Raw genomic sequence first — 72,089 nt, forward strand, 5'->3', positions numbered from 1 at the left:
CAATAGCTCTGTATGATGATTTTGGACTTAGGATTGCGTCCGGATAATTATTTGGAAGTTCGCAGTTAAATTAGGCTTGCAGTGGCGAAAATAGGAAATTAAAAGTTTGGAAGTTTGACTGGAGGTTGACTTTTTGATATCGGGGTCGAAATCTGATTATGGAAATTGAAATATGTCTGTTATGTCATTTATGACCCGTGTACAAAATTTGAGGTCAATCGGACTTAATTTAATAGGTTTCGACATCGAATGTAAAAGATGAAATTTCTTAGTTTCATTAAGCTTAAATTGGGGTATGATTCGTGGTTTTAGCGTTGTTTGATGTGATTTGAGGCTTCGACTAAGTTCGTATGATATTTTAGGACTTGTTGGTATACTTGGTTGAGGTCCCAGGGGCCTCGGGTGAGTTTCGAATGGTTAACGGATCAAAATTTGGACTTAGAAGAAATCTGAAAACTTTGCCTCCTGGTGCAATTGCACCTGCAGATATTTTCTCGCAGAAGCGAGCTTGGCATCGTAGATGCATTCAGGCGTGGAGAGGGGCAATGTGCGCAGGTGCAGAGCTTTTACCGCAGAAGCGGCCTGTTGATCGCAGAAGCGTGAGGTTCGTAGAAGCGAGTCCGCAAAAGCGACACCAAGGTCGCAGAAGCGTAGGATGGGGAAGCTAGGCAAAACCGCAGAAGCGAACATCCTCTTCGAAAAAGCGAGTCCGCAGAAGCTGAAAAATGACCGGAAAAGCGGTTGCGCAGAAGCGATTAAAAATTTTGTAGGTGTTGAACCTCTGGACAGTATACAAAAATAGAGGGTTCCGAGCTTTTGCCATTTTTGATCATTTCCAACACGGGTTGAGGTGATTTTCAGAGAGAATTCATGGAAAAACTTGAGATAAGTTATTGGTGATCATTGTTAGTCAATAATATTGAATTGTTATTGATTATTCTGACTAGATTACGTGTTTTTGAGGTGCAATTCAAGAAATTGCTCCTAGGGGTTTGAAAATAAGATTTGAGATTTGGAGGTCGAGTTGATGTCGGATTGGTATGGTTGGTCTTGTGATTGAATGGGCGTTCATATTTTGTAACTTTGTCGGGTTCCGATATGTGATCCCCACTAACGATTTTTGAGTTGAATTTTGAATTTTGTTCGAAAATTAGTATTTTCATATGGAATTAATTCCTATAATTTGTGTTGACTGTATCAAATTAATTGTGACTAGATTTGAGGCGTTTGAAGGACGATTCGCGAGGTAAAGGCGTATTGGAATAAAGAATTTCACGGCTTTAGGTATGTAACTCTTCTAAACTAGTTTCTGAGGATATGAATCCCTGAATTACGTGTTATATGAATTGTTTGGAAGTGACGCACATGCTAGGTGATAGGCGTGTGGGCGTGCACCATAGAAATTGTTACTTAAATAATTTCCGTAGAGTTGCATAATCAAAGAATCATGTCATAATTCACATGTTCCCCACGTGTTAGAGAAATTGAGCTGAGGCTCGTATTAAAGACCATGTTTAGGCTACGTGCCGATATTTTGGGACCAACGGAGTCATGTTGTTGTGGAATTAATTATTTTAAAATATAAATTTCATACTAAGTCATGTTCATCCATTTGTGAGGATATTTATGGGATCGAGCTGCACGTCGTAGCAGGCCATATTGGCATTATATTTATTATTATATGGATTGGGGTTGCGCGCCGCAACATGCCTTATAAGCTTTATTATTATGGGATCGGATTGCACGCCGTAGTAGGTCATATTGGCTTTATATAGCGCTTGGGCTGAAAGAGTCCCTCCGGAGTCTGCACCCTCCACAGTGAGCGCAATTGATTTTATATTGAGGGATGGATCTTTCCTAGACATGGATCTTGTCCGAATCATTTATATTTGGGGATGATCTTCCCCTGGGCTGGATTGGCCTTATACAGTATTGAGTGACTGACTGTCAGTTGATGTGTATATATATGGGATGGATCCTCCCTAGACTAGATGAGCCATATACAATACTGAGTGATTGAGCATTTTGAGATTGTGAGTACACGAGGTTTCCACTGAGGTGCATCACATACAGCATGTACATTGGCATATAGATATACATATGTCATATTCCTCAAATCATTCATAATTGATCTATTTTACTTGTGTTGAGTTTAACTGTTGAACTTGAAAGCATGCCTACATTTCTGTACTGTTATTTCTATCCTGGATTGTACCTATTGAGCTCGTCAATACTCTCATCCCAAAGGTTAGTCTTGTTACGTATTGAGTGCATGAGGTCGGTTGTACTCATACTACACTCTACGCTTTGTGTGTAGATCCAGGTACTTTCGGATACAGCAGTTGCTAGATTTCGGAGTTCATCTGTTGGAGACTATTGAGGTAGCTGCTTGGCGTTCGCAGACCTTGACTCTCTTTCCTTTCAGTTATTTGTATTGTTCTATATTTTCAGACAGTGTTTGTATCAGTCAGACTATGCTATCATTTAGATGCTCATGTACTCAGTGACACCGGATTTTGAGAGTGTATTGTATAAAATAATATTTTGTATCAAAAGTTTGTGGGATTTTACTCTAAAATTTATTTATTATGTTTTCAAAGTTAAAAGATAATTATGGTTATTGTGGCTGTCGACTTGCCTAGTATTGAGATAGGCACCATCACGACATGTGAATTTTGGGTCGTGACACATTAAATAAACCTTTTTTATATTTAAAAAATGACTTAATCGATCAGTTCATGTATAATTTTGAAATAAATTTTATTGAATGAACCGACTAGATGAGTCAATTTCTGCAGAAATTTGAGAATTTTGTTTTTGATGAATTGACCTCTTCGATTGATATTTATAAATTTTTGGGAATTCTTTTTGAAAAACTGACTGACTTGGTCGGTAGTCAATTAGCAGGCAATGCCCGTTTTAATGCTACACCACCTGCCAAACAAAAGAGCGTATACAAAAAGCTAGAATCCAACACTACTATTTTGCTGACAAACAACCAAAATCAATATATAAGAACCTAATTTACCCACTCTTAGCCTTTAAAAACATAATTATATCTTCATTCTTTTCTTTCCATAAGTCAAAAAGTGTACTATCCAATAAGATTAGTCTTAATTTCAATTTAAATCTTTGATGCGCCGCTAACTTAAATTAAGGCGAGGTAGCATATATATATATATATATTCTGACTAGAGGAGACAACTTTATGCTACCTAGCATTTCATTCTAATTTCTTAGTTTTTCTTGTTTTTCAGTTTGATCTCATAGTGCTCTCAATATAGGTACATGACCTGTCAAGCAAACAATCGCTACAAATATACAGCACACAATTAGCTGTAGGGTTAGAGTCTTAGAGATAAACATGGGGAAAAATAATTATCTCCAAATACTAGAGAATAAAGTAAGTATGAGGAAACATATAATGCTTCCCTTAAAATAATCTCTAATTACAACTCTACTTCCTTTTTAAGTTAGAAATAAAAATTTGTCAAGATAATTTAATATTTAGGCGGTTACACGACATAAATAAATATCTTGCGTGAAAGTGAATCATACTCTCGCTAGGATTAAGCGCTAGACACTAGCAGGACCAGGGTCTTCAACTTGCAATAACCACATAAATAAATATCTTGCATGAAAGTGAAAACTCAATTTTTAATAAATTCTCTTTTTGATGATAACAAACAAATATACACAAAACCCTATACAATCCCAGCATGATCAACACATTGACAAGGCCATAACACTTAAAGAACAAGATTATAAGAAAAATAGCTTTAAAAATTATCACTCCCCTGTTTTAATTTAAATAACACACTTTTCTTATTAGTCCGTCCAAAAAAGAATGACACATTTCTATAATTGAAAATAATTCAACTTTAAACTCTTCATTTTGCCTATTTTATCCTTAACGAGAAGCTTTTATAACCACACAAGTGTTATAGTACCACAGCTTTTACCCCTTAGGACATCTGACTATCACAGCAAACTCCACTGATTAACTTTAGCTCGAAACTCTGTCTCTGGTGCAGGAAATTCCTTCCTCTGCCTTCTTAGTCCACTCCTAAATGAGGCAATCACGAGTCAAGCTCAACACACTTGACAACATTCGAAAGATAAACAACTTCTAAATGAATTTGGTTCGAGATGCTTATTCTGAGGATGTGTTTGGTGATAAACATGTCATTTTCTGGTTTTGGTTGTCAGAAAATATTATCCAGAGAACACTTTCACCAAAATGGGTAAAATTGAGTAAATTTCATGGGTTGTCATTCATCTTTGTGTTCATTACCCAAAAGTCATTTTTTTTCTGTTATTACACAAAAATAATTTTACTATGCTCTAACTATCACAATAGTCACTTTGACCAAATTTTATAAAGCTTTCACCTGAAAAGTCTATTATGACCTTGACATTATAAATCCTCACATTTATGTAATACGTTCTATATTATATACTTTTACCAAGGTTTTTTTTACTTATAATTAAAATAATTTAATATTATTATTTTTATAATATGTCTGTACATTCAATTTTCCCTTAACATTAATTTTCAAGATATATATATAGGTAGCATTATTAAATTTGTCAGTAACATTACTGTGAACAAATCTCAAGTCAACGTTCTTAATCATGCCAAATGAAATATTTTTAATGATAATTATAAAATCAAAGTTCACGGATTTATCAGCTAAGCCATATTCGTTGATCCAGTAAACAAAATACCCACATTTAGCACATTGACACATCAGATTAACACTTTCAAATAAATAATATTATCAGATAAAGCTTCGAAAAGCTTAATAATGTTTTTTGGTCAACAAGATATTATATTAAAACCCAGTTAAGGTTGGTTACAGTAAACTGCGGGGTGACGATGTCATCACCCAACAATGAGTAATCTATTAGTACTACATTAGTACTATTGCATTCCCTTGTTTAAAAAACTTAATATTAAACACAAATATCTTTGAATTTTTGTTTTAAAAGTTTTACTAACTATAAAATATTATCATTTGTTAAACAAAACTATTTTTATTATTTGAAATAAATATTAAAAAATAAATATTTTGTCGTTTGTATATTTTAAAATATGTTCATGTTTGAATATGATTAAGCAAATTGAGTGCCGTGGAAAAATTGAATGTCTGAATATATTATAAAAATAATATAAAGTTATTTTATTTATAAGTAAAATACCTAGGTAAAAATATATTATATAGTATATGACATAGAAGGTATTATATAAATAAGAGAATTTATAATGTCAAGGTCATAATAGACTTTTTAAGTAAAAGTATTGTAAAATCTGGTCAAAATGACTTTTGCGATAACTAGAGCAAAGCAAAATGATTTTTGTGTAACAAAAGAAAGAAAATTGACTTTTGAGTAATTAACACAAAGTTGAATAATTTTTACGTAACAAAAAAAAAAATGACTTTTGGGTAATGAACACAAAGTTGAATGACCACCCATAAAATTTTCTTGGTAAAATGGCTTCCCTCACCTTTGGGTGGAAGTAATTTTTTTCATTTCATCAAAACAGTGTGTCTGATTTGCTAGTATCCTTATCAATTTTAAATAATAAAAATTTTCAAAAAAATATTTTCCACTCTCTAACCAAACAACATAAAACATTACCAAGATTGTTTTTTTTTTCAAAAAATTAGTCATTTTTCAAAAGTTATTGGCGCATCACCTGAAATGCAGTGGAAGTATAGATATACATATGTCATATTCCTCAAATCATTCAGAATTGATCTATTTTACTTGTGTTGAGTTTAACTGTTGAACTTGAAAGCATGCCTACATTTCTGTACTGTTATTTCTATCCTGGATTGTACCCATTGAGCTCGTCAATACTCTCATCCCAAAGGTTAGTCTTGTTACGTATTGAGTACATGGGGTCGGTTGTACTCATACTACACTCTGCGCTTCGTATGCAGATCCAGGTACTTTTGGATACGGCGGTTGCTAGATTTCGGAGTTCATCTGTTGGAGACTATCGAGGTAGCGGCTTGGCGTTCGCAGACCTTGACTCTCTTTCCTTTCAGTTATTTGTATTGTTCTATATTTCCAGACAGTGTTTATATCCGTCAGACTATGCTATCATTTAGATACTCATGTACTCAGTGACACCGGATTTTGAGAGTGTATTGTATAAAATAGTATTTTGTATCAAAAGTTTGTGGAATTTTACTCTTAAATTTATTTATTATGTTTTCAAAGTTAAAAGATAATTGTGATTATTGAAATTATTGGCTTGCCTAGTATTGAAATAGGCGTCATCACGACATGTGAATTTTGGGTCGTGACACATATTAAATAAACCTTTTTTATATTTAAAAAATGGCTGAAGCGATCAGTTCATGTATAATTTTGAAATAAATTTTATTGAATGAACCGACTAGATGAGTCAGTTTCTGCAGAAATTTGAGAATTTTGTTTTTAAAGTTGACCTCTTCGATTGATATTTATAAATTTTTGGGAATTCTTTTTGAAAAACTGACTGACTTGGTCGGTAGTCAGTTAAAATTTTAGGTTAAAGAGTGGCAGGCAATGCTCGTTTTAATGCTGCACCACCTGCCAAACAAAAAAGTATATACAAACAGCTAGAATCCAACACTACTATTTTGCTGACAAACAACCAAAATCAATATACAAGAACCTAATTTACCCATTCTTAGCCTTTAAAAACGTAATTATATCTTCATTCTTTTCTTTCCATGAGTCAAAAAGTGTACTATCCAATAAGATTAGTCTTAATTTCAATTTAAATCTTTGATTCACCGCTAACTTAAATTAAGGCGAGGTAGCATATATATATATATATATATATATATATTCTGACTAGAGGAGACAACTTTATGCTACCTAGCATTTCATTCTAATTTCTTAGTTTTTCTTGTTTTTCAATTTGATCTCTCAGTGCTCTCAATATAGGTGCATGACCTGCAAGCAAACAATCGCTACAAATATACAGCACACAATTAGCTGTAGGGTTAGAGTTTTAGAGATAAACGTGGGGAAAAATAATTATCTCCAAATACTAGAGAATAAAGTAAGTATGAGGAAACATATAATGCTTCCCTTAAAATAATCTCTAATTACAACTCTACTTCCTTTTTAAGATAGCAATAAAGATTTGTCAAGATAATTTAATATTTAGACGGTTACACGACATAAATAAATATCTTGCGTGAAAGTGAATCATACTCTCACTAGGAATAAGCGCTAGACAATAGCAGCACCAGGGTCTTCAACTTGCAATAACCACATAAATAAATATATTGTATGAAAGTGAAAACTCATTTTTTAATAAATTCTCTTTTTGACGATAACAAACAAATATACACAAACCCCTATACAATCCCAGCATGAACAAGGCCATAACACTCAAGAACAAGATTATAAGAAAAATAGCTTTAAAAATTATCACTCCCCTATTTCAATTTAAGTAACACACTTTTCTTATTAGTCCGTTCAAAAAAGAATGACACATTTCTATAATTGAAAATAATTCAACTTTAAACTCTTCATTTTGCCTATTTTATCCTTAACGAGAAGCTTTTATAACCACACAAGTGTCATGGTACCATAGCTTTTACCCCTTAGAACATCTGACTATCACAGCAAACTCCACTTATTAACTTTAGCTCGAAACTCTGTCTCTGGTGCAGGAAATTCCTTCCTCTGCCTTCTTAGTCCACTCCTAAATGAGGCAATCACGAGTCAAGCTCAACACACTCGACAACATTCCAAAGATAAACAACTTCTGAATGAATTTGGTTCGAGATGCTTATTCTGAGGATGTGTTTGGTGATAAACATGTCATTTTCTGGTTTTGGTTGTCAGAAAATATTATCCAGAGAACACTTTCACCAAAATGGGTAAAATGGAGTAAATTTCATGGGTTGTCATTCAGCTTTGTGTTCATTATCCAAAAGTTACTTTTTTTTTTGTTACGTAAAAGTCATTCAACTTTGTGTTCATTACCCAAAAGTCATGTTTTTTTCTGTTATTACACAAAAATCATTTTACTATGCTCTAACTATCACAATAGTCACTTTGACCAAATTTTATAAAGCTTTCACCTGAAAAGTCTATTATGACCTTGACATTATAAATCCTCACATTTATGTAATACGTTCTATATTATATACTTTTACCAAGGTTTTTTTTACTTATAATTAAAATAATTTAATATTATTATTTTTATAATATGTCTGTACATTCAATTTTCCCTTAACATTAATTTTCAAGATATATATAGGTAGCATTATTAAATTTGTCAGTAACATTACTGTGAACAAATCTCAACTCAACGTTCTTAATCATGCCAAATGAAATATTTTTAATGATAATTATAAAATCAAAGTTCAGAGATTTATAAGCTAAGCCATATTCGTTGATCCAATAAACAAAATACCCACATTTACCACATTGACACATCAGATTAACACTTTCAAATAAATAATATTAACAGATAAAGCTTTGAAAAACTTAATAATGTTTTTTGGTCAACAAGATATTATATTAAAACCCAGTTAAGGTTGGTTACTTACTGCGGTGTGACGATGTCATCACCCAAAAATGAGTAATCTATTAGTACTACATTAGTACTATTGCATTCCCTTGTTTAAAAAACTTAATATTAAACACAAATATCTTTGAATTTTTGTTTTAAAAGTTTTACTAACTATAAAATATTATCATTTGTTAAACAAAACTATTTTTATTATTTGAAATAAATATTAAAAAATAAATATTTTTTGTCGTTTGTATATTTTAAAATATGTTCATGTTTGAATATGATTAAGCAAATTGAGTGCCGTGGAAAAATTGAATGTCTGAATATATTATAAAAATAATATAAAGTTATTTTAATTATAAGTAAAATACCTAGGTAAAAATATATTATATAGTATATGACATAGAAGGTATTATATAAATTAGAGAATTTATAATATCAAGGTCATAATAGACTTTTTAAGTAAAAGTACTGTAAAAACTGGTCAAGACGACTTTTGCGATAACTAGAGCTAAGCAAAATGATTTTTGTGTAACAAAAGAAAGAAAATTGACTTTTGAGTAATGAACACAAAGTTGAATAATTTTTACGTAACAAAAAAAAAAAGAAAAATGACTTTTGGGTAATGAACACAAAGTTGAATGACCACCCATAAAATTTACTTGGTAAAATGGCTTCCCTCACCTTTGGGTGGAAGTAATTTTTTTCATTTCAAGATTTTTTTTTTTTCAAAAACATTAGTCATTTTTCAAAAGTTATTGGCGCATCACCTGAAATGCAGTGGAAGTAACCTCAACTTTGATCCTTCTGTCAGTATTAAAGTGGTAGGAAGCAATGCTCTAACTTTGACTTGGAGCTATCGTCATCCCACTCCAATTGGCTCCACCAATCCGACGCTCCTCTTATTACTTTGATGTTCTTGGAAGTTTGAATAGAGAGAGGCAACTTCCTTATTTGGTTGCAATTTGTCAAGCTAAGTTCCTCCAGGTGTTCCCACGTATTCTCTGGCTCGCCCAGTGTTCCTAAGCTTGGACAGTTTTCCAACAGTAACTCCCGAACTCTTGGAACTTCTGAGTTGACAAGTGTCATCCGACAATTGGAAATTCCAATATCTTCCAGGTGCTTCGGTACAGAAAAAGCTCCACCAACGTTAAAAAGACATGTTAAGCTTTGACAAACGGCCATCTCTAGTTGGCGTAATTTAGAAAATCTTGTACCCAGAAAATGACCAAACTCAGAAACACTCTTTAAATTAAATAAGGAGCCGAGGCGGAGATATTCCAGATTCGGCAGAGGGTCAAAATGTTCATTTCCTTCTTTCAGATTGGGCAGAGGGTCAAAATGTTCATTCCCTTCTTCCACTGGTTTAAAATCACATGAACAGTTCACAATGTGTAGTGATTTTAGTCCATCAAAACTGTTGTATGCAATCAACTTCCTGAGACCCATGCATTTTATCAAGTATAAATCTGAAGCAAACTGCAACATGCCTGAGAGCTCTCCCTTACTGAAAATTTGACACTGCGACACGCCAATCATCCTTGTTGACTTGTTGAATTTTGCTTCCATTGGACCTACCCCAACTTCTATGCGAAATCTTTCCAATCTAGACATCCAGGTGTGGTCTCTATTCAAAATTGATGAGCTATCCAATTTAACAAAAAGAGAAGTCAGATTGGGTAGATATGATAGCTCATCAAAAGTAGATGATCCAAGAAGAGTGTCCCCCTCCTTTCTTACATTGCTCAAAGTGCCCGGATAAGGATGTGGGGTTAGGTACCATCTAGGCGGCTGAAAGTATGTGGTATCCAACATATTTAACATTTCAATGCTAGACAATTTGGGAAGAATTCCTTGGCCGATGCTCTTCAAATATGTTGCAGGCATATTTAATAGCCTCAGATTTGTCAACTTGTCCAATCCCTGCGGCAGACAATTTAATTTTGTATTATCACAATCGAGCAATTGCAAATTGCAAAGATCACCAATAGGTGGTAACTCTGTCAGCCAGCCGCAATTTTGCAGTATTAGAGCATTTAATTGAGATAAACTATTGATGGAAGAAGGCAGTGCTCTAATACCAGTTCCACTCAGATTCAGAACTCTTAGGGCTGGAAATGCCTGAAAAAGTTCATGCGGAATTATCTGAAGGGGACTATTATCTTGCAGAAGTAAAGTTGTTGTTTTTGGGCATTTCTTGAAGGAATCAGGTAGGCGTTCAATTTTGTTGCTTACGAAAGATATTCTCTTGACAGAAACTGACATAATTTTAATATGAGTCAACCCAATTCCAGCTTGAATAAGAGAATTGTGTTCATCCCCTAAGGAATTAGCTATCCATATAGCAACATTACGAACCATGGCATGCATCTTAACCGAATCCAACCCCCCATGGGTTTCCAGCAAGCAGGCATCTTTTAAACTCTCAATCACTGTGATTCCCCTGTTGTAGGCTTCTTCGTATGTGTCATGTTCACCAAGGAGCCCCTCTGTCCACCAACAATGTATGAGATCATCTGTTGAAACAGCCACTGGATATAAAGAGCAATACAAGAAACAATTTTGAATGTCACCTCCCCTTTTGTTCACATGTTTGCTTGTTTGCTCTGAGGACAATTCAATACCCTGAGATTCTAAAGAATCAAAACTCCACTTGATGACCTTGTAAACCATATTTTCAAAATCTTTATTAGGTTTGGACATTCTAAGTGATTCCAAAGCACCTTTCCATAGCTCGACCCTTTCCTGCCCTCTCATAGAGGCTGCGATAACAGTGATTGCTAAAGGTAATCCATCACACTGCTTTGCAATTTTCTTTGCAAATGGTTGAATATGCTCCAGATTGGCATTATCTCTTGCATTTTTGACAAACAGTTGCCAAGATTCATCCTCGTCAAATGTGTACACCTTCATTTCGGCGTCTGTTCTCATTTGCCTACAAACATTCAAAAAACGAGAAGTTATAATTACCTTGCTTCTTGGGGAATCTTCAGGTTGGGGCACACCTATATGATCCAAATTTATAGCTTCCCAAACATCATCAAGTATAAGAAGGAACCTCATAACTTCCTTGAGCCTCTGATGAATTCTACTAGCAATGGTTTCTACGCTTTCCTCGCTATCTACCTTTAGGCTTAATCTGTTGGCAATTTGTGCTTGAACCTTTCTAATGTCCGTTGGTGGTTTGGGCACTGTAACCCATATCACAACACCAAAAGACAGTTTGGAGCTCGACGCAGCAATCTTTAGGAGCTCATTGTTTAGATTCTTCACCAAAGTCGTTTTGCCGACTCCTCCCATACCCCATACACCAATGATGCATACCTAAAAGGATTCAAATACCCCAAAAAATACTTTACCAAGTGAAAGATGCAACAAACATTATAAAGGAAACTTAGCAAATTAGAGAATGAAAGAGGTATATTGGCTTTGATAATTCACCCATAATTCTTGATCTCAACTATATCTCCACTTAACCTCCTTAAGAAAATACTAGTTTCTATGCTACGTGTCTTGCACATAAATCTTTAATCAATTATTTATACATAAAAACCAATTGAAGTTATAAGAAAACTACACACAAAAAGAAACACATTGTAAAGCAATTGACATGAGAAAAATGAGACAAATCTTTAAGTGCAAAAAATCAATATTAGTACACTAGCATAATGCTTGAATCCAAATTGAGTGCACAAACCACTGATCTGTAAATAAATACTACCTCCGTTCCAGTTTATGTGAACCTATTTCCTTTTTGGTCCGTTCCAAAAAGAATGACCCCTTTCTAAATTTGGAAACAATTTTGCTTAAACTTACAATTCTACCCTTAATGAGAAGCTTTTATAACCACACAAATACTCTGGCCCCTTTTTGAATTGTTTAGAACCACAAATTCCAAAAGTCTTCATTTTTTCTTAAACTCCGTGCCCAGTCAAACAGGTTCACATAAATTGGAACGGAGGGAGTAAAATTTTAAACTTAAACACTACCTTAATGCATAAGACGTTGAAATCCAAAACTAAAAACTACAACCACAGTTTACTTGAACTCCAAAAATAAAGAACTACGTTACAAAAATAATTAAAAATATAGAAGTTAGCATGTCATTGTATTACTTGTACTTTTTTATAGCAGAATAACTCAAGTGCATGATACACACGTAAATGCCTACAATGCCTAAAAAGTGTTTTTACCACAAGTAGAATATTTACTTCTTTTAATTTAAATATACTCAATTATATAGACTTTATCTTTTTCCAATTAAATGTGTACTTTTGATTTTCAAAATTTAGAAGCGAGATTTTACGACTTATTTAGAAGCGAGATTTAATTAGTTAAACAATAAGAAATAACTAAAATTTTAAGAACAAAAAATATTTATATTCGCATAAAAAATATTACTACTTTGAGATTAGACTACTCTGCTTGTTATTTTTAGTTCCCTATATATTTTTATATTTTTAATTAAATACGTTATTAAGCCCACAGGCGGGACCGGCCCAGCCCAGCCTCTGTAAAGCCTCATGGGTCACGGGCTTACGCGGGCCAGGCTTAAAAGCCTCATTTTTAAATAGGCTCCAAAAATCTTAGCCCAACCCTATTAAATCACGGGCTGGGTTGGGCCGGGCTAAGCCCATACCGACGGCTCTAACATAGATTTGAAATCACAAGGTTATGAATAATAGATTTTGAGATTTGTTCAGGGTTTTGACTAGTTTGACTGAGGATTGACTTTAACCATTGACCTCAATCTTGACTGGTCCTAAAATTTTCAGAAATGGTTCATCTAGACTAATTTAGACATAATATTTTATATTTTGTATAGATTAAGGTCATTGAATGTCGTCTTGGTAGACTTTGGCATTTCAAGAGAGTTGGAGGTTTGACTCATTTTAAGGCAAGTAAGATTTTAACTTCTCGAATACTTGCTTTTATGATGTCATGATCTAAAAATTGCATGAATGCTTTCAAATGCCTAGTATGTTGAGGGAATGTGTACTAGGACATACATACACTTTTCTAAGCTTATATGCTATATACCGAGGTAAGGCTGCGTACAATAGATCCTTGTGGTCCGGCCCTTCCCCGAACCCCGCGCATAGCGGGAGCTTAGTGCACCGGGCTGCCCTTTTTTTTTACCGAGGTATTTCTCTCTCTTAGTTGAGTTACTAAGCATGAGGTATATCTTTTATGATAATTGAGCTATGACATGCTAGTTTACATTGTTTAGGAAGCATGTTGTGATGTGTGGCATTGCCTACTATGTTGAGACTCATAGCAGGACTTTTCACTTATTTTTTGATATTATTATTGCATTATTTACCATGCGTACATTCATTTGTTGTGAGACGCTGCTAGCATCATACCGCCTATGGTCTACCACCCGTTAGTGCACAGTGTGTTTTCCACCATAGTGGTCTGCTATCAGTTATGACACTGATGGTTAGGAACAGTATAACCATTGTTGGCTATGGACGGACTGTTTACTAGCAGACAGTTAAATGAAATATATGGTCCAACACAAGTAAGAGTGTGCCCTATTGAAGGACTGCTGCTATGCATAGGTGACACTATAAGATATTGTTTATGAGTTATATTGTGTATATCTGCTACTTTCATTTATACATACATTATTGCCATGATATATATTATACCTTGTTCATATTATGCATGGTATTTTCAGAGACTTGCTCCGCGGGGTATGATAGAGGGGAGAGTCAATAATTTTGTTGGGCATAGGCTCACCCTTGTTGTTATTTTTTGCCATGTGCAGATCCTACCACTAGCACAGCTGCCGGCTATCTTGAACTCGCTTGAGGCTGTCGGATCGTGGTGGCACCTCTTCTCTATCTATTTTAATCATTTCAATTATTTGGGGCTGTGTCCCTAGATTATCCATATCTTTCCCAAGTCGCTCCTTGACTATATTATGGGTATTTGGGCCGTTTAGACATTGTATCTCGTTTTAGACTTTCGCCATGTGTCGGTATTTGATATTATCTATGATATGTATTTGAGTTGAGATAGTTTTAGCGTTACTTTTGGTTTAGCGTAATAGTTCACTTGGCCAATCATTAACTCGCCAAAAAAAAAAAACACCACCATTAAAAGCCTTCAGGCAGCATTTCTTCCATAACCAAGCAAAAATATTTCACCACTACCCTTACTTCTTTTCACACCTACAACACCCATTACAACACCTATAATTTCAGCGCCTGGCTAGAGCAGCTGAACCTTCACTTTAAAAAATTTACCCAGCTTCGGTCACCTTCTCTCACAAATCGTTTTTTTTTTAAAGATTTTCTTTTAGTAACCGAAACAGATGAGACTTTCCAAGAATAGTGAAGGGGTTAGAGAAAAAATTTACCCAGCTTCGATCAAGAAATACAAAGATGGAGTGGAGAAGGGATTAGAGAAAATGGTTATAATTAATAAATTTAAGTGTAATTAATTGCATAATATCCAATTGAAAATTGACACTTGTACATATTAGTTACAGTTTTTAACTCATTTTATGCCTCTGACGTGCTCCCAAGAAAGTGGTTGCACTTTCACTGTCACATCATTGCTAAAGGGTGTATTTTTTTCAATGGGGTAGTGTGTACTTGTGCCTTTTTCCTTTAATTATTTTCCAAATATTCATCCCACAGGTAAATTCATCATTTTTAGGAACTTACACTTTTGCCTTTAATTTTTATTTTATAAATAAAAAATATTATTTAATAATCCTTATGCGATTTTTTTAAATTGTGTATGTATTAACATAGGGTAACATTCGCAAAGCGCATACCCAGATACTAATATTTATAATAGTACAAAATTCATTTTGACTAAAACGTAGATAAATTAATATCATAGATAGACTATCTAGCAAAGGAAGAAATGAAGCAAGCATATTTTTATTAAAGCTACGACTGGTACTTGTAATATTTAGGCTCATTTTTGAGAACTTCCATGTCCTTCGAAGCACTATTACTTATTATTAATATAATTGCTACTTTAACCCCCCCCCCCCCCCCCAAAAAAAAAAAAATCTTTAACTCGAACAATACCTTATCATCTTCTAACAGTTGTAGGATTTCGTTGATATTTCTTGCTGCTGCTGACTGGCCTTCTATTGATGGTCCTGGGATGAACTCCACTTTTTTCACCTGGTAATTTTCTACCAACAAACTGGATCCAAAATTTTCTCCCATTTTTTTAAGCTCGCAAAGTTGATCTAGTATGTTTCGTGCTTGAGCAGAGACTTCCGAGCGAAGGCTGCATTTTGGGCAACATTTATATGCATGAGTCTTAGCTGCTGCAATGCTTCCTTGCATAGATTCCCATTCACCCTCTAGCTTTTGAACATCTTTGAGCCACTTGAGAACATCTCGTTTTTGTTTATAGCCTTCTCCGTCAGCCCCTTCCACCTTCTCTTTGATATCATCTCTAAACTTTCTTAGCTTCTCCATTTCCTCCCCCAGATTTTTCATATTTGATGAGAAATGGACGGTATTTTCAATCTTTGGACAGATGCATTTAGCCACAAACTTTCCCACCTCAACTACAAAGCCTGATACAACAGAAATCAGTAGATCCATTGAACAGTTCTTAAGGTAAAGAAAAGAATGTTTATGAGAATGCTGATGATGCTCTCAAATATGATTAAACGAAGCTAAACTGACTGCTTTTTCTTTGTTTAAGTACTATTCTTAAGGAAAATCCTTCATCAATTTTAAATTGTTGTGGAGCCTCTTCAATCTTGCTCAGATGGAGAAGAATGATTCCTTTTATTTTAAGTACTTTAGACAGCCGTTTTTTTTCCCCTCACTATAAGCTTAAAAAAATTTGTTGGTCCCTAGCTGTAGTAGTTTGGTCGAAGTATTTAACCTACCACTGAGGGGTGCGGTGGAAAGGAAGATCCATCCAGTTCTAACCGGAGAGCTCGGGTTCGAGCCCTTAGAACGGAAAACTCCTGATAAAAAACACTGCAAAAACAGATGGTTAAACTAAAAACACAAGAATTATTTAACATGTGACAAAAGTTGCAAAATAAATAGCACGGTAACTCTATCCTTTACTGCTCGATTTTTCTTCTTTATTTAAGGCAGAATTCCGGAAAATCTTTAAAATTTAGGGATACTTCCTGTAGGGTTTCGGCTTTGTAACATATATTTCTGTGACTTTAAATGTTACACTAACCACCCTTCTTAATTTTGAGTGTAATAAAACTATTATGTAACTTAATATTGACAAGTTTTCCCTTATGCTTTAGAAGAAATGGAAAAAAGATAAATTCGATGAATTAAGAGAAATGCAATATCTCCCAATCTTTTTCCTATCTTCACTAATTAATACCTATCCATTTTATGTTTCTCAGAAGTTATCGAACAAGTCAGTATCTCAAATGACAACAAAGAAATTCAGCTTGTGAATCCTATTACGGAGAGAAGGCAGAGATATGAAATGGTTCATATAGGAATCATCTTATTAGCTCCTACAATGAACTAGAAGATCGACATCCCTTTATTTCTGCCACCCTAGCTCTGTCCCTGCGTAAACCCCCTTCCGCCTAGCTCCGTCCCTGCGTAAACCCCCTTTCGCCACCCTAGCTCCGTCCCTAAGTAAACCCCCTTCCGTCACCCTAGCTCCGTCCTGCTCATTACGCATTGATTCTAGAATACAAAACAAATTTTACTAGTGAAAAGTAACACCAATGCACCTAGTAATTTTGTACCAAGATCGGCCTATCTTTTTTCCATTTCTTTATATCATAAGGGGCAAACTTGTCAATTTTACGTTACAAAATAGTTTAATTACAATAAAAATCAAAGAAGAGAGGTTCATGAATATTTAAAAATCATGCGCGACGTATATGTTATAAGCCAAAATTTCAGGCGACATCTGTGAAATTATCCTTAAAATTTAAACAGTTTCTGTGGAACCTCTTCATTCTTGTGCAGATGGGTGAAGAATGATTCCTTTTATTTTAAATAAGTAATTGGGCAACTATTTTCTTTTTTCTACTATTTAATTGACAAAGCAAACAAATAGGAAGGAAAAGAAGAAAAAGAATGTTGCTAGCAAGAAAATTTTAGCTTCTATAAATAATTTAAGAAGCTCTACTTTTGCAATTCCTTTATTCTTGAGACATGAATGAAGCAAGGGCTTTTCCCTTCCGCCGTGAAAATGCTTGAATTTTATTTTTAAAGTACCACAAGAATCTATGTCATCCGTTCTTTTAACTTTTTGAACATAATTTTTCAAAGAACCCAAATTTACCAAAAGCCCTAAACTCCAATATATCAAAACCCTAATCAATTAAAATACAAATCCAGAAGAAAAGAAAAGAAAAGTAACCTGATAAATACAAAATCTTCGCAGACACTTTGTTCCATTTCTCTCTATCGGAAGAAATTTGCTCCTTTGGAGAAAGATTGTGAGATTTTTTGAGTTTTATAGAGGGTAGGACGGTTGAGTTCGAAAAACAACTGTCAAATACAGCCGTTTTATTGCTTTCTAAAACGCCAAGATAATAACATGAATGTTTTCGCTTTTTTTACTTTTTCCTAAATGATATAAAATCTCTACTTTTAACTTGACGATCCATTTTGTAATTTTTAGAAATATTGAAAAACTTCAAAAAAGTATTTTTCTAAATTTTGAACACTCATAAAAATTTAAAAATAACCCTATACTTTTTTCTGTAATTTTACAATTCTTATGTCCAAACGCCCACTAAAATGCTTAGAGGAAGAAGGAAAAAAACGAGCAATAAAAGATAGGAGTCCATCGTGTCAAAGGGAAAAGAAATTAAAAACATAGCCACTTTTAACACCTCATATCAAATATTAGCCACCATTTTAACAACAACAACATATCTAGTATATTTTTACAAGCGAGGCCTCAGTAGGATAGTATATACGCGGTCCTTATTCCTACCTTGTGAAGGTAGAGAGCTATTTCCGAAAGACCCTCGGCTGAATACAACAAAATCACAGCAATTATGACAGAGAACGACAGCAAACAAAATAGTGACAACAACCAGAAAAATAAAACGACGCAAAGAGGACCTAAGGTAAAAAAAAATATTGATCTAAAAATAAGGAATACAAGGGCAAGACTAGTGCTACATCTAGGGAAGGAAGTACATGTGTGAGAACGAAATATACTCTACTACTACCTAACTTACAACCTTAATCTTCGATCTTCACACCCTCCCATCAAGGGTTATGTCCTCGGTAAGCTGAAGATATGTCATATTCCGTCTGATCACATCTACCCAATATTTCTTCAGCCTACCATGCCCCATCTATAAAACTTATCTTTAAGTCTTGGCGGAACATCCTTGTCGCACAAAACGTTGGATGTAAGCCTCTACTTCATCTACCCCCGCTCCAATACGATGTGTGACATTCTCGTCAATCTCCCAATTTTCTTGGATTATAGACCCAAGATACTTAAAACATTCTATCTTGGGTATGACTTGTGCGTTCAACCTCACTTTAATATTAGCCTCCCGAGTCACGTCACTAAACTTGCACTACAAGTATTCTATTTTGGTCCTCCTCAACCTTTAGACTCTAGGATCTGCCTCTAGACCTCCAGCCTAGCATTAGCTGACGAGCGCAAAATACACACTTAAATTATGCTCGCTAATCAAAGATAGTATAGTATAATATCGTATCCACATGGATTGGATTTAAAAAATATTTTCGTAGTTTCTAGCTTGATTGTTATCCAGGAGGATCAATAATTGAAATGTATATGATTAATAATTGAAATTAACTAAGAATCTGAAGTTATTGACTAGTGACTATCGAGACAAGGAATAAGCAAATAAGGTTATCAGTGGGAGAAGATAGAGTTTTGGCAGGATAGATGAAAGATAATTACTCGGGATCTAACTTTAGATAATTCACTTACAATGTTCAAGTGAGTCTCTCGAATTTACTCTATTATTAGTTCAAACGTTCAGTAGAAACTCCTCTCTCAATTAAGTCTTAACCTCACGAGATGAACCAACTTAAGCACTGTGAAGATATGCAAGAATGCGTAGTAGATTGGTCTTCAGGAAAATCTCTTTCGATTACTTAGAAGAATCTATGAACTCAACCAATAATATAATGCAAAGATATCTCAAGTTATGCCTCTCTCGATTACATGAACTAGTGAATATAGATGCAATAATTAAATCTTCCAAAACGATTCAATACATAAAACTCGAGTTATAATCCACAAACAATCATCAATACACCAAACCTGTCATCCCCTAAAGGGAACTAGTCCATAAACATGGAGAAATTCATCACAAATATAATTAAAGTATAGAAAAACATAGATTCAATACAAACTCGGGTCTTGAGTGAGGAAGGAATGATGAAATCTTTGTGCTTGTGTTCTTCCAACTCCTCCTTAGCTTCCTTAGGTCGAAAAGTCCCCCCCAAATCATGTTTTCTAGTGTATTTAAGCCGTCTCAAAATAAACCCGGACAAAATTACCCTTTCCTAGTCGAAATAGGAAATTACTTTGACATTTTCGTACTGTCGCATCGCGCCTCGCATCATCTCATATGGCACACTTGTGGGGAAATCCAGAGAGCTTAGCAAAATCATATCAGACCAACTTTTGCACTGCCGTATCGCGCCCCGTGCAGCGCGGCTGTGCCTTTTTCTCAGAGTAAATTCGTGTATTCATTCTTTGACATTCGGACTTGCCCCTCGATCCCCGAACGTGATCCCGACTTAATTGTTTGGGCCTATACTTAGACTTTAAAGCTCCAACTTGTTCGATTTAGATCCAAATTACCTTAATAGCTCGGAATCGTTTCCTGTGAGGCATAAAACACACAATAAGTGCAATACACTAACATTCAAGCTCAAACACAGGTAAAATGCAATAATTTGAGTGCAAACTATGACTAAAACACGTGATTCTAGCCTACCATCATTAGCACTGCCTCGTGTCTCGTCAATTAATACTATGTCGTCTGCAAATAGCATGCACCAAGGTAACTTCCCTTGAATGTGTCGTGTCAACTCATGTTAGAAAATTTGTGGGTATCTCAAAAAGAAGTGTCCCTTATTTTTATCTAATTTCTCTCATATTGAACTGGTCAAACTAGCCGTTGGAAACTAGCCATTGGAAACTAGCCATTAATTAGCCGTTGGAGAAACACCTATATAAACATAGTTTTTGGAAAACTAAAGACACATTTTTCTCAAACTTCTTCATCCTCGTATACATGGCACTCTTATGAACGATGACAAAGATTTTCCAACTTCTTTCTATTTATCCTCCTGCTTCTATGCTGAATTTCTTTATTGAATTTTCTGCTAGTTCTATTCCAAGTTTAATAACTGGAAGAGCTTGTTCAATCCTGGAGGATACGTCTAATTTTATTCTTTATTATGTAGGCTAAATATCCTTAATAATAGTGTCCTTGACACACCACAAGCTTTGATAAATCTTATTCTCCATAGTCAAATATTTTTCCAATAATCTTAAGGATAATTCCACATTGTTATTATGGAGAATACCAATTGCAATAGTTTCATTGAACAAATTATTACAGTCATTGTTCTAATTTCACTCGACAATATATATGTGTTCATTCATCCTTTTTTCCCAGAGAAAGTAAAGATTGCAATTGTTCGGCTTAGCATATTCGTTGTATCAATATATGGAATAAATCATCAAATGTTCAATGTTGGTAACTTGGTATGTTTTCTCCTAGTCATTTATAGTTGTTGATGAAATGATATTCTGTCATGACCCAAAAATCACTAGTCGTGATGGCACCTAACTCGACCCGCTAGGTAATTCAATTAACAGAAAATACAATCCAAAAGAGATTATAGGAAAGTAGTAAAGAATCATCCGAACTTTTACAAATTGACCCCAAGAACTGGTAGTACGAATCACGAGCTTCTAAGACTTGAGATTTCAAAAATGATACAAATAATTACACGTTCTGTTTGAAAGTTACATAAACAGATTAGCAAAACCTAAGCTGCCAAAGATAAGTGGCATCTATATCCAGAATGCACGAACATCTTCAGAGTCAGCACCCGACATCACCAGCAGCTCTGCTCCAAATATCTGCACGCAATGTGCAGAATTATAGTATCAGTACGACCGACCCCATGTACTGGTAAGTATCTTGCCTAATCTCGTCGAAGTAGTGACGAGGCTTTTTAGTTAAAAGAAACTTACTGATAACACTTGCATTGTGAATCAGCAATAGAACTATACCACAATATAATCGAGAAGAATACATGAAACAGATACGCAAAACAATAATCGAGTGTTAACAGAGATCACAATTTGGCATCTTCAAATACCTCGACCAATCCTTTCCTTAGAATGAAACCAATAAACCACAACAGTCAATTCTTAACTTTCATAGCATGAGGAATCTACTCAGATATCAAGTCAATTGTACGGCAACACCCTTCGTGCTTTTATCTTATCCTCACCCAATATACGTATAACAAAACCAACCAGATGATAGAAATACCGATAACAAGAAATTACAAGGTTGGAAATACGCAAGTAGTAATAATGAACAAGGATAACTATATGGGCAATAGTAAAAGACTAGGTGGAAAGCATGTGAGTGATGACAGCAATTGGAAACAAGGAATATCAACTTCAACTATCTAGCATGATGAAGGCTTAAATACAGGTATAACAAATAAGAAGGAAACACATGATCTTTACAAGTTAACAAGTAGAGGCATAAATGACTAACATAGAAAAAGGCTTGTACTAAGGTGTAACCGAATAGTTACGACATGGGTGTGATTATAGCAGCATGAAGTAGACATGGTATTTGCATGTTAAACAAGTAGAATACATGGGCATCACAACAACAATTGAGATAGAGATCAAGGACTGGACAATAACAACAAGTCACACAAGATCTATAAGTACGACAATAATAGCTCAAGGTAAAGGTACAAACGTATACATGGGAAACAAATATCACATTATAATGCATGTCCCTTGTCCTCACCTACACGGAAACACCCATCATGCCATGATCTCACGATAATAAAAGCATAACAATATAAATGAAATGGCACGGCATCACCATTCGTGCTTTAACTCTCAAATGACATGGCACGGCATCACCCTTCGTGATTTTACTCTCAACAATATGGCACGACATCACCCTTCGTGCTTTTACTCTCAATAATATGGCACGACATCACCCTTCGTGCTTTACACTCTCCCTCACATGATAATGTCTATACAATGGCACGACATCACCCTTTATGCTTTACACTCTTCATTACCAAGCATATGTATATCGATGACAAACATGGCAGTAAGCATAAATAACATAAAGGATAGAGTTTTAACGGATATTCCAAACAAATCCCAATCATAACTTTCCAAGCCAACAATGATTCAATAACCCCTCAAGAACCGTATTATTCAAATACTTCCACAAATCTCACAAATGATCCACAACACAAGTATAGAGTCTAGTATCTCAAGAATATCAGCCGTAGTAATGTAGTAATGATTATGCGTAGTGATGACCGAATTAGACACGTTAATGTATACTCAGAACTCTGTCAAATTTGATCAAGTTATAATAAGCTAAGTCTTGATTTCTAACATTTAATACTATGTTCTTAGTAGCTAAGAGTCAAGTAAGGCATGAAGCAGGAAGCTCACGTAATTCTACAAACACAAATATAACATAATCCACCCCCGAGCATGATTAACCCTGGCACATACATATACACTCGTCACCTCATATATGTATCACCCCCCGTATGTAGCAAACAATGTCAAATAGGAGGAAAAATTCCCTCAACAAAGTTAGGCAAGACACTTACCTTAATTCGGCTAACTCAACACTCAATTTAGTCTTTTTCCTTTACAAATTTGCCTCCGCTCGACTCAATCTAACCAACGACGACTTGAATACATCACACAATGCAAGAGAAAATAATTTCAATTAATAAAGCTGTGATTTTTATTAGATTTCTAAAATGTCAACAAAAGTCAAACCCCGGGCCCGCCCGGTCAAAACCCGGGTCGAAAGGTGGGTCTTGACTACCCATAGCCTCACGAGTCCACATATATGTTTTGTTTTCAAATCCGAGTCCTATTCGACTCTCAAATCTTAAATTTTCATTCTTCAAAACTTTGACAAAATTCGCAAATTATTCCCTAGATTTCTCATGAATTTGATGTTAAATCTTATATAAAATCATGAAATATAGTTGGAAATTGATTAGAGGTACTTACCCAATGATTTGGTATGAAAATCCCTTGACAAAATCGCCTCTCATCGAAGTTAGGGTTCAAAATATATCAAAATGAAGCTAAGTCTCGGAATTCTCAACATTTAACAGGTTGCAGATGTCGCATTTGTGATAGGGCGTTAGCAAATCTGACCCTCGCAAATGGGACCCCCGCAAATGCAAACAATATATTGCAAATGCGAACAAGAGGTTTTCCTGCTAAGGTCGCATTTGCGACCAAAGGGCTTCGCAAATGCGGAAAGGGACCATCGTAAATGCGAGGAATTCTTCGCAAAATCGAATTCCTGCCCAGCAGCCTGAGATCGCAAATGCGAGGCTACTTCGCAAATGCGATGACACCAACACCAGCAATCAACGATTATGAAAAATCATTTCTGAAACCAATCTGAAACTCACCCGAGCCCTCGGGGCTCCAAACCAATCATGTATCCAAGTCCAGAAACGCAACACGAACTCGATCGCGCGCTCAAATCATCAAAATAACTTCTAAAACCACGAATCGGACGCCAAAATACATGAAGATCAAACTAAACTTCAAGAACTTCTAGAATCACAACCTAGCGTTCGAACCATATCAAATCAACTCCAAACGGCGCCAAATTTTGCAGATAAGTTCCATATGACGAAACTAACCTAATCGAAGCTTCAAATCACGCATAACACAATCTTGAAACGATGAATCACACCTCAAGTCAAAATAATGAACTTTGAAATTTCAACTTCTACAACCGATGCCGAAACCTATCAAATCATCTCCAATTGACCTCAAATTTTGCACACAAGTCACATTTTCCATTACAGACCTATTCTAATTTCCGGAATCAGAATCCGACCCTGATATAAAAAAGTACACTCCCGGTCAAACTTCTCAAAAATCTAACTTTCGTCAATTCAAGGCTAATTCGACTACGGACCTCCAATTACAATCCGGAAGCGCTTCTAAGTCCAAATTCACCCAACGGAGCTAACAGAACCGACGAAACTCCATTCCGAGGTCAAATGCTAAGAAGCCAAACTTGGTCAATTCTTCCAACTTATAGCTCAAATCTTGAAGTTCATTCTTCCAAATCGATTCCGGATAACTTGAAAAACTAATAACGACAATTTACGCAAGTCATAACACATCGTACGGAGATACTCATGCCCTCAAAAAATCGAGCGAAGTGCAGATACTCAAAACGACCAGTCGGGTCGTTACATCCTACACCACTTAAACATACGTTCGTCCTCGAACGTGCCAGGAGTCGTTCCAAAGCTATCAAATCACGGTGTAACCTTACTATGCATAAACCCGGGGGTGATCCCACGTCACCATGATCCACATAAGCCTTCCAATACAACATATCTAGAGATCCTTATTTTGACCTTGGTCCTTAAACCTTAGAACCCAATCTCTATCATCCATAATTCATTACAAGACTCGAATCCCACATCTACACATTGTATAAGTCTGAACAAGTTGTATCAAGTCATACCCATAACCCAAGATGTAATCACATGATATATACCTCATCACTTCGACACTCACAGTAGGGACTGCTGACCACCATTACTGCCCAAAAACAAATCTGGTGCCGGTACCAAACCTCGTATCGATTAGAACCTCGTTCAAAACCCTCATACCCTACCGATGATGAAAGAAACACGCATAACTTCTTAACCACTACTCGTACGACCAGGGCCATTGTCCAAATCCTCAGCAAAAATATAGTATTATTCTTCCAAACCTTCCTCATCCCAATACAATAGTGCAAATCTCAGGTCTAGAAACCTCATCTTAGCCAATACAAGTAGCCCACCGACAAGTATCAACAATAATCATATGGAGCCCCACACAACCCGGTTTTGTACACTAATAAGTAATAATTCAAACATGACAGATCACAGTAAGAAAGCCAAATAAGAAAACTACTAAGCAAGTTAAGCATGCAGGGAAAGTTTAGCATTTTACTATGAACTATTTTCAACAAGGTGAAAGCAAAATACACGAAATAGTAATAAGAAGTCACATTTCATCACTGTACCATTGCTGCCTGCAACCCGATCCCATCATATCAATCCATATAGGGTACTCATCGAGCTATAATACTCGGGCTCACCGATCACATGTGCGTCAACATCAAGCACAATAGAGTGCACAAAAATATAATTATGGGAAAATTATTGGAAACAAACAATACTGAGAAGTACAAGCACAACTATGGTGTAATAAGAAAATCAACATCACGAAGGCCACCTCGCCCATAGTGCTATGAGGCCTAAACTGTATCACAATATACGTGTGAAGAATCATGTATGTTGATACCCAATTTTTCCTTCATATTTTCTAAAAATGCATATATACTTTCAAAATGGCATATTTGCATCATCATTTAGTTTACAAACCTATACAAGCATTTTCTATAATTGTCCATAATTTTAAAGCTCTAAATCAATTTCTTTCTATATTTTTATTATAAATATCTAATAATTATCCTTTAAATTATTTTGTGATGACTTAATCATCCAAACTTATTATTTACACCAACGTGTATGTTTTATAATATTTTACTTTATTTTTTCTATAATTGCATTTGCATCTTTAGGCTAATTGCACATTTTTGCAATAATAGCCTATATTTATGTATAATTACTTTATTTGTTCCAAAGTAGCTTTTTATATTTTTATAATGTTAAGTTATTATTTTCAATCATTTTAGTGCACAAACAATAGTTTTTGTTATTTATTAATTACTTTTATAAATTATTTTTGATAAATATTGGGTATTTAAACAACAACCCAATTTTTAAACCAATTTCGGACCAAATGAATGGCCCAAACACTCAAATACCTAGCCTAATTACCCCATCCCAAAGACAAACGACCCATGTCTAATACCCGGTCGCGACCCACTTCTAAACGACCCGCCCGTCTAATTTTTTTTATCTCAGCCGTTGATCTCTCAATATCAACGGCCATCGTCCACTCCCCCCTCTTAAATTAACCTAACCCAGAACCCTACCCATTTCCCTTTAATCCGCTGCCCCTAAACGCTCAATTCTCCTATTCTCTCTTATGGAGAACCCTAGCCACCTCCCCCTTAATCCCCTCTCCTAATCCCACTGATAACGGGATTCGACTATCATTCTCTTGCCATATTCGAATCCTTTTGGTGTTGGTTGTCCGTTTGTGGTATTACCTAGGTGCTTGCCTAAACATAGCAAGCAATATCTTCCGAAATCGAACCAAAGTGGTTCGAATCTTTGATTTTGAGCACTATTTCATCTACATACGTTCAATACTATACTGTGTGAGTTCGATTTTGTTTGGATTCTGCTGATTTACACTTTTCCTAAAAAAAACTAAGGTTTACAGATTTTCTCTCTTAAATTGATTTTAAATCGATTTGCATGTTTCTTTTCCTTGTTTGTTGCTTAAATTATTCGGTTTCCTTATATATTTGCTCGATTTTGACTGCTATATAAACCCCTCTCCCATTCCCTTTTGGACGGACCTTGAATCACAATTTCCACTAAAAAGCTAAAGATCTTCACTCTGTTGTTCGCTTATTCTCTTGTTCTACTTTGGTTCTTAGCCAGCTGAAAGCCAAGGCCACCAGAATTCCTATTTCTCTCGAACTTCCTTGGGTGTGAGCATTACCCTGGGTTCCTTGAAGCCCTTGGGAACTTGATGCATCTAAGGTCCTAGGTTATACTACTTTGTTGACGTTCAAAGTGATTTTGTTCTTCTTTTATTTGTCTACTTGTCAATCAGTAACTGGTGAGTTTTTTAGCCCTTCAAATGTTCATTCTCTTATATTCCTGATTAGCATATGCACGCTTATGAAATTGCATAACCTAATGTGTTTTTAGACTATCTCTATGTGTAACTCTGCTTATATTATGAACCTCTCTAGCATTTGCTCATGCCTAAATTATCAGTTCTAAAATGTATTTGTGTTTAACTTGAGCAATTTAGACTATTTGAAGTTTGTTTAGCTTAATGTATTGGTACTTTGAGTGTTTAACATTGGTTATATGACATCAGTTTGTTTCCTGCCTTGTCCTGGATTTCTATAGTGATTGATTTGTATCTGTGATATGCTCCAATCCATGCTAAGACCCTCATTCTAGCTATGATTTGCTCCTATGATCATTTTATTCACTTAGTATGTCCTTAGCTTGTCTAACTCTATACTCCCTAACAACTAGTTGGAACCTTTTAGAATAGCTTCTTAACTTATGTTCCCTATAACATTTGATTATGTTTGCCTTATTGGTGTGAGTTGCACTGTTCAACCCCTAGTTCTTAGCATAATTTGACCCTTAGGCTTGAACCTGTTAAGTTAATGTTCTGTTGTTTGTCCTATTTGGCATAATGCCTTACTTATTAATTTCGTAATCCCGGAAGCCATAATCCCCCTTGCTTTCTTTCCTTGCCTTAATGTGCTAAGTGTGGACTTATGATATTAACTTATCTCTTGAGTTTGCTTATCCTCTGTGTTGATATGTTTATTATGTGATCACCTTTACAATGCCTATTTCTAAAAATCCAAATGCACTTCTTCAAACTCTTCCATTTGACTTCTATTTTCACTCTCATTGGTTACTTACCCTATTCTGAACCTATAATTCTTGGCTGGCTGAAAGCCAAGGCCACTAAAGCTTTTTCTATTAACCTCCCTAGTGTGAGCACTGCTTGGGGGTCCATTTTGAAACCCTTGTGAACTCTGACACACTAGGGCCTGAGGTTCTTTGGCCATTTCCCTGTTGAATGTGCAAATTGACTTGTGTAAGTGATTATTTCCTGGATCCTATGATCAAACCATAACTGTTGGGTTTGGTTCAATTTCTCCTATTATTTTTTGGGCTATGTTGAGATATGTGTGGAGAAAGAGCTTATTTGACGGCTTGTCAATGCTGGATATCTTTTGGGTCTGTCTTAGGTCTACTATTATTGCTTGTACTACTTTGTAATTTATTCATTATTAGGCTGTAATAATTCTGTAATAACAATTGGGGTGATAGTGAAATTGGGAAATGGGTATCTCTTAATATTTGCATAAAAAATGGTAGAAAGCATGTTTATAGGATTTGCGTGATCTATTTGCTATTCGACTTGTTATATGTGAATATCTTTGTGTACTATTAGAAATCATGTCATTAGGGGATCACACACTCACATAATCTGTATGTTGTCAATGCATGAGTATTCTATCTATTCTTGTGTCTACTGCTATGTGTTGCTAGACAAAATTCCTATAGGAAATAATTGCTAATGACCGCTCCTTAATCTGCTCAATATATATATCATGCTCATATGGTTTTAGCTAATTAATTCGCTATTGCAATCTCATCGTCCATCTATAAAGCATGCATATAGGAGCTAATTGTATGAGAATTGGTCCCAATCATCAATTGTTAGAGATCCTGCCTATAGGGTATTACTACTCGCCTAAAAATGTTAATTTTCCAAACGATGTCTGCTGTTCGTTTATGTTACTGTCAGAAAAGCATGTATAATTCTAGGCTCTTCTCCAACAGATTTCATTGTCACTTAGTGCATAAATCACCTAGAAACAACATCTATATAATCTCTAATCAGCGTGCAACAATAGTATAATTATTTGGAGATAAGCAGCGCCTAGCCTTTGAAACCTCTTGTATGTTTTAATGCATAGTCACATAGAAACCACGACTATAAGGCTTAAGGTTTTTAATTTTGAAATTTGTCTGCTGCCTATAAAATGAATTTGCTCGCGTGCATTTGTTGCTTACATATGGAGGCCGACTTGAGCCATTTATTGTCTTTATGTGCAGTCTTACATGTTTTGAATGTCGCTTAGATTTATCATTTTTTGAGCAACCTAAGTAAAGTCTAGAACCATCCAAATAGAGGTCCAAAACCTCCTGGACCATAAGTATGGAACGGGTAGTGCACGCATAGGGTATGACCTATAATTGAATTAGAACGCTTTTAGGTAATAAATTTAACATAGTAATCAGGTAGCAGGAGATGATAGTCTGTACCCGCTAAATAATACGAGTAACACTCCATCTTGAGGGAGTTACAAAGTATTATTTATGTTGTACGGGGTGATCCCTTAAGCTAAAAAACTTAGGACCCCCCATTTTTTACTTGAATCAAGTGTTTGTATTTACTCGAAGTTTTTGATAATCAAACTTCCCAAACCTCTTGTTTTCTCTATCTTTGTTTATCTGACTAATTCATATAATTCAAGTTCGGCCGGGACCCACAGTTGTGGACCTCGAAGAGTGCCTAACGCCTTCTCTTCGAGGTAATTTCGAGTCCTTACCCAATCTTTGGTGATGCAAATAAGTCAAACCCGAGTCATGTGCAAATAGGTGCCCTAACACAACTTAAAAACTGTTAGGTGGCGACTCTCCTCTTTTAATACCTCCTTAAAAGAGTTGTCAAATGTCGAAACCCGATTTCGTGAGAAAAAAGGGTGTGATAGCATGGCGACTCTGCTGTCATGTTTATAGGATTTCTGTGATCTATTTGCTATATGACTTGTTATATGTGAATCTCTTTGTGCATTATTAGAAATTATGTCATTAGGGGATCACATACTTACATAATTAGTATGTTGTCAATGCATGAGTATTCTATCTATTCTTGTGTCTACTGCTATGTGTTGCTAGACAACATGTCTATAGGAAATAATTGCTAATGACTGCTCCTTAATCTGCTCAGTAGATATCATGCCCATAGGATTTTAACTAATTAATTCGCTATTGCAATCTCATCGTCCATCTAGAAATCATGTAGGAGCTAATTATATGAGAATCAATTCCAATCGCCAAGCTTTAGAAATCACGCCTATAGGATATCACTACTCGCCTTTTCAAACGTTGTTTTATTGTTTATCCACGCGATTATTAGGAAGCATATTAATTTTGATCATTTCCAATAAGCTCTGTTGTTCCTTATTGTATAAATCACTTAGAAATCATGCCTATAGATGTGTCCACTGATAATCTGTAATAAGCCACTTAACAGCATTTGGCATTTACCAATTGGTAATTTGGAAATCATTAGGTCTAAAAATGGCTTGCGCATCTGAATCAAATCATCTAGAAATCATTCCTATAGAGTTTAACAACCGCAACCCCTTCAATTCTGAAAACTGCCTAATATGTAAAATCTGTTTGCGTGCAATTGTTTGCCTAATTGCGGAGGCTAATGTGAGCTTTTAATTGGATCTAATTGCAGTCCTATTTGTTTTGAATTGTCGCCTAGTTTTAACATTTTTGAGCAGCCTAAGTTAAGTCTAGAACCACCCAAAAATAGAGGTCCAAATGCCTCGTGGATCATAAGTATGGGCCAGGTAGTGCACGCATAGGGTACGACCTATAATTGAATTAGAACGCTTTTAGGTAACAATTTTAACATAGTAATCGGGTAGCAGGAGATGATAGTCTGTGCCCGCTGAATAATACGAATAACACCCCATCTTGAGGGAGTTATGAAGTATTATTTATGTTGCACGGGGTGATCCTTTAGGCTAAAAAACTTAGGACCCCCCATTTTATCCTTGAATCAAGTGTTTGTATTTAGTCGAAGTCTTTGATAATCAAACTTCTTGTTTTCTCTGTCTTTGTTTATCTGACTAATTCATATAATTCAAGTTTGGCCGGGACCCACAGTTGTGGACCTCGAAGAGTGCCTAACACCTTCTCTTCGAGGTAATTTCGAGCCCTTACCCGATCTTTGGTGATGCAAACTAGTCAAACCCGAGTCATATGCAAATAGGTGCCTAACGCACCTTAAAAACCGTTAGGTGGCGACTCTCCTCTTTTAATACCTCCTTAAAAGAGTTGTCACATGTCGAAACCCGATTTCGCGAGAAAAAGGGGTGCGACAGCATGGCGACTCTGCTGGGGATATTTAGGCTCTTACCATAGCAAACTTGGTTTATATGAATTAGTCTTCTCTGATAAACGTGTTTCTTTGTTCTTTTATTATTTTGCTGCTACATGAATATCCCTCTCCCGTTTCCCTTTTTATTCTGCATGCACACCCTTTCCCCTATTCTCCCCTTATTTGAATTCTTATTACTATGCAAATCCCTTCCCTTCTCTTCCCTTCTTTGCTCAAATTGGCTCTAACATGCATATTCCTTTTTCTAGTCATACTTATTTGCTTCAAGTCACCTTTTAAATTGCTACATCATGTCTCTCCCCACCCTTACTCCCTCGCTTACTTTATTACAACTTCCACATTGCTCGAACTAACTTCTTCTTGTTTTCCTTTCTTTTCACGTCTTTACGTTTCATTTTAATACTGCATTTATTGTTTTCATCATGCAAAATATTTGACAACGTGTTATTTATATTTGCATAAAGCATGCTCCACATCATATTCCACTCGTGCCTTATTAATACCATAACGGCACTTGATGAGTGTCCGCACTCTTCCAAAATTGCCCTTTAAATTTGAAAAGGCTTATTTGCGGTAAAACTAGTCGATCAGCGGTGCAGTCGACAATTCCGTGCCTTTCCCTCTCAAGTTGTCCGCTTGAGGGTACCGGTTTAGACTCTTCTACCCTACTCTAATATTAACTGTGCATGCATCATGTTCAAATCTAGTATGAGTTAGAACGTTGTCCGCGTGATAACCCGCTAAGGCAAGCCTTGTCCAATGTATGCCGGGATTTCCTAATCCCAATAGACACTATCACGATATGTGCATTATTTGGAGAAAACATACATGTATGCCTATCATTAATGTGTAAATAGTCAAATACGGAGGGGGCAAGGGCTAACTTTATTTATTTTGCAGAAATGAGGCACGAAGTCCCCAAGATCGGCATGGTTCAAAATATCCCACCGTTGCTACTGGATTGGTGGAAAAACCTCTCACTAAGTGACAAAAACCATGTAAAAAGAGTCCTCGGAAATTTACCCTATTTATTAGACATTCAGCCAAACAATGCATTAATTGAGGCCGCCACCATGTTTTGGGATGAGAAGAGATCCCTCTTCTGTTTTGGCGACATAGAAATGACTCCTCTTTTAGAGGAAATAGGAGGCTTCGCTGTACTCCCATGGGATAGCCCTAGTTTGTTGGTACTGGAAAACCGCACTTCCTGAGATTTCTTGAAAATGATGGGTTTCAAGAAAAATGATGAGTTACTCTGTCTGAAGAAGTCTTATATACCATTTGAGTTCCTTTATGAGCATTATGGGCACATCAAGTCATATCGCCTTTACCATGATGAACTTGCCATTACTTCTTTGGGTTGGAAACACCGCCGGGTATTCGTATTCATCGTCTTTTTTCTGGGAATGCTGATATTTACGATGAAAGGATAAATGATCCACACTCTCCTAGCTATGGTCGCTAGGACTTTAATGGAGGGAATTAAGGAGCAAACTTACACCATTGTCCTTATGATCTTGGCTGAGATGTACCGGGTTTTTGACCGTTGCAAAAAAGGGTATGTGTACTTCGGGGGTTGTAATATGTTGTTGCGAGTATGGTTGTTAGAACACTTTTAGAGAGGTGAATTCCGTCAAGAACTTCCGCGATGACCTTGGAATGACCACATAGCCTATCACCATCAGAAGAGAATGACTTTTATCCCAAACTGGTTTGCGCAACCTGGAAATGCTGTGAGCTGGGTACATTTCTTCAGCAATCTGACTGATGAAAAAGTGCATTGGATGTTCGAATAGTTCCCTAGCAGCGAGTTCATCATCAGGTCGAGGGAGGCTCCCCATCTAGTGCTAATCGAGTTGAGAGGAATCTATCTTTATGCTCCTATAAGGGTTATGAGGCAAGCTGGGAGGAAGCAGGTTATACCTCGAGTTTCCAACATAGTCTAGTACAAAGCAGACTTCAAAGGGAACACCATTCCATTCAAGTTTGAGGCACAACATATGTGGCATCAAAAGATCATTGTGGAAAAAGATACCATCGAGCCAGATCGGTATCACGCCGGCTATGTGTACTTCTACCCACATTGGTTGGTAGATGATAGCGGGAGATGTCAAGCCAGGGATTAATCTGAGGAATAAGGTCATAGACAATGCTGCTGAGGCACAAGTCAAATACATGATGTTGCGCAAAAGGGCTTTCAAATATGAAGCCAGGCATTTGGAACAACATAAAGTTGACATGGAAGCAATCAATGAGTTGAAAGGAATCACTACTAAATCAATAGAAATGGTTGGAATATTTTGAGCAGGGGTTGATGGAGCTTGATGGAAAGATGGGGAAAAGGATCTCAGACTGTCAGAATGCAGAAGGCAACGAAGGAGGGCATCTAGCAAGGGCTTATCTGCTATTGGACATGCGCGACCTGGGGAACCTGATAGATGGAGCCAAGAAGGCCAAGCATGGAGAAGGTCCCTCTGGGACCAAATAGATTAGGAATAATGTTTTATTTGCTTTCTAGACTCGTTTTAGACTTTGATTGTAATAAGGCAAATGCCATTAGTAACTCTTTATAATTATTGTCGTTTTAGTAGAGATTTGGTCCATTTATCACATTAATGAAATGACGCAATTATTGGCATCAATTTTCTCCAAATCTATATGTCGCTTAGTCCTACCTCGGGCACAATGAGGTCCCCAAAATTAGGACACGGATTTATAATTCCGCAAAACGTGTTTAAATACTGCAAATATCCTCTTAATAATCCTTACTGACTTGTTTACCTTTTGCTTTCTTTTCTTTTGATTATTCCCATTCCCTAAGGTTGGTTCGTGCATACTGGCATCATCAACATATCATACCAGATCTAGAGGTCCTCCACCTCCTCCTCCTCCAAGTGATCCCAAAAACAAAGGAAAAGCCAAAATGGATGATATGAGCGGTATCAGAAAAGACAATGCTACACATGCAGAGAATGTCGAAACTTCAGATGGTCGGAGTACTCCGGCACAGAACGACTTGGTCTTACGATTAGAACAGAAAATACTGGAGTTACAAGGGGAACTTGAGCAGGTCCGGAACTTGGCAAACCTTTTCCTCACCCTAAATGTCCCCGACATCAATCAACAAAACACCCAAAACCCAGCACCTCCCCAGAACACACAAAACCAACATCCGCAGAATCCCCGCACCTCATCAATATGCCACACCTCCTCAAAATTCCAACCCTCCGCCAGTACCGACCCCTACACAATATCATCATCATCCAACCCAGTATCCACAAACCACCACCTACCACACTCCTCAAAACGTACCACAACCTATAACCGATCCCCAAAACTCAACCAATGACCACTACTACACCTAAATTCTTGGAGTCCATCAAAGCAACCCATATACGTGAAAACCTTACCCCATACTCTTCAATAGACCCTGTACATACCGGAGTTCGCCGAGAAGGACCTGCTCATCAAGAACATGGCGGAGGAGCTCAAGAAACTTACTGGCCGAGTCCAAAGTGTCGAAGGGGGTAAAGGTGTCGAGGGTTTGAATTATGAAGATTTATGTATTCAGCCGAACGTAGAATTGCCAGAGGGTTACAAACTTCCTAAGTTCGAAATGTTCGACGGGACAGGTGATCTGAAGGTACATTTGAGAACATATTGTGACAAGCTCGTAGGGGTTGGCAAAGATGAAAAAATCAACATGAAGTTATTCATGAGGAGCCTCACTAGAGACTCCCTATCTTGGTACATCGGTCAAAACCCAAAGAAATGGGTTAATTGGGTGAGCATGACGTCAGATTTTATGGATCGGTTCAGGTTCAACATAGAAAATACGCCAAACGTCTTCTACATTCAGAATCTTAAAAAGAAGCTGAGGGAAACTTTACGCGAGTATGCTACTTGGTGAAGGTCGGAAGCTGCGAAAGTAAGGTCAGCATTGGAAGAAGAACAGATGAATAAGTTCTTTGTCAGAGCTCAGGATCCGCAATACTAAGAAAGACTGATGGTTATTGAAAACCATAAATTTTCTGACATCATCAAATTGGGAGAAAGAATAGAAGAGGGGATTAAGAGTGGAATGGTGACAAAGTTTGAAGCGCTCCAGGATACAAAAAAAGCCTTGCAGTCAGGCGGTATTTCTAAAAGTAAGGAAGTAGGGGCAGTGATGGTGGCCCAAGGGCCAAAGTCTCCTGTCACATACCAAACACCCCCACCCACATATCAGCCTTCACCTCCTAGATACCAACAACTTGCCGCCACTTACCATACTTATAACACCCAACCAATATACTACCACTCACCACCAACCCGCCAAAACTACCAAATACCTAGACCAAATTTCGACCGTAGACCGCCCAGAAAATACACCCCAATTGCTAAACCCATCGACCAATTGTACGAGAGACTGAAGGCTGCCGGTTATGTCACTCCCATTCCCGCAGTTGCTATGGAAAATTCCTCCCAATGGATTAACCCAAACAAGACATGTGCCTATCACTCAGGCATGAAAGGTCATACTATTGATGAATGTAGCACTTTGAAGGATAAGATCCAGACATTGATTGACACCAAGGTTATACAAGCAAAAGAGGTTGCACCTAATGTCCATAACAATCCTCTCCTGGATCACAGGGGCGAGGTGGTAAATGTGATAGAAACTGATGAAGAATGGGATCCAGAAGGGTCAATTGGACTCATTCGTGAAGGGGATAGTCCTAAAATACCTCAAGTCACTCTCACACCCATCGTGGTACAGATTCAGTCACCTATTGAGGTTGAAGTAGCCACACCAACTCCGCTTGAGGTTGAAGTAACAACGCCCTCAGCCGCGCCAACTCCGTTTGAAGTGGAAGTGACCACACCCTTCACCGTGACGATAACACCCACACCGTCCTTTAAGTCCAATGCTATACCTTGGGACTATGCTGCAGAAGCGAGAAGGAAAGGAAAGGCAAAAATGGAGGAAACAGGTGCAGCAAAAGGCATGATTAGAACTGGTAGGGTTTATACGCCCGAACATTTGGGAGGAACAAGTAAAGAAGCCGCTTCTAAGCCTCCTATCATTGAAACTGGCCCGGATGATCTTTGGAGAAAGGTGCAAGCAAGAGAGTATTATGTGGTTGATCATCTGAACAAAATCCCTGCTCAGATATCCATTCTATCACTACTGCAGAACTCCGAGGAGCATAGGAATGCGTTGATGAAATTGTTGAACGAAGCCTATGTACCCAATAACATTACTAGTGGGGAGATGGCCAATATGGTAGAACAGATATTGGAAAGCCATAAGATCACTTTTCACGAAGACGAACTACCACCGGAAGGATTGAGTCACAACAAGGTACTGCATATCACAATGCAGTGTGAGGACAAATTCATTGCCAGGGTTTTGATAGATAGGGGTTCAAGTCTCAACATCTGTCCATTAACCACTTTGAAGAGGTTGGGTAAAGGTTTGCATGAGATACAAGCAAGGAGTATGAACGTGAAAGTATTCGATGGGTCCCAAAGGGCCACAATTGGGGAGACCAACCTCTGTCTACAGATGGGCCCGACCTGGTTTGATGTTGAGTTTCAAGTATTAGACATATCCGCCACATACAATTTGTTGTTGGGACGACCTTGGATACATGCTGCTGGGGCTGTGGCCTCTACTCTACACTAGTCCATGAAGTTCGAATGGAATCATCAGGAAGTAATCATCCACGGGGACGGGAGTAACCCCATTTACACTAATCAGACTATTCCGTTTGTTAAGAATAGAAGGAAGTTGGGTGGAGAGACATTCCATCGCATTGAGCATGTCAACGCGATTGAGAAATATAAATGGCGCAGTAGCAAAATAGAGAGCATATTGGCATGGGCAGGGTATGAACCTGATAGGGGTCTCGGTAAGAATCTTCAGGGTATCACTAAACCAATACAGCTAAAGTGTCACGACACAACCTTTGGACTTGGATATCAGTACACATGGCAGGAGTATAACGATTGGTCACCGCCATGGCGTGGTTCTTATTACCCTCTTGAGCAGCCGGTACCACATTTGAGCCAGTCCTTTCATCAAACCGACATGATGTGGGGATCTGAAGAAGATGAAGTTCTAGCTGGCTTAAGGAATCTATTCTTGGAAGATGAAGATATGGACTGCAGTGCAATAGTCGAGGTGGAGGAGGAGGAAGAGGAGGAGGAAGGCCTCGTCATTCAGACAGTGGAGAAGGGAGTTGTTCTTAGAAACTGGACTGCTACACCATCACAGGTCCGTCGAGTTCCTGGGTAGCCGAGCAATTAGCATCATTTATTTTGAAAGCAATTTTATGAGCATCTAAGACATTTTCAGTATTTTGCTTTAAGCATATTTTATTTTGAAATAATTGCTCGAGTCATCGAGCCATACTTGTTTGACGTTTTCAATATTTATCTAATGCATTGTTATTTTAGTATTTATTATTATTCTTTACATTTTTTTCTCTACAATATTATTATTACCTATCCCGATGAACTTACGACTGTGACATGCAATGAGACAACGCAACATAAGGATAATGATTCAGAGGATCTGGAAGAGGATATAATACTTGAGGAAATTATCAGAGAAGTGAAAAACTTTGAAAACAAGCCTAACTCCAATTTGGATGAGACCCAAACAGTTAATTTGGGAGATTCCGAAACAGTCAAGGAGACACATGTAAGCATTCCCCTATCACCGTCAGATAAGGAAGATTACGTCCGGTTCTTGAAGGAGTATGAGGATATTTTTTCATGGTTCTATGATGATATGACCGGTTTGAGCACGTCCATAATGACTCATAAGCTACCTACCAACCCTATGTGTCTACTTGTAAAGCAGAAGCTTAGGAAGTTCAAATCAGATATGAGTCTGAAAATAAAGGAGGAAGTCACCAAGCAGATCAAAGCCATGGTTCTCAGAGTGGTTGAATATCCGACATGGTTGGCTAACATTGTGCTAGTTCCGAAGAAAAATGGGAAAGTCAGAGTGTGTGTCGACTATCAGGACTTAAACAGAGCAAGTCCCAAAGATGATTTCCTGTTGCCCAATATACACATACTGATCGACAACTGTGCCAAGGATGAACTCCAATCCTTTGTGGATTGCTTCGCGGGATATCATCAGATCTGGATGAATGAAGAGGTTGCCAAAAAGACAGCCTTTATTACACCATGGGGAGTATATTGTTACAAAATGATGTCGTTTGGCCTAAATAATGCTGCAGCCACTTATATGAGGGCTATGACAACCGTTTTCCACGACATGATACACAATGAGATAGAGGTGTACGTGGATGACGTCATCATTAAGTCTAAGAGAACCACAAATCATATAGCAGATTTGAGGAAATTCTTTGATAGACTTCGAAGGCACAACCTGAAACTGAATCCCGCAAAATGTGCCTTTGAAGTCCTTGCTGGAAAGTTGTTAGGGTTCATCGTTAGCCGTGGAGGAATTGAGCTAGACCCGTCAAAGGTCAAGGCTATCCAAGATTTTCCACCTCCGAAGAACAAGAAGGATGTGATGAGTTTCTTAGGGCGTCTCAATTACATCAGCCGTTTCATAGCACAATTAACTATGATCAGTGAACCGATTTTCAAAATATTAAAGAAAGACGCTGCAACAAGTTGGACCGAAGAATGCCAGAAAGCCTTTGACAAGATCAAGGAATATTTATCCAAACCACCTGTTCTGGTCCCACCAGAACCTGGGAGACCTCTGCTACTCTATTAATCTGTACTGGATGGGGCTTTCGGTTGTGTCTTGGGACAACACGACGAGACAGGAAGAAAGGAACATGCCATATACTATCTAAGTAAGAAGTTCACACCCTACGAAGCACGATATCCTTTGGTGGAGCGCACCTACTGCACTTTGACGTGGATAGCTCAGAAGTTGAGACTCTACTTCTGTGCCTACACCATATATCTCATATCAAGAATGGATCCGTTAAAATACATCTTCTAGAAACCCATGCCTACTAGAAAGTTGGCAAAATGGCAGATACTACTGAGTGAGTTCGACATCATCTATGTAACTCAGAAAGCAGTCAAGGGACATGCATTGGCAGATCACTTGGCAGAAAATGCTGTGGGGGGAGAATACGAACCACTGAAAATGTATTTTCCCGATGAACAAGTATCATTAGTTGCAGAAGATATAACTGAAACCTATGACGATTGGAGAATGTTTTTCGATGGAGCTGCAAACTTCAAAGGAGTAGGTATTGGAGCTGTTTTGGTATGAGAGACATGTCAACATTACCTAGTATCCGTAAAACTTAGATTTCCGTGTACCAATTAAAGCTGGCAAGTGGGCCGGTCCAGGCCCGAGACCGCGGGCCAAACGGGTTAAACGGGCTAGGACCATATGGGCTGGGTTTAGTGGGCCTAGGCCGGTCTCATAGGCCGGTCCTATGCTTTTGGCCCGCCAGGGACCGGGACCGGTCCCTTAGCGGGCCAAAAGGTCCCAACAGCTATATTTAAAAAAAATATTTTTTTTTAAAAATAAAGCCGTTAGGCTGTCAAAAATAGTCGTTGGCTATTTATAAAATAGCCATTTAACCCCCTCCCCCCCAACTTTATTTTAATCACAAATTTTTTATAATTACACTTTTTCCGTATTTTCAACTATAAATACCCCAATTCTTTTATTTTTCTTACAAAATCATCAATCTATCACAATCTCTCTCTAATTTTCTTCTATAATTGCTACTATTGCTTACTTTGTTGTTACAATTCGTGAAACAATTGTGAAGTTGGTGAATTGAAGTCTTCAACGATAATCAATTTTCAACAAGTTGTTCGTCAATTCGGTAAACTCGTTTCAACTCTTAAGTTTTAATATTATAGTTTTGTTTGTTTTATTTATTTTCTATTACTTTATTAATTAAGATGGCTTCCTTAAAAAAACCTTTTGGTAAAAATAAGGGAAAATCCAAGAGTGACGAATCTTGTGCTCAATCTGTTCCTCCTCCACTACCCCGGGCTCCCCGAACCAAACTCCATATCCGTCCTACACCTGCTATTCTTGATAGCGATAATAGTTTATTACAATTAACTGAAAGTCAATTTTGCCATAATATTAGAGCTGGTGAACAATTAGACTATGAATTAATGAATGCTCTTTATTCTAATCTACTATTGATGAAAATGATGACGAGGAAATAGATTTTGATGAAACTCAATCGGATGATGATACACCAACTAGTCCTGCTCCTGATGTTAACCCAACTAATGATAACCGTGATAATCCAAATGATGCCCCATCTGATACTCCTATTACTACCCCTACTTTTTCTAGACAACCTAGCAAACAGACGGAAACATCTCCATTTTTTACTCGACTAATTCCAGAAAATAAGGCTAAGTGTAAAACTTATGGTACAAAGTTAGTTTTTAAATATTTTAGATCGCGTGGGTGGGGGGTGGGGTGGGGGAAACTTTGGCTAGACACATATTGAAACACCCTCAAGATAAAGTGAAATATCTTCGTCTAAAAGCTTTGGCCGAAGGGAAAAGTCTACCTACTCCTAGTTAGGTTGACCCTAGTACCGGTTCAAATCAATTTCAATCGGGAATTAACACTGTTACCGGTGGTATTTTATATTATGATCCAAAAAATGGTTGGGAAGAATTGGCAAAAAAGGTAACTGTTATGTGTTTACCCTATAGTTTTCCTTCTGACCCTAACTTTGTGCATTATATTAGAAATTTTTTTAATCCTACTTATAAGGGTTTTCCTCGCACAACCGTAAAGAGCGATATTTATAAATATAAACATGAATATGAACAATACTTGCGCTATTTATTTACTCATATAAATTATCGTATTGCTATTACAACCGATATTGGTAGAAATGGTAACGACTGTGATTATCTTACTGTTACCAGTCATTGGATTGATGAGGATTGGATAATGCAAAAGTGCATTATTTCTTATACAATAATTAATTCACGTCACACAGGGCAGTTTATTGCTAGTACAGTTACAGATATTTGTAGATATTTTTGCATTAGTGATAAAATAATATCAATTTCAATGGATAATGCTACTAGTAACACAAATGTTATAGCCTTGACGCTAAATCCCGCATTTAGTGACATTTTTCATGCTAGATGTATTTGTCATATTTACCATTTAATTGTGGGTGATGGTATGAGAATTTTAACTATTGAAATTGAAAAGGTTAAAATGGCTCTTAACTGGCTTTTTTATTCAAACCGTAGAAGTATACTTAGAGAATATTTTAAAAGATGCGATGAATTTGGCCTAAGAGAAAGAAAGGTTCCTAAACCTTGTCCAACTCGATGGAATTACATGTATGAAAGTTTGGTTGTTGCATATGAATATAGAAACCCCATAAACTCAACATTTAGTGTATATGTAAGTGATGATGATGAGCACCTTACAAATGGGGATTGAGTTAATGTTAAAATACTTGTAGATTTTTTAGAAAAATTTCATATTGCTACAAATGAATTTTCTGGGCAATATTATCCTACTATTTCTAACTGTTTAGTTTATATTGCAGAACTTGCAAATTTGTTTGCTCATTTTTCAAAGGGTGGGGAAATTTATAAACTTGCTATTGATTCTATGAGAAAAAAGTTTTAAAAATATTTTTCCCCTATTCCCCCTATTTATGGTGTTTCTGCTTTGTTAAATCCTTGTATGAAATTAGGAGGTCCTCATTTTTGGTATAAAACTGTTTATAATGGTTTAGCACTTGAAGATGAGGAATTGTCTCAACTTCCGGAAGCAATAGCCACAATTAGAATAAATGCTCAAATTATTTTTAATACTTATCAAGTTGCATTAAATCATGCTAGACCAAATGTTCCAACTCCTTCTTCTTCTGATTCTCAATCATCTAAAAGAACTGCGGGAGTAAGAGCACTTATTGCTTGGGCGGGGTTTAGGGGTTCTCAAGGTTCTAGTAGTAGTAATTTTTCACAACTAAATGAGCTTGAAGTATATTTGTCGCAAGGAATTGAGGAAGTGAATCCCGACGGCTCCTTTAATCTTTTGGAATGGTGGAAGGATAGAGAAAAATACTTTCCGGTTCTTTCAAGGATGACCCGAGATATTTTAACTATTCAAGCTTCAACAGTGGCATCTGAGAGCGCTTTCAGTCAAGCAAGACTTCAACTCGGTGATTATAGAGCATCTATGAGGGAGAGCTTGGAAAAATCAGTACTTTTCAGAGATTGGATCCGGTCAGAAAGAAAAAATTTTGGACTTGCTGAATCACAACCAGATGAAGACGAAGCTTATGAAGAAATTCTAGCTAAACTTGCGGAGGATGTTGCTTCGCCCGAAAGTGGCGATGACCAAGCTACTTTTCTGCCACCACCAATGGAAATTCTTCCGGACCTTGATAGATTTATGAAGTATGTAAGAGATACCATGTAACTTGTATGAACAAAAATTAGTATGTATTATGTAACATATATTTTGACACATCTTGATTAGTTTCTTTTTCTTCTCAATGGTGGTACTAGCACCTTGTTGTGCTCATTCCATAGGGGCATGAAGACTAAGAAAGATATTGTAATATTTTTTAATGCTATAATAAAATTACAAGGCATATCTCTTTACAATATTTTTGTCTTTAGACTTAGATATTATTTTTAACATCCTTTTGTCTCTACTTCCTATTTAATTTTTTTTAAGAATCCATTGGGCCCACTTAGCCCATTTAGCCCACGAGCCGGGATCGTTTAGCCCTGGACCAAACGGTCCCGGTCCCGGGCTGGTCCCTACAGAAAGACCGTTTAGCCCGTTTAATTTGGGACCAGCTCGGGATCGGGACCGGGACCGTTTGGACCAGATCACTTAGCCCGTTTAGGCCCGGGACCGGCCCACTTGCCACCCTTAGTACCAATAATATGGCAAAATATGAGGCTTGCAACTTGGGGCTCAATTTGTCCATTGACATGAACACTCAGGAATTGCTGGTAATTGGTGATTCAGACCTTTTGGTACATCAAGTTCTAGGAGAGTGGGCTACAAAGAATACCAAAATATTACCATATCTGTATTACGTGCAAGAGTTGATGAAGAGATTCACAAAGATAGAGTTTAAATATGTCCGTGAATCCAGAATGAGTTCGCAGACGCATTGGCCACCCTGTATTCCATAATACAACACCCGGATAAGAATTTCATCGACCCTATTCTAGTAAGGACCCATAATCAACCAGCTTATTGTGCTCATGTTGAATAAGAAACTGATGGGAATTCGTGGTTTCATGACATCAAAGAATACTTGGCAAAAGGAGAGTACCCGGAGCACACAAATCATACTAAAAAATGCACACCCCGAAGATTGTCCAACCATTTCTTCCAAAGTGGAGGAATTTTGTATAGAAGGACTCCAGATCTAGGATTATTATGGTATGTCGATGCTAAGGAAGCATCCAAATTGCTCCAAGAGATACATGCCGGAACTTGTGGACCACACATGAATGTCTTTGTTTTAGCTAAGAAGATATTAAGAGCATGATATTTCTGGATAAGTATGGAAACAGACTGCATCAGGTATGTCCAAAAGTGTCATCAATGCCAAGTACATGCAAATATGATACAGGTGCCACCAAATGAACTCAATGCAATAAGTGCACCTTGGCCTTTTGCCGCTTGGGGAATGGATGTCATCGGTCCGATCGAACCCGCCGCTTCAAATGGGCACAGGTTCATTTTAGTGGCCATAGACTACTTCACAAAATGGGTTGAGGTTGCATCTTACAAAGCTATAACCAAGAAGGTCGTCGCATATTTTGTCAGGGATCGTATTGTTTGCTGATTCGGGGTGCCAGAATCTATCATCACCGACAACGCCGCCAACCTCAACAGTGAATTAATGAAATCTATGTGTGAAACCTTCAAGATCAAGCATAAGAATTCCACAGCATACATGCCTCAAATAAATGGAGCCGTGGAGGCCGCAAATAAGAACATCAAGAAAATATTGAGAAAAATGGTAGACAACCACAAGCAATGGCACGAGAAATTACCATTTGCCTTATTAGGGTATCGTACCACGGTCCACACATCAACCGGAGCAACCCCCTACTTGCTGGTCTACGGTACTGAAGCTGTCATTCCCACCGAAGTCGAAATTCCTTCTTTAAGAATAATATAAGAGGATGAACTCAGTGACGTAGAATGGATATGAAGTCACTATGAACAATTATCTCTTATTGACGGGAAAAGAATGAATGCGGTATTCCATGGTCAACTTTACTAGAACAGAATGTCCAGAGCTTTCAACAAAAGGGTTAGACCTAGACAGTTCACACCGGGGCAGCTGGTGCTGAAGTGAATCTTCCCGCATAAAGATGAAGACAAAGGGAAATTTTCACCCAATTGGCAAAGGCCCTACATGGTTCACAGAGTACTAACAGGAGGAGCGCTCATACTTGCAGAAATGGACGGAGAAATTTGGCCAAAACCCATCAACTCAGACGCAGTCAAGAGATACTATGTTTAGATTGTTTGCATTTCTTCTAATGTAACTGAACTACGCTTGACCTATACCCGTTTCAGAGGGGATACGTAGGCAGCCCTGTGGGTTCGGTCACAACTCAATAAAATCTTCATTTTTACCATGGTCAGAAACTGGGGCAGAATTTTGAGGAGGATCCTCCAAATTCCAGAGCAAGTCCAGCCAACTTCGTCATATGCAGAACAGTCAAAGAATCGCTTATTGAACTAGGGCAGAATTTTGAGGGGGACCCTCAAAATTCTAATGCAAAGAAGTCGCAATGTCTCTAAAAGTGTCACAGTCATTGGTTCATATAACTTACTTGATATTGCATACTACTATGTTTTTAATTAGGTACATTCATCAAATACATGCATATTTTCTCGAAAACTTTATTTTATAAACAACCATATGCTACCCAGGATAACTCGAACATGATCTTGAAACAAGAGCAAAAGCAAAGCAAGAAGGTGAAATCACGAACCAACGTTCCCCGCAAAACTCACGATTTTTCTTTGGATGCAGGCACAATGAACATAACAGGAATATTCACAAATACATACACACAACGACAAAGTTGCCAAACGCAAACACATCTCCAGCTAAGAAATGCTCTACTATCACTCCTCACCCTCTTTTTACACGAGGCTAAGCATTCCCTCCTTAATTGCATAAGGCTAAGCATTGCCTTCCTTTGCATGAGACTATCATGACCCAAAACTAACCCCCTGTCATGATGGCGCCTATCGTGGAACTAGGCAAGCCGACTCATTTCCAAAACAAAACGATATTTTCATTTCAAAGATAATTTCAAGGTTATTTAACATAAAAGCCTCCATTTAAAGAGTTCAAATCAAAGAAAAACAGAAGTGCGGAAAAGAAAAGCCCGAAATCGGGGTGTCACTAGTCATGAGCATCTACTATAATCTGTCTAACAATATCAAGGCTAACTCAGCCTGAAAAAATAGCTAAATACTACTAGAGGAAGATAAGAGGGAGAAGAGCAGGGGCTGCGATCGCCAAATAACTACCTTGCTATCTCCAAGAAAATCTGCAACCAGAACACTCAATAACTGCTACCGTGTTCAGCCACACCTGGATCTGCACACAAGGTGCAGGGAGTAACGTGAGTACGCCAACTCAGTAAGTAACAACAATAAATAAAGACTAAGAAGTAGTGACGAGCAATAAAGCATATAACGTTCATATCAGGAAATCTCAGTAAAATACCACATGCTCTTAAAAATCAGGATTTGAATCAAACATCTCGTTTGAACCCAGTTCCAATAAAAATCATTTTTATTTTCCAATAGTTTTTCAAACAAAGGCTCAATGCAAAGGTGAGCAAAAATGATGAAATCATAAACAGCCACTCGAGCAGACCTCACGGTCACTCGTGCCACTCGGGCATACCTCACAATCACTTTTGCAACTAGGGCATACTTCACAATCACTCTTGCCTCCCAGTCACTCAGCACTCGGCACTCGCACTCAGTAGGTACCTGCACTCACTGGGGGTGTGTACAGACTCCGGAGGGGCTCCTTCAGCCCAAGCGCTATAATCTGCACGGACAACCCACATGCGATAATAATAAAGTATGCTGCAGGCGGGCAGCCCCGATCCACACTCATCCTCACCAATCAGGCCCTCGGCCTCACTCAGTCACAAGTATGCTATAGGCGGGTAGCCCCAATCCACACTCATCCTCACAAATCAAGCCACTCGGGCATTTTAGTAAAACAGGGCATTCGGCCCAAAACATTTATATGCATCAAAATAGAGTCATAAAACTGAGTTATGCAGTAAACAAGTATAAACATGACTGAGTATAGATTTTCAATCGAAAACCGTGAGAGGATGATAAGAAACAACCCCTGAGGGTCCAAACAGCATTGGCGCAAGGCCCAAACATGGCATTCAGCCCAATTTACTGAAATTCTTTCTAAAACATATAAGTATCAAATGGTTTCAACAAAGTATGCAACTCTACAGTTGCTAGGGACGGACCAAGTCACAAATCCCCAACAGTGCACGTCCACACGCCCGTCATCTAGCATGTGCGTCACTAAAAATAGTAGAATGATACAAAATCCGGGGTTTCATACCCTCAGGACAAGATTTACAATCGTTACTTACCTCAAACCGGTCAAATCTCTACCCCGCAATGTTATTGCCTCTGGACTCTGCCTCCAAATTCTCCAAATCTATTCACAATCAGTAAAATACCATCAATATATGCAAATGGAATGAATTCCATAAGAAAAGCTTCAAAATTAGACCAAAACCCGAAATTGGTTCAAAATTTGCTTGTGGGGACCACGTCTCGGAACCCGACAAAAGTTACAAAATCCGAAAGCCCATTCAACCACGAGTCTACCCATACCAATTTTACCAAAATCCTACCTCAACTCGACCCTCAAATCTACAAATCTAATTTCCAAATTTCTAAGTTTCAATCTCTGATTTACGCCTCAAAATCATGTAATCTAGTCGGATTACCTGATGATAATTCAATATTATGGAGTAGAAATGATCACAAGGGACTTACCTCAAGTTTTTCTTGAAAATATATCAAAAATCGCCTCTCCCCAAGCTCCAATTTGTCAAAAATGGCAAATGGGACGAAGTCCCTGTTTTTATAATTCTGCCCAGACATCCTCGGTTCTGCCTCGATCTTGGACTTCGATCGAGGTCCTCGATCCTGGTTCTCGATCCTGGCCCTCGATTATGTCTTCTTCCCAGCCTTCGACCGTGACCCTCAACCCTGGGCTCGATCATGCCTTCGATCGTGACCCTCGACCCTGGGCTCGATCTTGCCTTCGATCGTGACCCTCGACCCTGGGCTCGATCATGGGATTCGATCGTGGCTATCGACCGTGAGCTCGATCTGGGCTTCGATCATGCCTTCGATCGTGACCCTCGACCCTGGGCTCGATCATGCCTTCGACCGTGACCCTCGACCCTGAGCTCGATCGTGGCCCTCGACCGTGACCCTCGACCCTAGGCTCGATCGTGGGCTTCGATCGTGGCCATCGACCATGAGATCGATCTGGGCTCGATTCTGGGCAGAAGCATTTTCCAACAGAAGGAAATTGCAGCAGCTGTTCTAGTTCAATTTTTGATCCATTAACCATCCGAAATTCACACGAGGCCCTCAGGACCTCAACCAAATATACCAACAAGTCCTAAAACATCATACGAACTTAGTCGAATCCTCAAATCACCTCAAACAACGCTAAAACCATGAATTACACCCCAATTCAAGCCTAATGAACTTTGAAATTTCTAATTTCTACAAACAACTCCGGAACCTATCAAATCACGTCCGATTGACCTCAAATTTTGCACACAAGTCCTAAATGACATAACAGAGGTATTCCAATTTTTAGAATCAGATTTCGACCTCGATATCAAAAAGTCAACCCCCCAGTCAAACTTCTCAAAAATAAAACGATCGGCATTTCAAGCCTAATTCCTCTACGGACTTCCAAATAATATTCCGGACACGCTCCTAAGCCCAAAATTACCATACAAAATTATTGGAATTATCAAAATTCAAATCCAAGGTCGTTTACATATAGGTCCATATCCGGTCCATTTTTCTAACTTAAAATTTTCATTTATGAGACTAAGTGTCTCATTTCACCCCGAGTTCCTTCCGGACTCGAACCAACAAACCCGATATAATATAATATAGCTGAATAACACAAAAAGAAGTAGGAATGGGGAAAACAGGGTTATAACTCTCGAAACGACTGGCCGGGTCATTACATCCTCCCCCTCTTAAACATGCGTTCGTCCTCGAACGGATCTAGAAACATACATGGAGTCTCGAATAGGCGTGGATATCTGCTCCGTATCTCCCGCTCGGTCTCCCAAGTGGCCTCCTCCACAGGCTGACCTCTCTATTTCACCTTCACTAAAGCTATATCTTTTGACCTCAACCTTCGAACCTGCCGATCAAAAATAGCCACCGGCTCCACATCATAAGTCATATCACCCTCTAACTGAACCGTGCTAAAATCCAAAACATGGGACGAATCTCGAATATACTTCCGGAGCATGGAAACATGAGACACTGGATGCACACTCGACAAGCTGGGTGGCAAGGCAAGCTTATAAGCCACCTCTCCTATCCTCTGAAGCACCTCAAAAGGCCCAATGAACCGGGGGCTCAACTTGCCCCTCTTCCCAAACCTCATAACACCCTTCATGGGTGATACCTTCAGCAAAACCTTCTCCCCAACCATAAAAGACACATCACAAACCTTCCTATCCGCGTAGCTCTTCTACCTAAACTGCGCCGTGCGAAGCCGCTCCTGAATCAATTTCACCTTATCTAATGCGTCCTGGAGCAAGTCTATACCTAAGAGCCTAGCCTCACCCGGCTCAAACCATCCAACCGGAGATCTACACCTCCTCCCATACAAAGCCTCGTACGGAGCCATCTGAATACTCGACTGATAACTGTTGTTATATGCAAACTCCACGAGTGGCAGAAACTAGTCCCATGAACCCCCAAAACCAATGACACAAGCACGCAACATGTCCTCCAATATTTGAATAGTGCGCTCGGACTGCCCATCCGTCTGAGGGTGAAAAGCTGTGCTTAACTCAACCTGAGTACACAACTCTCGCTGCACGGCCCTCCAAAACGGCGATGTGAATTGAGTACCCCTATCTGAAATGATGGAAACTGGGACACCAAGCAGGCGAACGATCTCTCGGATGTAAATTTCAACCAACCGCTCTGAAGAGTAAGTAGTACCAATTGGAATGAAGTGCACGGACTTGGTCAGCCGATCTACAATAACCCAAATAGGGTCAAACTTCCTCGAAGTTCGTGGGAGCCCAACTACAAAGTCCATAGTGATCCGCTCCCACTTCCACTCTGGGATCTCTAACCTCTGAAGAAAGCCACCTGGTCTCTGATGCTCATACTTAACCTGCTGACAGTTTAGACACCGAGCCACAAACCCAACTATATCCTTCTTCATCCGCCTCCACCAATAGTGCTGCCTCAAATCCTAGTACATCTTCGCGGCACCTGGATGGATGGAATACCGCGAGCTGTAGGCCTCTTCAAGAATCAGCACTCGAAGCCCATCTACATTAGGCACACATATCCGGCCCTGCATTCTCAGCACCCCGTCATCACCAATAGTCACATCCCTAGCATCACCTCTCTGAACCCGATCCTGAAGAACGAGCAGGTGAGGGTCATCATACTGACACTCCCTGATACGGTCATAAAGAGAAGACCTGGAGACCACACAATCCAATACCCGACCAGGCTCCGAAATATGCAATCTGACAAGCTGGCCTGCCAAGGTCTGAACATCTAATGCCAAAGGTCTCTCTGCCACTGGAAGATAGGCTAAACTCTCTGCCCGGCGACTCAAAGAATCGGCCACCATATTGGCCTTCCCCGGATGGTACAAGCTAGTGATATCATAGTCCTTAAGAAGCTCTAACCATCTCCGCTTACGCAAATTAAGATCCTTCTGCTTTAACAGATACTGCAGACTCCGGTGATCAGCATAGATCTCATAATGAACCCCATACAAATAATGACGCCAAATCTTCAAGGCGTGAACAATGGCTGCTAATTCAAGATCATGGATAGGATAGTTCTTCTCATGGGTCTTCAACTGGCGCGAGGCATAGGCAATCACCCTACCCTCCTGTATCAAAACACAACCAATGCCTATCCTTGAGGCATCACAATACACGGTGTAAGAACCTAAAGCTGATGGCAAAACTAACACTGGAACTGTGGTCAAAGCAGTCTTGAGCTTCTGAAAGCTCTCCTCACATTCATCCGACCACCTGAATGGAGCACCCTTTTGGGTCAATTTGGTCAAGGGCGATGCAATAGATGAAAATCCTTCCACAAAGCGACGGTAGTAACCCGCCAAACCAAGAAAGCTCCTAATCTCCGTGGCTGAGGACAGTCTGGGTCAACTCTGCAATGCCTTTATCTTCTTTGGATCCACCTGAATACCCTCACTGGACACCACGTGCCCCAAGAATGCTACTGAACTGAGCCAGAACTCATATTTAGAGAACTTTACATAAAGCTTCTCCTCCTTCAATCTCTGCAATACAACCCTCAAATGCTGAGAGTGCTCTTCCTGGCTACAAGAGTACACCAGGATGTCGTCAATGAATAAAACAACGAATGAGTCCAAATAGGGATGAAATACATTGTTCATCAGATGCATGAACGCTGCTGGGGCATTGGTCAGCCCAAAAGACATCACCATAAACTCATAATGGCCATATCGGGTTCTGAAAGCTGTCTTGAGAATATCTGAATCCCGAATCTTCAACTGGTGATAACTGGACCTCAAATCAATCTTGGAGAACACCCTCACTCCCTGAAGCTGGTCGAATAAATCATCAATACGAGGCAAAGGATACTTGTTCTTGACTGTGACCTTGTTCAACTGCCTGTAATCAATACACATTCTCATGGAACCATCCTTCTTTTTCACAAATAGAACTGGTGCACCCCAAGGTGACACACCAGGCCGAATAAATCCCTTATCAAAGAGTTCCTGAAGTTGTTCTTTCAATTCCTTCAACTCCGCCGGTTCCATACGATATGGTGGAATAGAAATGGGCTGAGTGCCCGGCACCAAATCAATACCAAAGTCAATATCCCTGTCAGGCGGCATGCCCGGTAGGTCTGTAGGAAACACATCCGGAAAATCACATACCACCGAAACAGAATAAATGACAGGAGTCTCTGCACTAACATCTCTCACAAAAGACAAATAAGATAGGTAACCCTTCTCAACCATGCGCTGAGCCTTCAAATATGAAATCACCCTACTTGGTACATAATCTATAGAAACGGGCCTGACCACCCCATGATCTGCCTCCCCCTCTGGGCTGATGGTGAGGTATCTGGGGCTGTAGTCGGAGGCTGACTCCTCTGCTGAGATAGACCTCCATGACGACGAGGACACTGCCTCCACATATCCCAAGCTCCCCACATTCAAAAAAACTCCCTGGTGCTGGCGGCAAAAACTGAAGGGAACCCCTAGCACCGGGATGACTGGTAGAAGAACCTGGCATGGAAGAGCCTTGAACAGGTGGAGCATGGGACGAACTCTGAACTGGAAGGGCACTAAGTGATGAGTGGCCCTGATGAGAACTGTGAGAACCATGGCCATATGATGCACCCCGATGAAATGGCCGAGCTGACTGAGCCTGTCTGAAATGACGACCTCTACCGTACTGGAACTGACCCCCAAAATGAGAACCGCTGAATCCACCCTGACCATGAGGCCTCTTGGCCTCCCGCTCAACCCTCTCCTGGCCGCGAACGTGATCCTCGACCCTGGGCTGGATCATGCCTTCGACCGTGACTCTCGACCCTGAGATCGATCGTGGCCCTCGACCGTGACCCTTGACCCTGGGCTCGATCGTGGGCTTCGATCGTGGCCATCGACCATGAGCTCGATCTAGGCTCGATTCTGGGTAGAAGCATTTTCCGCCAGAAGGAAATTGCAACAGCTGTTCTAGTTCAATTTTTGATCCGTTAACCATCCGAAACTGTCCCGAGGCCCTCGGGACCTCAACCAAATATACCAACAAGTCCTAAAACATCATACAAACTTAGTCGAATCCTCAAATCACCTCAAACAACGCTAAAACCATGAATTACACCCCAATTCAAGCCTAATGAACTTTGAAATTTCTAATTTCTACAAACAACTCCGGAACCTATCAATTCACGTCCGATTGACCTTAAATTTTGCACACAAGTCCTAAATGACATAATAGAGGTATTCCAATTTTTAGAATCAGATTCCAACCCCGATATCAAAAAGTCAACCCCCCGGTCAAACTTCTCAAAAACAAAACTTTCGGCATTTCAAGCCTAATTCCTCTATGGACTTCCAAATAATATTCCGGACACGCTCCTAAGCCCAAAATCACCATACGGAGCTATTGAAATTATCAAAATTCAAATCCGAGGTCGTTTATATATAGGTCCATATCCGGTCCATTTTCTAACTTAAAATTTTTATTTATGAGACTAAGTGTCTCATTTCACCCCGAGTTCCTTCCGGACTCAAACCAACTAACCCGATATAACATAATATAGCTGAATAACACAAAAAGAAGTAGGAATGGGGAAAACAGGGTTATAACTCTCGAAACGACCGGCCGGGTTGTTACAGAGACTAAGCACTGTCTCCTCTTTTGCATGAGGCTAAGCGTTGCCTCCCTAAAGGCTAAGCTCTGCCTTTCCTGGCATGAAACTAAGAACTGTCTCCTCCTTTTTTCATGAGGCTACGCACTGCCTCCCTAATCACATAAGGCTAAGCATTGCCTTCCCTTGCATGAGACTAAGCACTGTCTCCTTTTCTTGCATGAGGCTAAGCACTGCCTCCCTAATTGCATGAGGCTAAGCACTGCCTCCCTAATTGCATAAGGCTAAGCATTGCCTTCCTTTGCATGAGACTAAGCACTGTCTCCTCTTTTCATGAGGCTAAGCACTGCCTCCCTAATCGCACAAGGCTAAGCATTGCCTTTCCTTGCACGAGACTAAGCACTGTCTCCTTTTCTTGCATGAGGCTAATCATTGCCTCCCTAATTGCATAAGGCTAAGATCTGCCTTTCCTTGGATGACTAAGCATTGTCTTCTAATTGCATGAGACTAAGCCCTGTCTCCATTTCCTTGCATGAGGCTAAGCATTGCCTCCCTAATTGCATAAGGCTAAGCATCGTCTTATCCTTGCATAATACCAAATGCTACCTCCGCTATGCTACTTGAAATCTAGCACTATTTTCTACTTTCCCGGGGATAAGCTCTGCCCCAATCTTACAAAAGACTAAGCTATGTCTTGTTTCGCTTCGCATATGGCCAAGAATCATGTCTTTGCATCTCATGGGCTGAAACATCGCCATTTTGTCCAAAGGCGTCATAGTCTAAAGGCATCATCCATATAGCCGGAAGACACTATGCTATGGCCTGAGGACCTCTAAATATTGCACATCATTATTCAAAGGCGTCATGGTTCAGAGGCACCATTCTCATTGCCCGAGAACATCATTTCATGGCCTGCGAATCCTTTATCACGCGATTCATGGCCCAGGACATCATGGTCTAAGGACATCATCCTCATCGTCCAAAGACAACTTTCGTGGTCCAAAGGGAATTTTCATCATGTTTAAATTCTCTCAATAATCTCATATATACTTGCATGTATTGTGTTTAAGTTTTGTAGGTAATCCAGGAGGTAATCGTTCTCTTAACGGGAGCAATCTTCGCTCCGGTTTCCGTCCAATGCTCACATCTTGCAATTATTTCAAACACAGTCAACCACCATCAGTTACCCACTTTTACTTGATAACTGTTCAGATACCCGTTCTGAGATACATCCGTTCACGATTTTTGTATAAACTCATTTGATATTGTCCTATCTAAAAGAGCCTTTCCGAAGCATACGACTATTCCTATAACATCTCCATCAGTTCAATTCACCGTTGGATCCAAAACTACACAAGACCTGATTCCCGTAACACCAGGGATATGTAGGCAACTCAGAAACCAGAGTTCGGCCTCCATTTTTCGAATCATCCCATTCGGTCAAAATCGGTCATCATTTCTTTACCCGACAATTCTTTCATCATTCCCGGGTAAAGAGGGGCAACTGTTGATACCCAATTTTTCCCTCATATTTTCTAAAAATGCATATCTACTTTCAAAATGGCATATTTGCATCATTATTTAGTTTACAAATCTATACAAGTATTTTCTACAATTTCCCATAATATTTAAAGCTCTAAATCAATTTCTTTCTACATTTTTAATATAAATATCTAATAATTATCCTTTTAATTAATTGTGATGACTTAATCATCCAAACTTATTATTTACACCAACATGTATGTTTTATAATATTTTAATTCATTTTTCTATAATTGCATTTGCATCTTTAGGCTAATTGCATATTTTTGCAATAATAGCCTATATTCATGTATAATTACATTATTTGTGCCAAAGTAGATTTTTATATTTTCATAATGTTAAGTTATTATTTTCAATCATTTTAGTGCACAAAAAATATTTTTTTTATTTATTAATTACTTTTATAAATTATTTTTGATAAAATTTGGGTATTTAAACAACAATCCAATTTTAAAACCAATTTCTGGCCAAATGAATAGCCCAAACACCCAAATACCTAGCCCAATTACCCCATCCCAAAGCCAAACGACCCATGTCTAATACCCGGTCGCGACACGCTTCTAAACGACCCGCCCGTCCAATTTTTTTTTATCTCAGCCGTTGATCTCTCAAGATCAACGACCATCGTCCCATCCCCCCTCTTAAATTAACCTAACCCAGAACCCTACCCATTTCCCCTTTAATCCGCCGCCCCTAAACACTCAACTCTCCTATTCTCTCTTCTGGAGAACCCTGGCTGCCTCCTCCTTAATTCCCTCTCCTAATCCCACTAATAACGGAATTCGACTATCATTCTCTTGCCATATTCGAATTCTTTTGGTACTGGTTGTCCGTTTGTGGTATTACCTAGGTGCTTGCCTAAACATGGCAAGCAATATCTTCTGAAATCGAACCAAAGTGGTTCAAATCTTTGATTTTGAGCACTATTTCATCTACATACGTTCAATACTATACTGTACGAGTTCGATTTTGTTTGGATTCTGCTGATTTACACTTTCCCTAAAAAAACTAGGGTTTACAGATTTTCTCTCTTAAATTGATTTTAAATCAGTTTTCATGTTTCTTTCCCTTGTTTGTTGCTTAAATTATTCGATTTCCTTATATGTTTGCTCGATTTTGATTGCTATATAAACTCCTCCCCCATTCCCTTTTGGACGGACCTTGAATCACAAAATTTCCACTAAAAAGCTAAAGATCTTCACTGTGTTGTTCGCTTATCCTCTTGTTCTACTTTGGCTCTTGGACGGCTGTAAGCCAAGGCCACCAGAATTCCTATTTCTCTCAACCTTCCTTGAGTGTGAGCATTGCCCTGGGTTCCTTGAAGCCCTTCAGAACTTGAAGCATCTAAGGTCTTAGGTTATACTGCTTTGTTGATGTTCAAAGTGATTTTGTTCTTTTCTTATTTGTCTACTTGTCAATCAGTAACTGGTGAGTACTTTAGCCTTTGCAATGTTCATTCTCTTATATTCCTGATTAGTATATTCATGCAAATGAAATTGCATAACCTAATGTGTTTTTTTAGACTATCTCTATGTGTAACTCTGCTTATGATATGAACCTCTCTAGCATTTGCTCATGCCTAAATTGTTAGTTCTAAAATATATTTGTGTTTAACTTGAGCAATTTAGACTGTTTGAAGTTCGTTTAGCTTAATGTATTGGTACTTTGAGTGTTTACATTGGTTATATGACATCAGTTTGTTTCCTGCCTTGTCCTGGATTTCTATAGTGATTCACTACTAGAAATTCGGCAAAAACCGACCAAGGTCGACCGACCAACTTGGATCGGTTAAAAAACTGGCCAAAAAACCGACCAAAGTTGGTCGGTTTTTCAAAATATTTTATTTTTTAATTTGTTTTACGAAACCGACCAACTTTGGTCGATTTTCTTTGGTGCAAAAATGCGAAAAACTATTTTTACGTCCTGCAAAATTTATTTTTCAAGAAACCGACCAACTTTGGTCGGTTTTTCAATTAAAATAAATAAAAGTTAATATTAAAAAAATGATCAAAATTGGTCGGTTAATTCGGCAGGTCATTTTAAAAAACCGACCAACTTTGGCCGGTTATTTTCGTACGGAAATACAATTATAGAGTATAAATCAAATAAAAGACAGTCTTAAAATAAAATGCATCAATGGTCTAGTAGTAGAATAGTATCCTGCCACAGTACAGACCCCCGTTCGATTTCAGATGGTGAATCTTTTGATTACATAATTAAAATACAGACCAACTTTGGTCGGGTTTTTTTGCAATATTTTATTTTTTGAATTTAATTGACCGACCAAAGTTGGTCGATACCGACCAACTGTGGTCGGTATGCCTTTTCTGACCTCTAAAATACCATCCACACATAAATGGTCGCGTTTTGGACGGTTATTGGCCATTACCGACCAAAGTTGGTTGGTTTTTTTGGTTGGTTTTTTTGGTCGGTTTTTACCAGATTTCTAGTAGTGATTGATTTGTATATGTGATATGCCCCAATCGATGATAAGACCCTCATTCTAGCTATGATTTGCACATATGATCATTTTATTCACTTAGTATGTCCTTACCCTGCCTAACTCTGTACTCCCTAGCAACTAGTTGGAACCTTTTAGAATAACTTCTTAACTTGTGTTCCCTATAACATTTGATTATGTTTGCCTTATTGGTGTGAGTTGCACTGTTCAACCCCTGGTGCTTAGCATAATTTGACCCTTAGGCTTGAACCTGTTAAGTTAATATTCTGTTATTTGTCCTATTTGGCATAATGCCTTGCTTATTAATTTCGTAATCCCGTAAGCCATAATCCCCCTTGCTTTCTTACAAATGTTCCTTGCCTAAATATGCTAAGTGTGGACTTATGATATTAACCTATCTATTAAGTTTGCTTACCCTCTGTGTTGATATGTTCATTGTGTGATCACCTTTACAATGCATGTTTCTAAAAATCCAAATGCACTTCTTCAAATGCCATTTGACTACTATTTTCACTCTCATTGATTACTTACCATATTTTGAACCTATAATTCTTGGCCGGCTGAAAGCCAAGGCAACTAAAGCTTTCTCTATTAACCTCCCTAGTATGAACACTGCTCGGGGTCCATTTTGAGACCTTTGTGAACTCTGACACACTAGGGCCTGAGGTTCTTTGGCCATTTTCCTTACTACTCAGTTCTACCCTTCTTTCTGCCTGTTGAATGTACAAATTGACTTGTGTAACTGATTGTTTCCTGGATCCTATGATCAAACCATGGCTGTTAGGTTTGGTTCGAGTTCTCCTATGGTGTTTTGGGCTATGTTGAGATCTGTGTGGAGAAAGAGCTTAGTTGAAGGTTTGTCAATGCTGGATATCTTTTGGGCCTGTCTTGGGCCTACTGCTATTGCTTGTACTACTTTGAAATTTATTCATTATTGGGCCTGTAATAATTCTATAATAACAGTTGGGGTGATAGTGAAATTGGGAAATGGGTATATCTTAATATTTGTATAAAAAAGGGTAGAAAGCATGTTTATAGGATTTGTGTGATCTATTTGCTATCCGACTTGTTATATGTGAATCTCTTTGTGCACTATTAGAAATCATGTCATTAGGGGATCACACACTCACATAATTAGTATGTTGTCAATGCATGAGTATTTTATCTATTATTGTGTCTACTGCTATGTGTTGCTAGACAGCATGCCTATAGGAAATAATTGCTAATGACTGCTCCTTAATCTGCTCAATAGATATCATGCCCATAGGGTTTTAACCAATTAATTCGCTATTGCAATCTCATCGTCCATCTATAAAGCATGCATAGAGGAGCTAATTGTATGAGAATTGGTCCCAATCATCAATTGTTAGAGATCCTGCCTATAGGGTATTACTACTCGCCTAAAAGTGTTAATTTTCTAAATGCTGTCTGTTGTTCGTTTATGCTACTGTCAGAAAAGCATGAATAATTCTGGGCTCTTCTCCAACGGATTTCATTTTCACTTAGTGTGTAAATCACCTAGAAACAGTATGTATAGGAAATCTGCATTTTCTAATCAGCATGCAACAATCGTATAATTATTTGGAGATAAGCAGCGCCTAGCCTTTGAAACCTCTTGTATGTTTAAATGCATAGTCACATAGAAACCATGATTATAAGGCTTAAGGTTTTTAATTCTGAAATTTGTCTACTACCTATAACATGAACTTGCTTGCGTGCATTTGTTGCTTACATGCGGAGGCCGACTTGAGCCATTTATTGTCTTTATGTGCAGTCCTACATGTTTTGAATGTCGCTTAGATTTATCATTTTTTAAGTAACCTAAGTAAAGTCTAGAACCTTCCAAATAGAGGTCCAAAACCTCCTGGACCATAAGTATGGGACGGGTAGTGCATGCATAGGGTACGACCTATAATTGAATTAGAATGCTTTAAAGTAACAACTTTAACATAGTAATCGGGTAGTAGGAGATGATAGTCTGTGCCCGCTGAATAATACGAGTAACACCCCATCTTGAGGGAGTTACGAAGTATTATTTATGTTGCACGGGGTGATCCTTTAGGCTAAAAAACTTAGGACCCCCCATCTTATCTTTGAATCAAGTGTTTGTATTTATTCAAATTCTTTGATAATCAAACTTTCTAAACCTCTTGTTTTCTCTGTCTTTGTTTATCTGACTAATTCATATAATTCAAGTTCGACCGGGACCCAAAGTTGTGGACCTCGAAGAGTGCCCAACACCTTCTCTTCGAGGTAATTTCGAGCCCTTACCCAATCTTTGGTGATGCAAACTAGTCAAACCCGAGGCATGTGCAAATAGGTGCCCTAACGCACCTTAAAAACCGTTAGGTGGCGACTCTCATTTTTTAATACCTCCTTAAAAGAGTTATCACATGTCGAAACCCGATTTTGCGAGAAAAGGGGCGCGGCAATAAACCCTCACAACTCGTCACAGTATAAGAGAGAAACATATAACATAAACCAAGGCGCTAATAACATCCATTCCGCCTGGTGATATTCATGTGGTAACAACTGCGCAAGAACAAACAAATCCGATCCGATATAGAATACACATTCTCATTAGGCTCAAATGCAACCCCCAAACCAATTTGGGATCATCCCCAACATGTAATTAACCTTCCAAAAGTCCATAGCAACCTTTCCATAACACCTACCATCAATCGTCAAATTCTAAACATTTCTTCACGACTCGCAGTCAAGGAATAGTCTGCCAACAAGAACATCCAGTTTCTAAACCTCGCGATTACCAGAATCTTCATAACCAATTTCAACACCACTACTCAAATGGCTGATGCGTCCCCCACACTCCATCATTCTACGGAAAAGTACTCATAAGTCAACACACAATGCACCTCTCAACATATGAACTCTCCTCCGGTGGGAACAGATAGTGCCAGCAAAACCTTAGACACCCGAAATCATTCATGTCATCAAGAACTCACATCCCTCCCTCCAAAACTAAACAACCTTGTACATGAAACTTTTCAAACCCATACGGCGCATCGCCCCTAACATGTTAACTCGCGACACTACGAAAATCTCATAGTCAACTCTGAACCATAAGCAAATTGAACACCTTATCAACTAAGAATTTTTCATTTAACTCAATCCAGGAGAACACCACAATACACAATATAACATCTATACTTGTGGTAAACACCAACTCCGTCCGTGGTCATAACCATGATAAATTCTTCGGAACTCAGTAACACATAATCAAGTAATCAGAACCAATCGCCTCTAACTCAACCGAGTGACGCAGACTGCCAACCCAAAAGTAACTCAATCCGATATGACCTCCCTGAGGGAACTTCCTGGGAACCCGAAGCCATTTTTTGCATCACTCCAACATTGACATGTAGACCTTTCTTGACAAGGAAATACGCAGATCCGATTACCATTCGCTACTATTTTCAAGCCCAACTGTAGACAAATTCAAAATTCCTTTAAGGCTACATAAGACCTGGAACTCGCCAGAACCTTCTCGATAACCGCTCATCTTACTCTGATGTTCAATACACAACTAATACGCATCGAGCAACCCGTGATTCACCAGCATATGCCCATTCAAAGAAATAACCAAGCAATCTCTTGGTACGGAAACTGATACGACCCATGATCCTACAATCCGATCTTCATTAGCAGACTCCAACACTTAGCTAAAATCCATAGAACACCTTATCAGCAACCCAATCCCGATCCCGCATGACTATTTAGCTGAATACTTTCAAAAATTCATGCAATACTGATCATAGAACACCTCGAAGACTCTACCCAGCGCTTACCCATCATTGCAATACTCAAAAAATTTCCCCAAATGTTCTGAAATGATAACATATGCACTCCATCGAATGGAAACCTCATACGAGACACACGATCCAAACTCATCACGCAGGAGATGGCCCACCAGTTATACTCAAATCGACACCTTGCCATGAACCCACCTTAATAACAATAGCCTGGCCACCAGCCAATCTTCCCAAATCTGTGCTTACCAACCAGACATATGAACCCGCCTCATACCACAAATGAACGACTAGAAGATTTAACACTGCATCTACTTCTGAGGCTAGACAACACATCGCGATGATAATCAAGCATCCATAGCCCGTCGTAATCTATCTACAGCATCACCGATCGTCAGCACATAGCGAATACTGAGTGCATAACATAACATATGAGCGATTGGGAAAAGTAAAAGTCATCGATTTCATATTGAAACAAGGCCGCACGATAAGGAAAGAATAAAGGGAAATTTTCCTATCGAAGATAAAACTAATAGAACCTACAAGTAGTAAAGAATCTACTAGACACTTTCTCATGACTCGTAGAACCTACAAACCTAGTGCTCTGATACCACCTTGTCATGACCCAAAAACCACTAGTCGTGATGACACCTAACTCGACCTGCTAGGTGAGCCAACTAACAGAAAATACAATCCAAAAGAGATTATAGGAAAGTAGTAAAGAATCATCCGAACATTTACAAATTGACCCAAGAACTGGTAGTATGAATCACGAGCTTCTAAGACTTGGAATTTCAAAAATGATACAAATAATTACACGTTCTGTTTGAAAGTTACATAAATAGATTAGCAAAACCTAAGCTACCAAAGATAAGTGGCATCTATATCTGGAATACACAAACATCTTCAGAGTCAGCACCCGACATCACCAGTAGCTCTGCTCCAAAAATCTGCACGCAATATGCAGAATTGTAGTATCAGTACAACCGACCCCATGTACTGGTAAGTATCTTGTCTAACCTCGTCGAAGTAGTGACGAGGCTTTTTAGTTAAAAGATACTTACTGATAACACCTGAATTGTAAATCAGCAATAGAACTATACCACAATATAATCGAGAAGAATACATGAAACAAATATGCAAAGCAATAACCGAATGTTAACAGAGATCACAATTTGGCATCTTCAAATACCTCGACCAATCCTTTCCTTAGAATGAAACCAATAAACCACAACAGTCAATTCTTAACTTTCATAGCATGAGGAATCTACTCAGATATCAAATCAATTGTACGACAACACCCTTCGTGCTTTTATCTTATCCTCACCCAATATACGTATAACAAAACCAACCAGATGACAGAAATACAGATAACAGGAAATCACAAGGTTGGAAATACGCAAGTAGTAATAATGAACAAGTATAGCTATATGGGCAACAGTAAAAGACTAGGTGGAAAGCATGTGAGTGATGACAACAATTGGAAACAAGGAATATCAACTTCAACTATCTAGCATGATGAAGGCTTAAATACAGGTATAACAAATAAGAAGGAAACACATGATCTTTACAAGTTAACAAGTAGAGGCATAAATGACTAACATAGAAAAAGGCTTGTACTAAGGTGTAACCGAATAGTTACGACATGGGTGTGATTATAGCAGCATGAAGTAGACATGGTATTTGCATGTTAAACAAGTAGAATACATGGGAATCACAACAACAATTGAGATAGAGATCAAGGACAGGACAATAACAACAAGTCACACAAGATTTATAAGTACGACAATAATAGCTCAAGGTAAAGGTACAAACGTATACATGGGAAACAAATATCACATCACAATGCATGTCCCTCGTCCTCACCTGCACAGAAACACCCATCGTTCCATGATCTCACGATAATAAAAGCATAACAATATAAATGAAATGGCATGGCATCACCCTTCGTGCTTTAACTCTCAAATGACATGGCACGACATCACCCTTCGTGCTCTTACTCTCAACAATGTGGCACGACATCACCCTTCGTGCTTTTACTCTCAATAATATGGCACGACATCACCCTTTGTGCTTTACACTCTCCCTCACATGATAATGTATATACAATGGCACGACATCACCCTTCATGCTTTACACTCTTCCTTACCAAGTATATGTATATCGATGACAAACATGACAGTAAGCATAAATAACATCAAGGATGGAGTTTTAACGGATATTCCAAACAAATCCCAATCAAAACTTTCCAAGACAACAATGATTCAATAACCCCTCAAGAACTTTATTATTCAAATACTTCCACAAATCTCACATAGTGATGACCGAATTAGACACGTCAATGTATACTCAGAACTCTGTCAAATTTGATCAAGTTATAATAAGCTAAGTCTTGATTTCTGACATTTAATACTATGTTCTTAGTAGCTAAGAGTCAAGTAAGGCATGAAGCAGGAAGGTCACGTAATTCTACAAACACAAATATAACATAATCCACCCCCGAGCATGATTAGCCCTGGCACATACATATACGCTCGTCACCTCATATATGTATCACCCCCGTATGTAGAAAATAATGTCAAATAGGAGGAAAAATTTCCTCGATAAAGTTAGGCAAGATACTTACCTTAATTCAGCTAACTCAACATTCAATTTAGCCTTTTTCCTTTACAAATTCGCCTCCGCTCGGCTCAATCTAACCAACGACGACTTGAATACATCACACATTGCAAGAGAAAACAATTTCAATTAATAAAGTTGTGATTTTTATTAGATTTCTAAAAAGTCAACAAAAGTCAAATCCAGGGCCCCCGGTCGAAACCCGGGTCCAAGGGTAGGTCTTGACTACCCATAGCCTCACGAGTCCAAATATGTATATTGTTTTCAAATCCGAGTCCTATTCGATTCTCAAATCCTAAATTTTTATTTTTCAAAACTTTGACAAAATCCCCAAATTTTTCCCTAGATTTCTCATGAATTTGATGTTAAATCTTATATAAAATCATAAAATATAGTTGAAAATTGATTATAGGTACTTACCCAATGATTTGATATGAAAATCCCTTTACAAAATCGCCTCTCATCGAAGTTAAGGTTCAAAATATATCAAAATGAAGCTAAGTCTCGGAATTCTCAACATTTAACAGGTTGCAGATGTCGCATTTGCGATAGGGGGTTCGCAAATGCGACCCCCGCAAATGCGAACAATATATCGCAAATGCGAACTGGAGGTTTTCCTGCAAAGGCTGCATTTGCGACCAAGGGCTTCACAAATGCGAAAAGGGACCATCGCAAATGCGAGGAATTCTTCGCAAAAGCGAATTCCTAGCCAGCAGCCTGAGATCGCTAATGCGAGGCTACTTCGGAAATGCGATAGTCGCATTTGCGACCAAAACATCGCAAATGCGATGGCACGAGCACCAGCAATCAAAGATTATGAAAAATTATTCCGAAACCAATCCGAAACTTACCCGAGCCCTCGGGGCTCCAAACCAATCATGCACCCAGGTCCAGAAACACAACACGAACTTGCTCGCTCGCTCTCAAATAATCAAAATAACCTCTAAAATCACGAATCAGACTCCAAAACGCTTGAAGATCAAACTAAACTTCAAGAACTTCTAGAATCGCAACCGAGCATCCGAACCATACGAAATCAACTCCAAACGACGCCAAATTTTGCAGACAAGTTCCATATGATGAAACGAACCTACTTGAAGCTTCAAATCATTCATAACAACCTTGAAACGATGAATCACACCTCAAGTCAAAATCAATAATTTTTAAAACTTCAACTTCTACGACCGATGCTGAAACCTATCAAATCACCTCCAAATTGACCTCAAATTTTGCATACAAGTCACATTTGCTATTACAGACCTATTTCAACTTCCGGAATCGGAATCCGACCCCGATATAAAAAATTTCACTCCCGGTCAAACTTCCCAAAAATCTATTTTTCGCCAATTCAAGACTAATTCGACTACGGACCTCCAAATTACAATTTGGATGCGCTCCTAAGTCCAAAATTACCCAACGTAGTTAACGGAACTGACGAAACTCCATTCCGAGGTCAAATGCTAAAAAGTCAAACTTGGTCAATTCTTCCAACTTAGAGCTCAAATCTTGAAGTTCATTCTTCCAAATCGATTCCGGATAACTTGAAAAACCAATATCGATGATTTACGCAAGTCATAATACATCGTGCAGAGATACTCGAGCCCTCAAAATACCGAGCGAAGTGCAGATACTCAAAACGATTTCATTTTTTTTTTCCGTTTTAACTATATGACATTTAGTTTTATATTGTTAAACACTCACCTATTTAAAAATTATACATAATTTTATATTGACTGGAATCTTGGTTGTATAGTACATTGTGTAATTGTGTGCATTTTATCGGGTCAATTGATACATATAAGATCGAAGAAAGTGACTCCCTTGGATTTCTATGACATTTGTTTTTAGAAATGTGTTGTACTTTTGTTTCCATTAGTCTTTAAGTTGGTGAAGAATTTTATGTTAAGTTGATCAAGTGAAAATGATGTTAAGTTGTTTTGTAATGGACAGGTATAAAAAAGAAGAAAAAATCATCTACCTTACTTATGTTTCTCATCTTATAAGTGCCATATCCACCGGACATATTCTACTCTTTTAAGGAAACTTACCCATCTTTTAATTAAAATGTTACTTTCTCAAAATATTTGTTGATGATGACATAGTATGGGTAACTGTACATACTCTTGTGGGATCTTAATATTTTTGCTTTCCAGTTATTCAAATATGGCATAATTAATTTATTTGATCCATGAGAATATTAATTTGGCCATCTAAATAAAGTTATTTAGAACGATTTGTAACTGAGATATTAGCGACTCTAAGCTACTACGAGGATTGATTCTACTTGTATGAAAAATAATTAGAGTGAATAAACTACAACATTTATGTAATGTGGTCACAAAGAATACAAAAGATAAGACCTTTTTATTTAAAGTGAATTCCATTCGATTCAAAAATTATTTCCAATAATAGCTTGTGGTATTTCTATGTATATTCTTGTGAATCTAAATATGTAGCTAAATGCTATATTATTAGCTTGTTATTTATAAAGTGTAACTCCTTATAAGTTATGAAAAGATTATCTCCATAAGAAAATTTTGAGAATGTGGGAAATCGGGATGTCCAGAGTTATATAGCCAATTCCCAAGAAGGAAAAAAGTAGGAAAAAATATCTATTAAAATTATAATAAAGCCTTACAAAATTAAGATTTTTTGCGGCAAAAATTTGTATTGGAAGATAAAAGTATATGTTGTATGCCTGGCTTTGGAAATTTGTGTTGAAAGATATTTCAAAAGGCACTTGTATAGACGACAAGTTTTATTTCATTTGAGATGATGTTATGCCTTACTGAAGAAAGTTAGTATTATGTATGTGAATTTTTCACTCTATTAGAAGGATACAATAGTTGTAACGACTAGACCAATCATTTTGAGCTATAGCGCGTCGTTCTGCAGTTTGAGGCCTTGAGTAGCTTCACTTAATGTCTTATGACTTATACACGTAGTCGGAATCGAACTTCGGGGAGTTCAGAGTTGATTCGGATAGAAAATTCTAAATTCAGAAGCTTTAAGTTGGAAGAGTTGACTTTTGAGTAAACGACCTCGGAATCGGAATTTGAAGGTTCCAACAGGTTCGTATGATAATTTTGGACTTGGACGTATATCCGAGTTGAGTATCGGGTGGTCCGGGATCATTTTGGCGCTTATTTTGGAAAGTTGGCATTTTGAAAGTTTAAGAATTTAGTAAGTTTGATTTGAAGTGGACTTTGGTGTTATCGATGTTCGTTTGAGGTTTCGAGCCTTGGAATAGCTTCGTATCATGATTTATAACTTGTACGTAAAGTTTGGCATCATTCAGGAATGTTTAAGTATGAATCAGGCGCGTTCGTCGAAGCTTATAAGTTTGAAAGTTTAAAGAAAGGTTTCGATCGTCGATTCATAGTTTTGATGATGTTTGGTGTGATTTGAAGCCCCGAGCAGGTTCGTGTTATATTTTGGGACTGGTTGGTGTGATTGGACGGGGTCCTAGGGGCCTCGGGTGTGTCTCAGGATGGTTTTGGACCATTTTTTCTTTGTTTGTAATTGCTGGTTTATGATGTTTGGGTTGTTCATCGCAATCGTGTAGATAGGCTCGCGATCGCGTAGTATTGACTGGGAGCAGGCAAAGTTTTTCTTTGCGATCACGCATAATGGCTTGCGATCGCGGAATTTGGTCTGATAGTTCATCGCGTTCGCGTGGCAAGAGCCGCGAACGCGAAGTGTTAGCGGGGTGGCTTGGACTTGGAAGGTTGTTCTTCGCGATCGCAGGGATAGGTTCACGATCGTGGAAGGTGTTGGTCTGAGGCATGAAGGTTTGGCCTTCACGTTCACGGAACTGGGCTCGCGTTCGCATACGTTGATCAGGCAGATATTAGTGATCGCATTGACTTTATCGCGTTCGTGTAGAGGGAAATCTAGGGCCTTCGTGATAGTATTCCCGTAATCACGAAGAGGAAGGGCCTGGGCAGACTTAAATTTATTTCGGGTTTTGGCTCATTTCTTCTACTTCTCTCTTGGTTTGGGCGATTTTTTAGAGAGCTTCAAGGAGGGAAGGGAGGGGGGGGGGAGGGGATTTTCATCATCTATTGCAAGGTAAGTAATTCCCACATATTGTAAGTTATTTACATGGATTCTATAAGGATTTAAAATGAAAATTTGTGGAAAATCTTGGGACTCTGAAGAAAAACCTAAAATTTGGTATTTTGGATTTTGACCACGAAATTGGACATGTATTAGGAATAAAGTATATATTTGAGTTCGTGGTGTTATGGGTAATAACTTTCAGAATCAGGCACGTGGGCCCGAGGATTTATTTTGTTGACTTTTCGAGCGGAGTTGCGAATTGTTATAAATTAATTAGTTATGATGTTGGAGTATATTTTTATTGATTTTCCTGATTGTTTGACTAGTTTAGGATCGATGTGCATCGGTTTGAGGAGTTAGAGAGGCATTGGAGCCGGTTATTGGAACTTCGGAGTGAGGTAAGTCTTCTGTCTAACCTTGTGAGGAGGAAACTACCCCTAGGTGATATAATTGTTATGTGCTACTAGTTATGGGTGCTACGTACGCACGAGGTGACAAGAGTCCGTACGTAGCTAAAGCATGTTTATGTCCGGGTAGACTTAGGACTTTATCATGTAATATTTGAATTATTTGGACTCATTTTGATTGCTTAATTAATTGAAATTATAATTGAAATCGATTTAGAAGCATATATACATTAGGCCGAGCTTATCACCTTGAGTTGTTGTCAAGATATTTGATAAACGTAAAGGGGTATATTCACAATTATGCACCTGTATCTGTATTGTAAGCACGTGATTCGTAATTCGATAAGTTTCTTCCTTTCTTATGGAGCGGGCTGAACGCCTCGACAGTATAATAGATTCATATATGGTTCGTGTCGGTCGACCCTCGATAATATACACATTATTCTGGATCGAGCCGTACGACCTCCGCATAATCGTGCGTTATATCGCTATCAGTCCGAATATTCACGAGATTATTCTTTCACTGATGCCTGGCATTTTATATGGTATTCCTTAACCGTTTGATACTGGCACTAATACATCTGAGCAGTTGAGGTAGAATACGAGACTGAGAAATTTATATCTTTAAAAAGAAATTTTTGGAAGATTATGTAACTTACAATTTTACCCCATTAATACTGTTATGCTTCATATTTGTCTATGATTTATCATATTGCTTTATTGGACCTCTAGTAAGTGTCGATATTGACCCCTCATCACTACCTCTCCAGGGTTAGGGTAGATACTTACTAGGTACGCGTTGTTTTATGTACTCATGCTGCACTTCTGCACTAAATGTGTAGGATCTGACTTATTTATTTGGTGGTCATCTTGGCGCGTAGGCGTAGCTGCTGAGGAGACTTTATGGTGAGCTATAATTTCCAGGCTACGTATCGCAACTCACAGAGTCTCTATCGTACCATTTACTTTATCCAGTCTTATTTACATTCCATACAGATATTGTATTGTTATTGTACTCCTCAGTAAATGCGCATACACTTGTGATACAGGGTTTTGGGGATACTCTAGTGATTGTTATGGTTCGGCTTAATATTGTCATCTTTAATTTTAAATCTTACTAATATTTTTAGTATTCATGATTTTTAAACGCATTGAATCATTTACTTAATACGACTTATGATTTTAAAAATAATAAAATGAATAATTAAGCTAATAGTTCACCGTTGGCTTGCCTAGCGGCGACGTTGGACGCCATCACGGCCTATAATGTGTTTAGGGTTATGACAACTTGGTATCAGAGCACTAGGTTGACATAGGTCTCACGAGTCATGAGCGAGTCTAGTAGAGTCTTGCAGATCAGTACGAAAACGTCTGTACTTATCTTCGAGAGGATACATGGCTGTTAGAAGCACTTCCCTTCTTGATTCCTCATCGTGCGATTTGATTTCCATTGAGGTTTATGCCTTCTTTTCCTTCCTACTCATTCTTATACGATGTTGAGAGCTCGTATCAATTGGGCATCGAGGACTTGTAGTGGTACTGAAGATGTGGTGCATGATGTTTCTTCCTGCATATTCGAGCGAGCTATCGTCATCTTGTGGAAGGGTGTTCAGTTGTTTCGGCCTAGTGTCAGTGTTGCCTACAATTTTGAGACAATGCATAATGTGTTATGATGTTCGTGCGCTGTTATTGCGTAGAATTGGTGTAAATGGTAGAGTGCTTGCTGATGTGCCACGACAGTGAATGGTAGAGTGTAAATCAAAACGATGATTTCTCAATGCATGGTTTAGAGGTTCGACATTTAGCTCTAGAAGAGAAAAAAACAATTGGACTATGGATGATTCAGGCCTCGGTTGACGGAGTAGCGAGGTCGGATATTTTTGAACTTGGTGGAAATTCTCATTTGTGATGTGATGTCGTCGTCCTTGTTTGAACGCATTAAGGCCCGTTGCTATTATGGTCTTTTTTTATTTGCCTCCGAGGCAGGATGTTGTGAAATGGTGCTTGAGAAGCAGTTGTTAGAGATGGCAGTGTATGTTGGCTTTAGAGTCTAATCGGTGTTCCTAATGTCGATGGCTCGAGAAAGATGATCTTTGATGAGGCTTAGAGTTGGTAGCAATTTATTAGTTCAGGTGCTACAGAGATGGATTTTGATTTGAGGCAGTATTTGAGTAGTGAAGGATGAGGAAAGACATGGTGGGAGGTGTCTCGCGGTGGTTGAATTGCTAGAAAGCCAAGTACGAACAACAGAGGCCGAGAAGTTGCTTAAGGAGATGGATTTATCGAAGTGGGAGTGGCAGAGTAGCGTATGGATTTTGTGATAGGATAGACACATACTTTGAGAAAGTTTAGATCGATTTGGGGATTATGGTGGACAATGACTAAGTCTATAAATGTCATTTGGGACGGTGGCTACTGTATTGAGGAAGGTTTAATATGACATAAAGGAGTTTGCTTGGAATAAATAAGGTGTAAAAGCTTGACTACCATTATGTGATGCGACGTGACTTCGAGTTTGGAATGTATTGTCGGACTTTCAGTTGATGTCAATGGGGGAATGAACAGACTTTTACAACTGGTGGACGAGCAGGTGGACACATACTTTCGTGGTAGTTGTAACCAGGGCAATGCCGTTGGAAGATATCGAAATGGAATTCCACAGGTGGGCTATCTCCTATGAGCAGGTTAGCTGTTGTGTGATTCTTGATGAAATTTCTACGAATAGTTCTACTTTCTACACAATGGGAGGCAAGTACTGGGATGTGAGCTTGGATCGCTTGAATAAGATGGTGCGACTGTCAGGAGATCGAATTTGCGATTATGGTTGATAATTCAGAATGTTTTATGAAAAGTTTAACATGTGATTGCGAGAATTTGGCGGGTTGACAATGCAAGGTCATGATATCAAGACAGAGGAGTTATTGTGGGTTCTGGATTTATGTGCTTGTAGCTTAAAGCTAAGTGGGGGAGCCCACTGTCTACGATTGGATCATCGGGTGTGTAATTGTGCAGTTTCTGGTTATCGGTGCCTTAGTGGATTATTTATGACTAAGAAAAGAAAAGATCAGGAGCAATTCGAGCAAAGAATTTGATGAACGTGTTCTATATTTTGCCTTATCGATTTTTGTGTAGGTTTTGGGATGACTCAAAGTATATGCTTCTTGTGGATGTGATGTACAAGGAAAAGAATTCATCCGGTTTCTTCTTTGAGAGAGTGTTCATATGCTGACATAGAGTTAGAGTTACCTATATTCGGGACCAGGTTAAAGTGGGTGACTTTCAATAATGGTTCTAGTAGGTTCAAGAATTAAAGTGCAATGTCTAAGGATTTTGGGTCCATTGTGTGGTTAAGGATCGAGTTTTTGCAGTGGATTATGAAAGGGACTTGGATTATTCCTATGTTAGCACCGGGGGTCTGCGATGTGATGTTAGAGAGATGGAAGAAAACAACTTTGGATTCGTAGAGAATCGTTCAGAATGGGTGTACCGGTTGGAGATGCTATTGTATGCATGAGGAGGGTATGAGATGGTTCATGGGTATTGAGATGATGCGATCTCGCGATTTGGGTCACTCGGGATGAGTGTTGATTGAGTTTCATTATGTTTTTGAATGGAGCTATTATTATTTCTAAGGCAAGTCAAGAGTAAATTGGAAGAAGTGAGGGTCATTTAGTAATGGTTTGAATCAACATGATTGTGGTAATGATAAGTTCCTTTAACGTGTTAAGTTATACATGTGGTTTATGGTTGTATGTGCAGTCTTGACAACCACCATGATTTGATTGATTGGGAGGTATTTGATTCAAATAGCCTTGTTATGTATAAATGGATCCTGAAAGAGTTATGGCAATTTAGACCATACTTGAGGTTGTATTTTGTG

General features: G+C 38.3%; 4 protein-coding genes across 9 annotated transcripts; 3 read left to right on the forward strand and 1 right to left on the reverse strand.

The window, feature by feature from the left end:
* Positions 1-3,628: 3,628 nt before the first annotated feature.
* Positions 3,629-18,032, reverse strand: LOC104087428 (disease resistance protein At4g27190-like). 6 transcript variants are annotated; one of them, XM_018767812.3, is made up of 6 exons: positions 17,876-18,032; positions 16,410-16,503; positions 15,586-16,088; positions 11,592-11,857; positions 9,304-11,468; positions 7,423-7,714 (listed from the first exon to the last, which is right to left on the reverse strand). In XM_018767812.3, exons 3-5 carry the CDS (start codon positions 16,006-16,008, stop codon positions 9,350-9,352), a joined length of 2,808 nt encoding a protein of 935 aa, XP_018623328.1. In that variant the 5' UTR covers positions 16,009-16,088; positions 16,410-16,503; positions 17,876-18,032; the 3' UTR covers positions 7,423-7,714; positions 9,304-9,349. The 6 variants fall into 6 exon arrangements, with proteins under 6 accessions (XP_070048352.1, XP_070048353.1, XP_018623328.1 ...); XM_018767811.3 differs by having other exon boundaries at positions 9,304-11,022; positions 11,107-11,857; XM_070192251.1 differs by lacking the exon at positions 7,423-7,714 and adding an exon at positions 3,629-4,066 and having other exon boundaries at positions 9,304-11,857.
* Positions 18,033-35,159: 17,127 nt separating this feature from the next.
* LOC138902205 (uncharacterized) lies at positions 35,160-35,594 on the forward strand. The gene has a single exon (XM_070190045.1). The coding sequence runs from the start codon at positions 35,160-35,162 to the stop codon at positions 35,592-35,594; it is 435 nt and encodes a 144-aa protein (XP_070046146.1).
* A 96-nt stretch (positions 35,595-35,690) lies between these two features.
* Positions 35,691-37,352, forward strand: LOC138902206 (uncharacterized). The gene has a single exon (XM_070190046.1). It carries the CDS (start codon positions 35,691-35,693, stop codon positions 37,350-37,352), a length of 1,662 nt encoding a protein of 553 aa, XP_070046147.1.
* A 3-nt stretch (positions 37,353-37,355) lies between these two features.
* Positions 37,356-39,428, forward strand: LOC138902207 (uncharacterized). The gene is made up of 3 exons (XM_070190047.1): positions 37,356-37,943; positions 38,226-38,681; positions 38,820-39,428. Exons 1-3 carry the CDS (start codon positions 37,356-37,358, stop codon positions 39,426-39,428), a joined length of 1,653 nt encoding a protein of 550 aa, XP_070046148.1.
* The last annotated feature ends 32,661 nt before the right edge of the window (positions 39,429-72,089 follow it).

This window comes from Nicotiana tomentosiformis, chromosome 12 (assembly GCF_000390325.3).
Source record: "Nicotiana tomentosiformis chromosome 12, ASM39032v3, whole genome shotgun sequence".
Classification (NCBI taxonomy): domain Eukaryota; kingdom Viridiplantae; phylum Streptophyta; class Magnoliopsida; order Solanales; family Solanaceae; genus Nicotiana; species Nicotiana tomentosiformis.

Coding starts and splice junctions, on each gene's coding strand:
- LOC138902206 (XM_070190046.1), top strand. CDS start 35,691: ATGGTTATTGAAAACCATAAATTTTCTGACATCATCAAATTGGGAGAA.
- LOC138902205 (XM_070190045.1), top strand. CDS start 35,160: ATGGCGGAGGAGCTCAAGAAACTTACTGGCCGAGTCCAAAGTGTCGAA.
- LOC138902207 (XM_070190047.1), top strand. CDS start 37,356: ATGAAGTTCGAATGGAATCATCAGGAAGTAATCATCCACGGGGACGGG. Junction 37,944..38,225: donor GGACTGCTACACCATCACAG/GTCCGTCGAGTT, acceptor ACGCAACATAAG/GATAATGATTCAGAGGATCT. Junction 38,682..38,819: donor AGAAAAATGGGAAAGTCAGA/GTGTGTGTCGAC, acceptor GGATATCATCAG/ATCTGGATGAATGAAGAGGT.
- LOC104087428 (XM_070192251.1), bottom strand. CDS start 16,008: ATGAAAAATCTGGGGGAGGAAATGGAGAAGCTAAGAAAGTTTAGAGAT. Junction 11,858..15,585: donor AACTGTTAGAAGATGATAAG/GTATTGTTCGAG, acceptor GAATCCTTTTAG/GTATGCATCATTGGTGTATG.